Source organism: Cyprinus carpio, chromosome A4, assembly GCF_018340385.1.
Source record: "Cyprinus carpio isolate SPL01 chromosome A4, ASM1834038v1, whole genome shotgun sequence".
In the NCBI taxonomy this organism is placed as follows: domain Eukaryota; kingdom Metazoa; phylum Chordata; class Actinopteri; order Cypriniformes; family Cyprinidae; genus Cyprinus; species Cyprinus carpio.
The window spans coordinates 35,211,727-35,283,815 of NC_056575.1; the positions used below are offsets into that span (position 1 = coordinate 35,211,727).

General features: G+C 36.0%; 2 protein-coding genes across 2 annotated transcripts; both read right to left on the reverse strand.

The window, feature by feature from the left end:
* Positions 1–19,017: 19,017 nt before the first annotated feature.
* LOC109061218 (potassium voltage-gated channel subfamily A member 5-like) lies at positions 19,018–40,801 on the reverse strand. The gene is made up of 2 exons (XM_042745805.1): positions 38,005–40,801; positions 19,018–21,314 (listed from the first exon to the last, which is right to left on the reverse strand). The coding sequence occupies exon 1, from the start codon at positions 40,024–40,026 to the stop codon at positions 38,914–38,916; it is 1,113 nt and encodes a 370-aa protein (XP_042601739.1). The 5' UTR covers positions 40,027–40,801; the 3' UTR covers positions 19,018–21,314; positions 38,005–38,913.
* A 24,996-nt stretch (positions 40,802–65,797) lies between these two features.
* Positions 65,798–69,915, reverse strand: LOC109060934 (potassium voltage-gated channel subfamily A member 1-like). Its single transcript, XM_042745810.1, has 2 exons — positions 69,699–69,915; positions 65,798–68,826 (listed from the first exon to the last, which is right to left on the reverse strand). Exon 2 carries the CDS (start codon positions 68,647–68,649, stop codon positions 67,168–67,170), a length of 1,482 nt encoding a protein of 493 aa, XP_042601744.1. The 5' UTR covers positions 68,650–68,826; positions 69,699–69,915; the 3' UTR covers positions 65,798–67,167.
* Between the last annotated feature and the right edge of the window lie 2,174 nt (positions 69,916–72,089).

Genomic DNA, 72,089 nt, shown 5'->3' on the forward strand with positions numbered 1-72,089 from the left:
AGTTCAGTGGCTTTGGCCTTGCTAAAGACATTATGCCAGTCTTGATACTCTGGGGGTACATTGGGTGGTAGCTCAACGGGTGTTTCATGCACACAAGTTGATAGACAGGGTGACATGACATGAACTGAAACAGGTGTGGAAACAGGATGGGCTCCACATTAAAATGTCTCCCTCTCTCCAGGAGATAATGGGGTTATGTAGGACCAGCCAGGGGAATCCCAGGATAAGTGGATTGGCAGGTGTGTCTGTGACGAAAAGTTAGATTTTCTCTTGGTGCAGAGCTCCCACTTGCATGAGGAAAGGATTGGTGATCCTTTGGACAGGTCCCGCCCCGAACTGTTGTCCATCTTATGCTGAAACACAAGGCAGCATCAATGAAATTACCTCCAGAGACTGAGTCAATTAAATATTGCACTGTAGCACAAATGTTGCCCAAACTAAGCATAATAGAGATAGTTAAACACTGATTGATGATCAAACTCACCGGGGTGTGGTGCGGCAACAGAGGGACGGTTTGGGCAGGAAGACAGAAAGTGGCCAGATTCCCCACAGTACATTCACAGTCCCTGCGGCGCTGTCACTCCATGGGAAAGAACCGAGTATGTCCGATCTGCATGGACTTGGTGGGGGGAGTTCAATCGGAGAACACACATTAGGGTATACAGACAGGGCAGAATGAGATCATATGAGGTTATAAATCTTTATAGAGAGTTGGATGAACTGTTCTAGGGATAACTGTCGAGCGGGGGAGGGCTCGAAATGGTGGCATTGCCGGTTCCCGTCTCAGTTGATGGAGGGATGGGTGGGATGACAGATGGATTGCTGGCAAAAATGGCAAAGGACCTCGTCTATAGCGGCTGAGAGGCGGTTGAGCTGGTGGTGATGCTCTAACAAGGCTGCTTGTGATGAGAACGCCGCTTGAGCTGAAGCCTCCGATGGATCCATTTGTGGCGAAGTCTTCTGTGACCATGCACAGAGGACTTTAATGGGACAGGCCAAAGCAAGGCCAAAAACAGGTAGAGTTCAAACACAAACAGTCAAGCAGATCCAAGAAGACTAGTCCAAACACAACGTGGTACACAGACAGAAACGCAGAATAGCCAACGAGATTGATGAACAAGACTTCTTCTTCTTGCTATGGCAAGCTAGGTCTATAAATACACATACTGATGATGTGGTGAAACAGGTGAGGACAGAGACAGGCATCAGAATTCAGGAGATAGCTCCCTCATTGTGTGTTGGGAGGGAGCAACATGTGTAAGGGTGGATATAACAGTCATAAAGGTATAAAGATTAGTTTATAGAAACGTTTATAGAAATGTTTATAAACATTTGCAAAAAAAAAATAGTTTCCACTTTAGATTGGGTAAAAAAAAAAAAAAAACCCGAAGAAATGATTCGTAGATTATGTGTTAAGATGTGTAATCAGAGGTCTACACAACAAACAAAGAACAACAAATGAAGATCATATGAACTGAAAGTTGACTGACATTTGTAAGCATTTCAGTTTACATTAAATAATCATATGTTAATCATTAGGTAAAGTTTAGTAAGTAAACATTAACAAGAATATTATCTCATGTTTCTAGCTATGTGAATATATATTAACTAATGATCTGTTAAGCATTATATAATATTTGTTGATGATTTAAAAATGAAAGTTATTATAAAGTGTTACCGTTGTATCTCCCAGGATACGTTGCCCTTTTAGGGTATAAAAACAGCCTAAGGGGCCGTTCACTTATCACGTCTTTTGCGCTCTCAAGTTCATAATTTCAAATTTAGACGCGCGGCAAGCGCGCGCAAATAGAGAGTGTTGTGCTTGTATGGCAAGCCAAAAGAGTCAGAATTCCACTATTGATAAATCACATTTACATACAAAACGCTGTTTTTTACACCATTTACAACAGCATTAGTGCAGTCAGATAGCAGACGCCATAAAAAACGCACGCAAACAGTAAAAACCGACATATTTAATGGCGTTTTAGTGTTTGTATAAAGCGCCGCCATTAACGCTGATCAGATTCCCACAGGATGCTGTAAAACACGTTGTACTGATTGTACAAAAGCGTGCATTATTTATGGCACTTTCCTTGTAGTATAATGAGCCAGGCCTGCTGATTTCCACAGCCAGTAAGTTTGAATTGCTCTCACCCAATAAATGATGAATAGAACTAGACCAGACTAATTCACCACAGATCATTTTAGTTGAAGATGTGCCTGTGAACTTATGAAATATTTATGTACAAAGTAACTTTTTGTATTATTTATCTCGGCTAACACTGAACATAGGCCGATTCCACGTCTTTATCATACTTTAATGTAATCAGGGCGTAAATTTAGTCTAACAGTTGGGGGGGGCAATAAACATAACATTTCTCAAGAGCAGTTTTTAAAGGGGACACAAATAATCCAGCTAAAATTGTACTTGTAAGAATATGAATACACAGAGGAAAGCCTTACTATTACTGTAGCAGGGAGACCATGCCAAATTATAGAACTTCAAGCTGTTGTGGTCGCGCCGAGACAGCGCTCGTGTCCGTTGTAGACACTACTATCCGTCACAGTGTTGCCAAGGCCACGGTTTTTCTGTGGAATTATATTAGCCCCTATATATAATATTAAATTATATTAGCTGGAGGTCAGAAAATGTGTAAAAGCTGTGTAGCTACAGAAGTTGGAGGCAATGGTCCTTACACCTCTACACCCGCTGGTTCGACTATACTGCCGCAACCGCTGGTTCAAGTTTTATGGTGACACATTGCTGCCATACGCATATAATTTTTTTTCCGCTCAATTATGTCATAATAATGAGATGTTATGACATTAAAACGACATATTTTCAAGTAATAATGAGATGTTATATCATTAAAATTAAATATTTTTCTTGTAATAACAACATGTCATAAAAACAATGATTTTCCCGTTATAGAAAACATATAGTTACAGTATGTGAGTGAGCTAAGCGATTGTCCACGCTGCTGTCGCTACAGTCCTGGCATAAACGAGCATCTGCATTCTGTGGAAGTGGCATCGCGTCCTTCTTCTGGGGTAAATTCAGAGCCGGCCTGACCTAATAAGTGAAAGTGAAAGTGAAAGTCGTGACATTTGTCAAGTATGGTAACCCATACTCGAAATTGGTGCTCTGCATTTAACCCATCCAAGTGCACACACACACAGCAGTGAGAAGTGAACACACCGTGAACACACACCCGGAGCAGTGGGCAGCTATATCCAGCGCCCGGGGAGCAGTGCCTTGCTCAAGGGCACTTCAGCCATGGGTATTGAGGGTGGAAGAGAGCGCTGATCATTCACTCCCTCCCACCTACAACTCCTGCCAGCACCGAGACTCGAACCTGCGACCTTCTGGTTACAAGTCCAACTCTCTAACCATTAGGCCACAGCTGCCCCCATGATAAGCGATATAAGCGGTTGCATAGGGCCCTGTGGCCTCCAGGGGGCCCCATGTCAGGGTTCAGATGGTAATGCTTGATAATAATAACTTTTATAAAGTTTCAGTCACATGTGTTAATGTTTGAAATGAAGAGGCGGCACTATAAAATTGGTGCTGACTGCAGAGAAGTGGGAAAAGAGAAAAGAAAGTGAGAAACGTATAAGGGTACATGGTGTATTTTGAAAATATTTTGTTGCATCATGCTGCGAGCGCTTTGAAGACGCGCTGTGCACTGTAAAATCCAATAGTTTACCTTACTTAGATTTAATTAGTTATCTTTACTTAGTTGTTATACTTACAAGGTTTTATTAAGTTTCAGCTACTTTCAAGGCAAATAAAACAATTTACTTACTGTTTTGAGTGACACTTACTTAAAATATTCAAGTAGCCACAAAGGAACCAATGACATTAACAAACCAGTGAGAGGCGGCAGTGCACTAATATGTTGCTAATTGCTGTTTTTTTTTTTTTTTTTAGCTCACCATTATAGTGATTAGCGTTCCCTTTGGTTGGGCACTTGAAACTTCATTCATGTTACTGTTATTTTCTCTCTGTTAATGCAGCAATGCATCATGAAATCAGAGTTATTTGATTTCAAAGAGAAGTAATAAATAGGTTGCTTTTATAAAATGACCTATTTTTTTAATTAAAACATTTTTCTGTGTGTGTTTAATAATGACATTTTTGAGATTTTATTTTTCATAAATACCTTGATATGCTTTTTATATAATCCTTAAACATTGTGTGGTAATATGCTGAAGTCACACACAGACTTAAACATTCATCAGGTGAATCACAACAATGGTAACAATTAAGTTTAATTTATTTTCATTAATTGTAACAATAGCCATTTTATTTGCTCTTTTTGTTGTGCTACTACTGACACAAGACAGCAAAATAAAATTGGCAAATAAAAACAACAACTGTACAACAAAGCAACTGCATAATTTATTCTGCGCAATGCATTCTGGGAGTCAGTGAGTAGCTATACTAAGTCGTGAGTAAACCTAAATGAAAGGATCAAGTACCCCCTACAGTTCTTTTTTAGTTACTAGAACTCTTGTGTAAGTTAACTATACTAACTAAGCATTTGTCAGTACAACATACTATTCCTATTTCACTTTACTTAGTTTTTTCAAGGCAATCAGTTTGCATACTTTTTTTAAGTAAGCCCAACTTATTAGATTTTACAGTGTGCCAGTGTAACAACAGTGATGAACATGAACGGTTTTGTCGTCTTGGGCTCTTCAAAATACGTGAATAATTCTTAGAATTATTATCAGAATGGTTTCGATTTTTAGATCACATATATTATCGTGTTTTTCATAGACCAGTTAAGCTTTACAACACTGCGCTGCTGCTGTGTAAAAGTTTGGTACGATTTTCTCATTGATGTGAACAAAGCAGCAGATGTGCTGAATAAAAATGTAAGTTCACACTGACAGGAGGTGGTGCTTTAGGAACAGCAGAAATACACTGTTACCATGGTTACCCCTCTACACTTTACCATGGTTACCCCTGTACACAAAGCAGCGTCCCGCAAGTGCAACTTCTGACACCTGCTTGTTTGTCACGGAGGTCAAAGGAAGTCAAACAGTATTTACATGTTTTCAAACAGCCATCCAGATTTTTTTTTTTTTATCATTTTGTTGTTTATCAAATAACACAAATATTTAAATATACCCTATCGTTATTTAAACATTTGTTTATACTTTGCATTCATGTCACAAAATTTTTAATAATTGTTAAAAGTGCTTAATAAGTAAATGTACCATCATATTTATGTATTGAAAGATAAACACTGAGTAGTATTTTTTTACAACAGGGTTATTATTGTTACCTCAAATAAAAAAAAAATATTTAAAAAAAATGTTACTTGAAATAAAATGAATGGTAATTAAAATAAAATACTTATACTGTTTTATTTTAGCTAGCTGACAAGGCAACATTTCCCATTTTAATTTAGTTTATCTTGATGTTCTACAATAACTAACACTAAAACTGAAATAAAATGTAATAACTATACAGAAAATCAACAATAATACAACTTATAAAAACAACCAATTCAATTACTAAAACTTTAAAATGAAAATGAAAGCAGAAAATATAAAATAATTCAATATATTAATAAAAACAATAATAGCACATTAATGATAATAAAATAACATTGCTTTAAAATAAAGTGTCAGTGTAAGATGTGTACTAAGGGGGATGGGGGGGTCCCCTCTTTTGAAAATCTGCTTACAGCCCCCAAAATGCTAGGGCTGGCCCTGGGCAAATTCCATGCTTTATAGGGAATATAGGCTGCGCTGCGCATGGATGTGAGCACAATACAGATAATGAGCTCAGACGGGAAGGACTGTACAGTCTTCCTTTTGTTGGATTCATACCAATTAAATAAAAACATTTTTTTTTTGATTGTTATATTTAAGTAGACCCTTCAAGCCCTTCAAGACGTAATGGCAGAGAGTGCACCCTGTTATTTTACAAAAGCAATTTGGAACTTTTTTGTTGTTATTGTGGAAATACACAAAAATAAAGCAGACATTTCTATTTCTTTTCTCTGTTACCACAATGCAAGGGATCACGCCGGTGTCGCTGACCCATGAAGTGTAGTGTTGAGCTTTATATTAGATGTATACAGGCAAGAAATATAGCCTATGCAACAGCCAAACAGTATGAAGAAACGTTATTATAACTAATTTGCAGAGCAGTACATCAGATAAACTCTTATTCTGCGTCAAGGGACACAGGAAGACAGGCTGAGTTGAAAAGTGGCGTTTCAGGGCAACTCACACACAAGTGTATAAGCTCATTTTTTTTATCCACAAACAAAAAAAAATAAAAAAAAAAAATATATAAAATATGTAAAATAAAAACAAAATAATAACAATCTTAATAATAATAAAAACAAACCATTTGTCATTTCTCTTTATTTCTTTTTATTCTTATTTCGATTTGTTGTTAAATCAAACTTAAGTCATTCAGATAAAGAAATAGTCCAAGCCCAGAGTCGGGATTATTCAAAAATAACTGGTTTGACCTGATCATCTTAAATGAGTCATATCCTGGGTCTGAGTGCAGTTATAGCATATTGTAGACAGATTGGAGATTAATCTTAATAAACATGACTCTATAATAAAAATATTAAATTACATTTAAAACATTGTATTTCTTTAACTTCAGCAGCATGCAGATGCCCGTTTATGTCAGGACTGTAGCAACAGCAGCACAGACAATCACTTAGCTCACTCACATAATGTAACAATATGTTTTCTATAATGGGAAAATCATTGTTTTTATGACATGTCGTTATTATGAGAAAAATATGGCATTTTAACAACTTAATTATGTCATTTTAACTATGTTGTGGCGGTATAGGGGTAAAACACTAAACTAAAAAGGCTAAGGACCATTGCCTCCAACTTCTCTGACTTCTGTTAGCCTATACTATGAACGATTTCTTGTTTTGGAAATTAAACACAGCCAATGATAGAGCAAGGCATAGGTTGAGGTCAGCGGAAGAAAAACAGTTCATTTTCAAATAAACGACTCCTGTTTCACTTGTTGTTTCACCTCATTCCCGTTCAACTTCTTGCGTGTGACAAAACATGGTTTGGAGACAGTATATAGTCCTTGGATGAAGAGTTGCTTTCAGTTCGTGTAGTGTGTGATTCCTGTTGTGGATCATTTAGTATTGTGTAGTGTGAATACCACAATGACTTCAAGACAGCCAAGAAGTCATGTAGCCTGAACAGCACAGCGATCTGCTGATGTTTTAAGTCTTGTAGTTTGAACTAGGCTTGTCATCAATAACTCTGATTTATTTAGTGCAAACAAATATGTAATATTCAATTAATGCTGCATGACATGTCTTACATTTACATTTAGTCATTTAGCAGACGCTTTTATCCAAAGCGACTTACAAATGAGGACAATGGAAGCAATCAAAATCAACAAAAGAGCTATATATATAATGATATATATATTGTATAATGATATGTATAATGTATAATGATATACAAGTGCTATAACAAGTCTCAGTTAGCTTAAACGCAGTACACGTAGCAATGGCTTTTAAATAATATAATAAATAAAAAGAAAACAGATAGAATAGAAAAAGAATAGAGCAAGCTAGTGTTAGAGGTCTTTTTTTTTTTCTTTTGTTAATTTTAAAATAAAAAAAAATAAAAAAGAAAACAGGTAGAATACAAAAAGATTAGAAAGCTAGTTAGAATTTTTTTTTTTTTTTTTTTTTAAGAATAGAATAGTGAGGGCTAAAGTTAGAGGGTCAAATAAAAATGGAAGAGATGTGTTTTAAGCCGATTCTTGAAGATAGCTAAGGACTCAGATTGAGTTGGGCAGGTCATTCCGCCAGGAGGGAACATTTAATTTAAAAGTCCATAAAAGTGACTTTGTGCTTCCTTGGGATGGTACAATCAAGCGACATTCACTTCAAGACAACCAAGAAGTCATGTAGCCCGAACAGCACAGCGATCTGCTGTCATTTTAAGTCTTGTAGTTTAAACTACGCTTGTCATCAATAACTCTATGATTTATTTAGTGCAAACAAATATGTAATATTCAAAATATGCTGCATGACATGTCTGAAGTGTCCTAAATTTGAGGCACAGATATTTCCGGTATTTTTACATTTTTTAACTGTATTGTTTTCATTCTCAGGGGTGGGCAATTCCACCCCTTGATGTCCACTGTCCTAAACGGTTAAGCTCCTTTCTTAAAGTTTTACATGCAAATATTAAAATTTGCACAATTTTTAATCTCAAAATAAATAGAAAGGGGACTGTGTACAGGCTCCCCAAAGGCCAGGAGGGCCTAAAAGGCTCTTCGCTAAGGTCCCCTTGCCCTGGTATGTAATATCTACTGAGGGAGATCCGCTTCCCTTGATGCGATCACACCAGCCCAGAATGCACAATAATGAAATAACCAGAAGAGGGGGCACAATTTACCTTGTGACACCATACATTCTCAGTATCGAGGATAATCCTTTTTTTATACCCTAATCAGACAACATATCTCAGGGGTTATGCATATTTCAAAATGCAATAAAAAACAACACAAACAACATATGACTTAATTTTCTTTTTCAACATCTCAAGACAATGTTCACAATTAATACTAACAAGTATTGTAGTATTAGTATTGCATTTTTTTGCTGAAAAAAGTAAGATTAATATGTGCCTACTTTCTACATTTTCTGAATGTCCACCCTCATGGGTGTACTTTACATGTTGGTTTAGGTCAAACTGACAAAACAAGCACAGAAAATTTGAACCAAGTCATGTGTACCCTATACTCCCAACAACCTCAACTATGATTATGATGACAGTATTGGATGAAAAATTCTTCCTTGTGCCTCCTACAAGAGACCAAATAATATGTATACTGTGGTACACCTTGCCTGTTTAAGGGTTAATCTTTCATTTTTGGCCACCTTTTTGCGATAGAATTTCTACAGCCTCTATAATTTCTTCAACAAAAACATATGGACATCACAGCCCTTACAAAAATGAACATGGTTTCTCGTACTAAACACTTAATTCTCTTTTGTGTGATTTATGAATGCTTGAGACTATAAAATCAATCAGACAACTGTATTAATGAAATCATAGCAAAAGGAGGAAACAGTATTTATTTATTTTTTAAACATATGTTTAATTACACTGACTGCTCATAATTTACTTTTTTTTAAATTAAGTAATAGCTGTTTATTTAGAAGTGCACTTAATAATTCTTCAGTGACTAATATCTTCTGCTTCAATTAATGCAAGGTCAGTACTGAAATTTGTTACAAAAGAGAATGTAGCGGTTTTTGATTTAATTTATTATTGTTTATTTTGATAATATTTGTTTTATTTAAAATGTTTTATTTAATATGTGCAATTTTAGTTTGTATTTATTGTTTGCTATAGAACTACAATTGTACTTTGTAAATAATACAGTTTAATTACAATTTTTTTATTTATTTACGTTTATATGTTATTAAAGTTCTATTTTGACCCCTATAGTCAAGTCAAGTCAAGTCTGCTTTATTGTCAATTCTTCCACATGTACAGAATTTAAATTGTGTTGCTCTCAGACCCTTTGGTGCATACAGATAACACTAACAGTAGACCATAAAAATACAAATTGTTACAGATTAAATATAAAAATACAACTATATAAATAAGGGTATGTGAAAAAAATTAAATAAAAATGAAGTTAAATAAAGCAGCACAAGGCACATGGCAGATAGAGTGCAGATCAGTTAAGTAAACAAACAGTGCAGATAAAAGATTGTAGTGCAAAATAACTTATTCAGTCTGATTAAAGTGACAAAGAGCTCAGAGACCAGTTCTTTATTTAAACTGACTGAAGAGGTAGTTGAATGAGGTAGTGTAGTGACTGTTGTCACAGTTTGTTAGTGGGGGGGAGGAGTGGAAGGACCTGGGGATGTGGGAGCTGGGGGGGGACAAAAGAGGGGAGGGGGTTCAGAGTTCAGTGGTGCCTGGGGCAAAAAAGGGGGGGGCAAGGTCGGAGGGAGTTCAGCTTCCTGACAGCCTGATAAATGAAGCTGTGGACAGGGTGTGGAGGTTCTAGGTGATCTACCCCCAGCAATAGTAAACATTCACTTCAGAAAGAGCCCCCTCTACGAGGGTCGGTTACACTTTGAAGAGGAACCTTTTTGTCGATTGGTGCTCTTCCCTTCAGGAAGACCCCTGTAGATGCCCAATTGCGGTCATGCTCTCCTTTCCGTAGGAAGGCTTGGAGCGGAGGCTGTCCCTCTCCACCCTGAAAGTGTATGTTGCCGATATTGTCGCACATCATGATGCCGTGGACAGCAAGTCCGTCGGGAAGCATGACCTGGTCATCAGGTTCCTTAGAGGTGCAAGGAGACTGAATCCTCCCCGCCCTCACTTGATACCCTCTTGGGATCTCTCCTTGGTCCTAACAGCCTTGAAAGAGGAGCCCTTTGAGCCTCTACAGTCAGTGGAGCTTAAATTCCTGTCCCTGAAGAAAGTGCTCCTGAATGCACTGGCTTCTGTTAAGAGGTTAGGGGACCTGCAGACATTTTTGGTCGACGATTCGTGCCTGGAGTTTGGACCGGCTGACTCTCACGTTATCCTGATCCCCCGGCACGGATATTCAAGTTTCAATTCAATTCAAGTTTATTTGCATAGTGCTTTTTATGATACAAATCACTGCAAAGCAACTTTACAGAAAATTAAGCTTCTACAATATTTAGTAGTAGCTTATCAGTTGTGACTGTCAGTTTAAGTGCATACGGCAGAAATGTTCAGAAAAATCAATAAAAGACGTAAACAAACAGACGATTAAAACTATTAACAGCAATTTTGCAATCAAACTTATAGCAAAATGTGGTAGTTCTGTATGTTGTCTCTGGGTTAGCATCATCTGAGGTCCTCTTAGGGGTTGGCATCCTCTCTTCTCTGGTGTTCTCGATCCAGACTGGAGCTTGTGTAAATCCTAGTCCTAGCTGTTCCAGTCAAGTGAAATAATTAGTTTAACCCAAGCTTAAGAATAATAATGCACATGTGATCAGATATAACTGCAGTCCAAAATTATGAGATGCATTATTTGAATGCTTGGCCAAAGAGGTGTGTTTTTAATCTAGATTTAAACAGAGAAAGTGTGTCTGAACCGTGAACATTATCAGGAAGGCTATTCCAAAGTTTGGGAGCCAAATGCGAAAAAGCTCTACCTCCTTTAGTGGACTTTGCTATCCTAGGTACTATCAAAAGTCCAGCGTTTTGTGACCTTAGGGGGCGTGATGGATTGTAGCGTGGTAGAAGACTAGTTAGGTACGCAGGAGCTAAGCCATTAAGGGCCTTATAAGTAAGTTATAATATTTTGTAACTGATACGAAACTTAATAGGTAGCCAGTGCAGAGACTGTAAAATTGGGGTAATATGATCATATTTTCTTGACCTGGTAAGGACTCTAGCCGCTGCATTTTGGACTACCTGTAGCTTGTTTATTGAGGATGCAGGACAACCACCTAGCAGTGCATTACAATAGTCCAGTCTAGAGGTCATGAATGAATGAACTGGCTTATCTGCATCAGAAACAGGTACTGTAACATGTTTTGTAGCTTGGCAATGTTTCTAAGATGGAAGAATGTTGTTTTTGTAACATGGAAAATCTGATTTTCAAAAGACATGTTACTGTCTAATATAACACCCAGATTTTTGACAGTAGAGGAAGTAACAGTACATCCGTCTAATTGCAAATTGTAATCTACGAGATTCTGTGTAATGGTTTTTGGTCCAATAAGTAATATCTCTGTCTTATCTGAATTTAATAGGAGAAAATTATCGGTCATCCAATCTTTTACATTTTTAACACACTCTGTTAGCTTAGATAATTTAGAAGTTTCATCAGGTCTCATTGAGATATATAGTTGAGTATCATCAGCATAACAGTGGAAACTAATCCCATATTTTCTAATTATATTACCAAGGGACAACATGTATATTGAAAATAGCAGAGGACAGATTCTTGTGGCACTCCATATTTTACTGGTGATAAATGAGATGAATCCCCATTTAAATAAACAAAGTGGTAGCGATCGGACAGGTAGGATCTAAACCATCTTAAAGCCTGCCCTTGGATACCTGTATAGTTTTGTAGTCTATCTATGAGTATGTTGTGATCTATGGTGTCGAAAGCAGCACTAAGATCAAGTAAAACTAGCAATGAGATGCAGCCTTGGTCTGACGCAGGAAGCAAGTCATTTGTAATTTTAACAAGTGCAGTTTCTGTGCTATGATGGGGCCTGAAAAATTCTTCATAGAGATCATTTTTTTGCAGGAAGGAGCACAATTGAGCAGACACAACTTTTTCTAAAATTTTAGACATAAATGGAAGATTTGAAATGGGTCTATGATTTGCCAGTTCACTAGGATCTAGTTGTGGTTTCTTAATAAGAGGCTTAATAACCGCCAGCTTGAATGGTTTTGGGACGTGACCTAAAGATAACGATGAGTTAATAATATTGATAAGTGGTTCTTCTGCTACAGGTAACAACTCTTTCAGTAATTTAGTGGGTAAAGGATCTAATAAACATGTTGTTGGTTTAGATGCAGTGATAAGTTTATTTAGCTCTTCCTGTCCTATAGTTGTAAAGCACTGCAGTTTATCATTGGGTGCGATGGATAAAACTAAAGTATTAGACGCTGTAGAATCTACATTAGTTATTGTATTTCTGATGTTATCTATCAGTGAAGAAATTCATAAAGTCATTACTATTTAACTGTGAGGGAATATTTAGATCGGGTGGCATCTGGTTATTTGTTAATCTAGCCACTGTGCTAAATAAAAACCTTGGATTGTTTTTGTTGTTTTCTATGAGTTTGTGGATATGTGTCTATAGCTAGACATACTGTTTTTCCACGCAATTCTAAAAACTTTCCAGTTTTTCTCCATTTGTGCTCAAGACTACAAGTTTTTTGCGGGTATCTGCGCAGAAACATCGAGAACACGAGCACCAGGGAAACAGTGAGTGTGCACTTTACCTTCGGCTAAAGTAGCACAGACGTGTCGGACGATGGAGTCTTCGACGATCACAGCGTCGCGTTCCGTCTCGCGGAGGGGAGTGAAGCAATTCCGTGTGGAGATCTCAAAGACCGGAGGGGGAGAGGTCGTTGCCTGGGGCCTGGCTCGCGTCCTCTGCTGCAGATGCACCCAGGGTCTGTAGTGTCCCGGCGCCGGAGTGAAGGACATCTGGGCAGATCGAGTCCTGGGTGCACGGGGTCTGTGCAGAGAAACACACGGGGTAGAGGTGGTGAGACTGTTAGTAGCCCACGGCATACTTACCCTGGACTTGTGAGCGTCAGCCCGGAAGGTTTCCACCACGGCTCTCCGCTCTCTCAGCTGGGCCTGCCTCTGGTCCAGGACCCAAATCTGCTTCTCCATGGCCTCCAGCTCGAGCTGCACCAATGGTGGCAATGCTAATGTGCTATAAGCTACTAGCGGACTCGGGAAATCAAAATAAAACTAGTGATAACGAGGCGCTCTGATTGTTTTTGTTGTAGAATATGGTAGAGGATATATTCACACATTATAGAAACGAAAATGATGGTGTATAGAATAGATTTCAATAATAAAAAATAGACGTTAAAGAAACAATGTGACGGAGCTCAAACTAGAGGCATACGGCAGCATCAAACAGGAAGTGCCCAAAGTTCCCACCACGCCTTTCAGGGATCAGGTGGTGAACTTGCAAGTGCTGCCCTCGGAGGAGGCAGACCCAGCCCTTGCTCTGCTCTGTCCCGTTCGTGCCTTGCACTTCTATGTGGACCATACGCAGAACTTCAGGACCTCAGATCAGCTCTTGCTATGGGGGACAGCAGAAGGAAAAGGCTGTCTCCAAACAAAGACTCGCCCGCTGGATAGTAGGAGTTGAATGACTTCTGATTTTTTAAAGTCGACTTTTATGTGACGATGTCAAAGTTGACTAATCTCGGATGACATCATTAATGAACAAATAAGTCTGGAGCTATGACAAACCCCTTGTGCACAGATATGACATATGACACAGCGCTGCCCACATGGCTATTGCTCCTATAACATCTCAGTTCTTTTGCCTTTGGCTCGTTTTATTTCTCATAGATTTCTGCTCGTTCTAAATCAGATATAGATAAAGTAGCACAGTAAAGATTACATTTATATGAATGCATTAGTGAGAGAGATTGCATGTGAATTAATTCTACATGGCAGCGTCTCTCTAGTAGTAGTGGAGCTGTGGGATTTAGTTATTAAGAAATATATGCTTGAACTTTTCAGTTTCTAAGCTATTTTATTGAGAAATCACAGAACAGTGTTGACAGTACATTTCCGCGCTGAATGATTCTGTGCACGCGCGATCTGCACGTTATGTACGAGCTACTGTCTGTATCCTGTGTGTGTGTGTTACAGTGCAGCAGCACATTAGATTAGAACAGCAATTAACTTACCTGTACAATAAGCTGTTTAGAATGTGCATTCTCCCATTCAGTTTCATGCATCCAGTAATATAACCACACATGTCTTGTGGAGCTTTCGGAGTATGCATTTATTTGTAATTTTAACTGTTTGGAAACGGAGCGTAAATGTGGAAGTCCTTCAATGATTTATTATCCTGTTGCGCCCTCTATAGGACCAGCGACTAGTCGACGTCAGGCTTAAAGCATCATGGCAGAGCACTGAAGTCGACTAGTTGATTAGTCTGTGCAAACCCTACTGGATAGTGGAGGCAATAGTCTTGGCCTACCAGGCCCAACATCATGCCCCTTGGGGTTGAGGGCTCACTCTATGAGGGGTGTGGCATGTTCATGGGCTCTGGCACGTGGCGCCTCCATAGCAGACATCTGTAGAGTTGCGGGCTGGGCGACACCGTTTTCAAGATTTTATAATCTCTATGTGGAGCCTGTGTCCTCTCGTGTACTTGCCTCAGATGGCCAGTAAACACTGGGACCTGCTCAGTGTCTATCATGCTTGCTGTGCCATTGCCGTCTACAGAACGGATATGTGTGCTTAATTACTTCACAGTTGAGCTTCAGCACTCTTGGTGGTCAGGCGTGGTGGGGTGCCAGACGCCAGATCCAGCACTTGTGTGTTTGCCCAAGGTCAGTACCTGTGCTGGGCTAGGTGACTATGTTTCGTGATTCCCCCTAGCGGTGATCCCACATGTGTATTCTTCCACAATACGGCTTCCCTTATGGTGAGCCCATGTCTTTCCCTGGCAGAGTAACTCTGCCGTCTCTGCTCGATATTAACCTCACCCAAATAGGCTGAGTTTACGGCAGAGACTTCCATATGTAGCACTACCTTGTTGGTCAGTCCATATGTGTAATCTCCACATAATACCTCCTAAGTGCAGGATGTTGCTTCCGTAGTGTTCCCTACCTCAGCTATGCTTTCCCACTGTTATCCAGTACCCCACTGTCTGGAACAGCAGTGTCGGCTCTGCCTAAGCCCTGTCCTGTCTTCCATCCCAACCGGTGTGGGAGGATTTGGCGGCTTACACAGGGCACTGGAGGGGGGTAGCAATGGTGGCTTTTTGGTAGGGATCACAATTCGTTAGTCGTTCTGACGTAACACTGAACGTGATTGACTAAAAGGGAATGTCTCTTTTACATACGTAACCCTCGTTCCCTGAAGGAGGGAACAGAGACGTTACTTCCTGTCGCCACAATTGCTGTACCACTGCTGAACGGCCGGGGCACACCAGCTCAGCTCCTCAGTAAAAAATGTAATGTCCGATTAATGTAATGTAATTGCACGTGCTCTTCCACACCAAAATGAAAACCTCCAACAACAACATCCAAATTCATCAGTCATTCTGGGAACGAGGGTTACATACATAACCGAGACATTCAGTTTGTAGATATTGTAACCAATGTTTAGCATTCAGTTTGTACTGGGAACGAGGCTACAAAAAAAAAGTTACATACCTGTAACCGAGACATTCATGTTTGTAGAATATTTTTAGTAAAAAAAGAACAAATCAATGTTTATAATTTACAGTCAAAAAACCTGTAACTGATATTCCCAGTAGCATGTGTAAATAATCACTTTTTTAATAGTTTTTTGTTATCAGTTGTACATTTGGGCTTTATGTTACATCTTCTGCTTCATAAGTCCTTTAAGATCGGCATTTATCTGCCACCTTCTATAATGACCATAAACTTCTGTTAGCATTCTTCATGGCTAACCTGTGGTACAGTCAGTGTTATGGATTTTAATAGCTCTTAGGTTTACACAAATATAAGTCATTGTAGGCATTTGGTTCTTTTTCTGTATTTATCTGCCATAATGACCAACTGTTAGCATAGGCTAAGTCTAACAGTCACAGTAAGTGTACCTCTTACCACAAAAACAAAAATATTTAAACCCAAACACGCTCCTCTTAGCACAAAATGATGGATAGCTCATCCCATACTGGGAAATAAGGAGTCACATCAGCAGGCAATGCTTTAGATATTGCAGGCCAGCCATTTTTAACATATTGACAGAGTTTGATGAGTTTTGGACAGAAGGAGAATTTAGCATCATTCAGCAAATTAGTGATGGCAGCTAGAGTTTCTTGTTCAGAATCAAAGTTAAAGTTTATCAAATAAAGTTAAAGCCTTGCCGCCTTTGTGGAGTGGGTGCTGTGGTGAGCTGTGACTTGCCACTGACTGCTTGCTATGCTGGTGAGCATCTTGCCAGTCCCACTCCGGACCCAGAGCCCAGCCAACCATCACCCTGCTGCATTGAGCAACAGCCAGAGCCCACCGCAGATGGAGAGCCAGAGCCCGCCGCGACTGACGAGCCATCGCTAAAAGGAGCAACAGAGCTGAGGATTGCCCCAGAGCCAGAGTTCCATGCGTCTGACCAGGTGTGTGAGCCGGCAATGAAGCCTGCCTTGAAGGATTATACAGTGGAGCGTGAGGGCGCGGAGGAAAGCGCTGCCCACTGTGAGCTGAGGCTGGACTTATGTGATTGTTGGACTTATGTGGACATGTCTCCTCTTCTCAAATCTCCTCCTGAACACTCATCCCCAACAATAATTTCAAAAAATGCCATTCATCCACTTCATTCCTGCCCTAAAATGACAATCTGCTCTATTACAACCATGGAGGTCGTTTCCCTGTCCCTAGCACTCCCTGTGCTGTAAGTTGCACTATGGTGTGTGGGCAGCATACACCTTCCCAAAAAGCCCTGTCCATCACGAATTCCCACCCAGCATCCCTCCCCCACCTCCTGTCATGAGTCTGCCATCTTCTACATCGCTGCCGCTGCATCCTGCCAGTCCCTCAGCTCACTCTCAGCCCACCTCTCAGCGCGTCTGCCAGTTTCCATTGGCGTTGTGGCTGGAGGATCCCTTATCTCTGCCTCCAGCCTCTGAGTCCGCCTCGGTCCATTGGCCCAGCAGCTCCACCATGCCCCGTCAATCCACCAGCTCCACCGGGCTCCCTCATCCCTCCGGCAACGGCTTGGTCGGTTGTTGATCTGTCGTTTCCTCAGGGCTACATTCCTCCGGCTTTGACTCATCCCTCCATTCCTTTGGCTCCAATGGGCTCCTCCCTCCTTCCAGTTCCACCTTGGTCATCTGTCACTCTGACTCGGCAGGGACTTTCGGGATCCCCATCTACACCTCAGTTGCCGAAGCCATCTGCTCCGCCTTGGCCCTCCGGGTCCTCCATGTCGTTCTGGCTTATCGGCTTTGCGTCTGCCCCTAGGGCTCCTTTGCCACCTGCTCTGCCTCAGTCGGTCGGCCCCTGGAGTCGACAGCCCTTCCTTCACAATAGCTCTTCCTTCCATCGGTTTTAAAAGCTGTCTGATGTGGCAGCTGTTAGTCACTGCCTGTGTTGAATAGCATGTTTGTGAATTTTGAAGCAGAGCAATGAAGAAAGGGGTGTGTTTGTTAGGGTGTTGTTTCAAATATCAGTAGTGTTTCTCAGAAATTTGTTTACTAATCCTATAAATTTGGTTTCCACTGTCGACATAACATTTTCCCATAACTGGCATCATGAGACATGTCCTTTTATGAACACCATTTTCGGTTTAACTAACCGTATAAGGTTCTATGTTAATACAAACTGACCTCTTTAGTTTCACCTAATGCGGAAACTTTTCAGGATCAGCAAGTTAGTAGTTATATCCCAATCAGTGCCATCACATGGAGAAAGGTGGTGACCATTTTAGAAATCACAAATCATGGTGATTTCAACTGAGGGTCCCCTTCTTCCCGCAGAACATGGTTTCAACTGAGGTGGCTTTCTCTCTAAAAAAGTCCTATTGTCATCAGCATGCAATGAAACTTGGGATAGTCCTGGCCACAAAAGATCCGTCTGTTGTAACTTTCATAGCCTAGAAAATGAAGGACGCATTTCAAGGCGCTTTCGAATTGAGACAGCCTTAGCTGTACCAGTGTAACACATTGGATCTTCAAATGCAACCTCTGTAGGATGCAGCCTCTGAATTGGGACACAGTAAGCTATAAAGTAATAGCAAACCCATGTACATTTCAATCAAACCTTAATCCTTTGTGGTCTAAAACATAATTTTAGTCTGGTTTTCTGAAATATGTTGGTCCCCATTGAGCTATAAATACTTAGAAAAGCAAGTAATTGTGGTCCTCACTTAAAATGCCAAAAGATAAAAATATACATATAAATACACATGACCTGACTGACTCAACTTCACTCAAATCAGAATATACAGATTGCAACCACAGGGTGGCACCGAATGAATATCCATAAATCAGTCATGTCACATACTAATAACAACAACAACAATAACACTTAAATTCACGTTATTTAGTATAAAGAAAAATTACATTAATTTTTTATCAAATTAATAATTTAATCAAACATATATAGTGGCTGTAAAGCAAAAGTAATAAAACTTCACAAACTACAAAAAAGGAACAAACTTAATAGCAATACATATGTCCTCATAAAATTAAACTGTGTCTAAAAGGATCTGCTTGATGTGTTATGTTATGAAGTTTGTTTTCTTTTGTATTTCTTTTTTATTTTCTTTTTTTGTTATCCATTCAATTAAAGACCTTTGCATGACATTAGCAAAACCTTTATTTTTACTTTATTTCACATATGTGATATTCAACATGTCAATAAATAATATTACACAGTGTAACAATAAAGGTAAGCAAAACAATCTAGCTATATATAGACAATGTTCATTCTGACTGATGCCAATTTGGTAGCTTTGTTCTAAGGTTTCTGGGTAAAATGCTTCAGTTTCAAATTCTCTTCAATCTCTATTCATTGACAGGATGAAAAATGTGACATTTTTGACAATGTTCTTTTGGACAGTAACAAATATGACATTTTAAACCATAGATCAATGAGATATTTCCTTCTCTTAACAGAAAAGAACAAGCAACACTTGATAGCAGTGTGAGTAAAGTAACAAATAAATCACTTTTTCTATAGACATGACTGTATGATTTTGCAAAACACATCTGTTCAGATAAATTAGATTATTTTGTCCTGAATCTCCATTAATTACAGTACAATTTCATACCCGTACATGTATTCAGAAGCTTTTTTTTTATCCATTACATAATAAATATTCACCTCTGATCTGTTAATGTGATAAAATAAACAATAATATATAAGCATCCTAGATAAACTTATGTTAGATGCTGTTAGAGTCACAACAGACGACATACTGTACGATATGTGTAGCCACATCCAGGCCAGCCAGTACAAAGACATCAGCTTAAAGGGACAAGTGTTTTTTTTTTTTTTTTTTAACTGCAAGTAATCAATCATTCAGAAATAATCAATAATGTATTGTACAGTATTTCAAAGCCTCAGTACTTTTATCTTACAGTGACATCAATGCAGATATGCAGCAAATGGGTGCTTTTATTCCATTTGTTACATATCAAAAAACAGATAATTTTAAGACTTTGATGAATTTGATGTTTGCAGATGTAAGTGTGGTATTCTCATCATGGTGGGTATGGATAGATACATACAGTATTTTATCATAAATCTATAATATAGATAATACTTTCATACTTTTGAGATTGTTATGCAAAGGTCCTATCTGTGGGAATATAAAATGCACTTTAAAGCATGTCTGAAGCAGCATTTAAGTAATTGAAAATATATGTGTATTAAAAAAAATGTACAGAATGTAACAGTTGACAGTAAGGGTCTAATAGTTGACATGAGCAAAACAGTTGACAAACCTGAACATTATCTTATTTGTAGTGTATAGTTATTTTTTGTTTAGCAAACTGAATTAATGACAAAATATATAGTGTTCTATGCCTATGATTAATAGAATGAGTAACATAAATTAACTTTCCTTTTTTTTCTTTTGCTGTAACTTCAGCATTAGGCCTTGCATGGCTTGTGCCTTGGACTTAACTCTTGTAAACAAGCAGGAAGTAAAATATTTAAATTTCCTAGTAAAGTACAATATTGCACTTTCTTGTTTCTGTATGTAGTCAGAGATAAATATAAAATAATGCAGATAATTCATCACATGTGCATTTTGAAACCTAAACATTCCGTTTGAAAAAGCACACATTAAGAAAATTAAAAAAAGCTGTTAATTTGAAACATAGTAATACTTATATACTGTATAAATAAATAATGATTTATAAATAAATAAACATTGGATACAAATATCAAAACATGTTCTTCTCCTTTGGGAAAAAAAGTGATGTTTTGAAGAAAATAATCCAAAATAAAATGAATCAATTATATTATACACTTTTTTAGATTTATATAAATATTTATTTCTTATGTTATTATTTTTTATTATTAAATTAGATAAACACTCAAATACAGCAAACAAAAATTATAGGGTATATGTAAGGGTGACATTGATTTTCAGCAAATACCATCACTGTTGCTGATGAGAAGTACTATGGCTTTTCCCCTGTTTAAAAAGGAGGCATTTTCTTTGCCTAACAATATTTTATCTCTCAGTGTTCATAGGTGTCTCTTCTGTTGGAGAATGATATTGTTTTAGAAAAATATACATCAGGAAAAGGCTTTACAAAAATAAACCAACTGAACATAGTCATCCAAAATTTACTTGGACATGAACTTCACTCTAAAATAGACTAATATTGCACAGAGTGGGATTTCCTCTTAGACAATTTTTGTTCTACACAGACTTGTTGAACTCCTTGGCTTCAAAAACCACCTTTACATATCACCTGTTCAGTTCATAAAGGTTTCTGTCAGAAGTGCAGTATCAGTTTTATACTCTGGCCCCATACAAAAATGATTGATTCACAGGGTTTGATCAAAGGCACAGGTTTCTGCAGAGGTTTTCAGAAGGTCTGAAGAATCTGTTGTCATGATTATGGCTCCTCTTCTGGGATCTGTGACAGAAAGAAATTTTTAAAAAGAAAAAGAAAATTATTATTGTTGTTGTTGTTGTTTAAAGTCATATTCTTTGCAATAGATTTCAGTAATAAATGTTTGTATGTTTTTTTTCCCTCCTGCTGGAGGTATAATTCAATGTCTTCAAAATCTTCTACAGACAGCTCTAAGCTGATGGCAAGTACATGACCTACAGTACAGTGAGAATTGATTTGGAACAGAGGATTTTAGCTGATGTTCACCGCTTTTTATGTGTCTGTGTAAGAAACATGCATTTGTGAACAGTGACTTTTCTATCAGGTGGACATGTTTCAATTTCAAATTTAACACCACCAGTGAAACCGAAAAAAAAAGAAAAAAAATATCAACATTATTTTTGGGTAAAATACAATAACTAACCGAACAAACTAACTAACAAAATAATTAATTGAAATATAGAGAGTGACCGAGATTTGTGAAAATATCTAATAAGGATAATAATATATATATATATATATATATATATATATATATATATATATATAAAAGAAAGAAGAAAAAATAGGAGCAAGGAGGTAACATAAATAATCTTACGACCTGTGGTATGAAAACAAGTCTTAGCATCTCATGCAATTTTCAGTTTAGTTTAGTTAAGTAAATTTATTGTGTTTACATTTTTAAAATATATTTGAATGGGTAAACATGACATAATAATGTATTGATATTGTTTCTAAGACTCGACAATACAGCCCCCCCCCACCGACCTCTGACCCACTGTTCAACAGTCTCTTACCAGCTAGCTGATTTTCTGTCAGTGCAGTTTTTTGACAGACAAGTGACCTGACCACTACTGCAATTAAAGCACTCAGTCATGGGTGTGTTGAGAAGCCACCTGAGCAGCACACGCTGATGCTGACCCATCTGAACTATTAGAGAATGTGGCACACACCCGCTCTTGGAATCTTCCTCAAAGTTAATATGATGTGCTAGTCGGGTGGGCAGCAGTGCCAGATGGTGGCTGTAGTTATGAATGAGGCCTTGGTCGTCAGTATTAAGTTGGATCAGTGTAATCCTGCACAGCATATGCAGAAGGCCTGCGGGCCCGATCCACCGAGGACACACTTGCACACCCCAGTCACTCATTGATACACTTCTGATCTTCTTCCCCTGCATGCAGCTACATCCCTCATGTTCTTTTTTATGGCCATTCCTTTTCCTCATTTATTACTTTATCTGAAATACTTTCATGGGTTTTGAATTGCACTTGGGTTTATGGTTTGAAGAAACCCCTAGGACCTAATATTTGATTTTTATTGCTTATCCTGTTTATCCAGGCATAGATCAGACTTTTAAAAAATCTTCATCAACATTTTATACTCTCGCTGACCCTTAGATTAAAAATAAATTTAAAAAAAATCTTGTTTCCATCATACCTTTATAGATTAATTTCTTCAATAATAATAATAATAATAATAATAATTAAATAAAATAAGTAAATAAATAAAAATTATACTGTTTCCAAATTCAGCTATTCCAAAAAAATAAAAAAAAATAATAAATAAAAACGTGGTTTAAGTTATTGTAAGAACAAATTTAAGATTGATATTTAAGATTAGCTTTTCCTTATTCATGATTGATTTTCAGAATATTTTTAATTAACGCAACACGTTTGTTAAATGTTTGACTTACATATGTTACCGCAGTAACACGTATGTAATATTGCTGCTGAAAGACTCGCCAGAGTTTTTGGGATTATACATGTTCTACTGAAAGTAATTTATTTATCAAAAACATTTCCTTTTGACATTTGACAGTTAAGGGGTGAGGACAGCAATGTCACCTCTTTGTACTCAGCTTCTGAAAACGTTTATTATTGCATTCATAGAGCGAAGTTCAACAAACTTTACTCCCATAATTTGTGCAAACCAACATGGGGTGTAGGAATTAATCGAATATAGTACCTCTTGACATTGGCGCGGTAATCATTTCTACATTTCTACATGAAAGCAACACAAGCCCACACAATAGTACTGTAATGTGTTTCTCTTTAATTCACTTGCTCTCTGGTTACTGAAACTGAAGAAATCAATGTTCTCACACGTTGTCATCTCATTTATCTTCACAGAAAGAGAAATCCTTTGCTGCAGGATCAGGACAGCTGTTCCAGCTGGGTGACCGTGATTTCACCAAGTACAACATTTTTGTTGATCCTGAAACAACATTCCAATTAACCAATCAGAATTGAGAGATACCTTTTTCAGGAAATGTCTGTTTTAGGCTTATGATCAGGGATAGGGTTAGGTTTAGAGGTAGGGACTGGGTTTAGTCTATATTTTTGGACAGTAATGTTGATCCAGGATCAACAAAAGATGTTGATCCAGGAAAATGTCTTACATGGCAAAATCATGGTGACCGTTCCATCTGCCAGAGGGGACCTCTGTGAAGCACTTCTTGTGTACCGCACACGCAGAGAAGTGTGAGTGCTTTTAAGTCTACAATCTACAATAGGTGTTGTAAACTATGATTGAAGATATTCTCATAATATTTGCATTGAAGACATCTAATTAAAAATTATATTGTCATGATACAGCAACATGGCTTTTGCTACTTGACTGGCAATTGAGTTTCAGACCATAGATATAAACAAGATAATATGGTCAGCTTCAAATCCATTTAAGTGCCTCTTTAAAGTTAATTGTAAACAATCTCAGATTTCAGTATAAATGGGACAAAAAGATCCACATCACAAGGGAAAAATATACAGTATTTTCCTCTCTCTCTCCCATGAGACTCTTGTGGTCAAATTCTGCTTCACTGAGTACTCTAGTTAGTTTACACTGCTTCAGTGGATACATGCACATAAACACACTGACAGCACAGAAGCCAGCATCCACCGAGATCCTGGCACTTTTCATCAATAGGGTAAAAAAAAAAAGTCCCAAATGAAACTCTCAAAAATTAAGTCATTTTTTGTTTAAACAAATGCTGAGCTAAAATGCCTATGGCCCAAGATTCTGGGATAAGCTCCAGCATCCCTGGAAAAGTACATAGGACAAGCAGTTTAGAAAATGGATGAATGGGTGGGTCAAATAGCTGTTTCTATTCATATTATAAAAGAGGAATTGAAAATATCTTTGTCATTGTACATTGAGGATTTTAAGCTCTGTAACCCCTTAGGCACCTTAAGCTTTCTAGCAAAAACTTTATTGGGTCTATTGGATTTTGAATAATTTGCCACCTGGATGCTGTTCAAAACTTTCATCTATCTATCTGGCAGTTTTATGCAAGAGTGAACATGTAAAGTCATTTGGAAATGACACTTTTAGAGCCCCTTTGACAAGAAATTGATTATTTTAGAAAGTCATGGTGTTTACGTTCCAGAGCTTGGATAGTTTGTGAAAGGTACAGTCTAGTCAGTCCTTGCAGATAATTTAGGGGCCAACAGTTTAGAAAGCATAGAAAGCTTCTCTGGCGGATCCAGGCTGCGTCTGTTCAGACTGGGATTTTGCCTCATGACGCACGTTACATTTGCAAAGGAAAACTCAGCTACATTTTGTAAAGTAAGAAAAGGTTGTGTGTTAACAGAGAATTTATCTTCATGTTATTAGAGGCTACACACCTGATGTTGTACACAACTTGTTTAAGGGCATTGTGCCATTTGAACTTGCACTCGCCAAACAAATTGTCATGATACAGGATACAGAATCCTTTTTCCTATTTTTTTTTTCTTAAACTAAATGTAAATAATTAATTATCAGCTTTTTTATTAGCATTTTTTTTTCACAATAAATTGACAACCTTTTAGCAGATCTACTGTAAAGCATTGTATCTTAAAATAATCACAAAATACACAAATAAATATTTATACTGATGATAATAATTATGTGACAAAACCATGAATGTAGCCAACCAATGTATTTATAATCTGTAGTAGTAGTTGGCTAGTCAGAGTTAAATAGAAGTAGCAAAGAATTGGCTACGAACAACTAAACATGTTATTTAAAGTATATATCTTTATATTCTTCAAATGAAAATAACTGATGCCATTCTGATGTGCACACACATTAATTAATCTTCCTGTTTTACTAACAAATATTATTAATATCCGTTTGATATCTGAACGCATTGTACTGTACATTGCCAACTGAAGTTTGGACTATATCCACTAGGTGGCATTATACAACTCTTCAAATCTTGTTTCCCAATAGTTCCCATTTCTCTATCTGCTTCAACTGGAAACGCCAATATAAATTTGCCAGCTGAAGTATGCTGTCCATGTGAGTGGACAATGAATTTTTTTTATTACTTTGTTATAGAGGTAGATACAAAACTTGGAGACTGTGAGGTAAAAACAACAACAAAAACCCTCGATATGAATATGACTCAGAGTTCTCTGGCTCTGCCAAGCCTGTCAACTACTGCCGCCTACATGCGCCTATGAAAGGCAGATGAGCTGTTTATTCTATATTAAGATTGAAATGGCAGCATCCACATCGACTTATTTTCCCTGGACTCTGCAGCATTAATGTAACCTCCATTTAATGATGCAAAGCAGATTAAAGACAGCTTTATGGGAAATCTCCAATGGAATGGTCGATTCACCTCTTTGGGATGCACGACTGAGGTCAATAGTTATGGACGTGACTTTAGGAAAAATGTTTGCACATGATCAACAATCCAATACCTTATTTCGTGAATGTCTATTATACCTTGAAAGGCATTCCCATTCGCTGAGCTGGTGCATACAGTCTTTAAAAGTACATGATGATGGATGCTGCCATCTTTGTTTTTTTTTTTTTTTGGAGCTACTCTATAAATATCATATGACTGATCACTCTAAAACAATAATGGGCACTGGCCAATGAACTTCAGTAACACAAAATGATCATATATCATATAAATTATCATAAGTGTGTGATTAATTAAACCAACTAACCAACAAACGAATGAATGAATAAATAAATAAAAACAATAAAAAAAAAAAATCAATTATTTAACAAAAAAACAAAAAAATTTGTGTGTGTGTGTGTGTGTTTTTTGTGTGTGTGTGTGTGTGTGTACATAAATAATATGTATGTGTATATATGGCAGTTTGCACCTAAAACAAACACACATACGTTTAATTAGCTTTTTAAATGGGGACATATACATTCTTTTGCTGCATACTGTTCTGTTGCATAGACTATTGTATTGCTTTTATATTGAGCTAGTTATAAATACTATAACCTAACCTCTTAACCATTACAGAAATATGTGTACAAACACACACACACACACACACACACACACACACACAAGTATATATATATGTGTGTATGAGAGAGAGACTTTATTTCATGTGTGCTGTGTACTGCACATGGATGATGATGTGCATTATTGTGGATAATCTCTGCCTGAAAGGGTAACATGACACGTGTGTTCTTTGCCCAGGGAGAACAACACTTTGTCAGGACTGGGTTGCCAAATTTTGGAGGTTAGGTTTGTGACTGTGAGGCATGTGATATAAATAAGCTTTGTTTGTGTGTTTTACGATGTTGTATGTGCTTGTATGTGTTTGGTACATGCAGTCAGAAGAGCTTGTCTAAGTGTTTTGTGTGATTGCTGTGCTGTACAGTATGTGGGTGGACTTAAATGGAGTGGGCATGTGTCATATCACAGCATGACATTATTCACACTGGACTCTTACTCAACCACAATGTTTTTGAGTCAAAAAACACATGAAGTGTTCTAAAATAACTTATTTTCCTTATTATTCCATTATCAGGGATTTTGGTGTACATCTGCTGAAACTTTAAAAAAAGGTTCTAACATGCAAGGCACATTTCAATCTAAAATCAAACGAAAATTACAAATAATACTGTGCATAAAATGTTAGCAAATTACGGATTGTTAAGATTTTTTGATATATATCAGTATCCATCCATCCATTTTCCAAAACCTATATACTCTAAACACACAAAATTGGTTTTTCAGCAGTTCTTTGGGGTGGTTGTGGAGCACAGCTTCCGTATTAAAGAACCTGTTTAGCCCAGTATGGTTCTTCAGTGGTTCTTTGGGGTGGTTAAGGTGTTATATAGCACCACTGCCATACAAAGAACCCATTAAGCCCCTGTACAGGATTTTTGACCTCAGAAAAGCATAAACGCTCTGACCTCTCTTAGTCTCTTAGTTTAGTTGGGGAAAAGGTTAAAAAACGTTAGAAACAGTGTATTTCCTGAAAACGTGCTTTCAACCATTGTAAGTAAAAGGAAATCCCATTTTTGATAGCCATAACATCATTTGACAATAATTCCGAATGAGAGTGGACAATGGGGTTCCTATTATGGTTCTACATAACATCATTTGACAAGGATGCTGTACCTTTAACGTTAGCACTTAAAGTGGTTCCCCTATGATTACAAGCCAACAAACCACTTTTAGTGCGATTTAGCACCATTTTTGTTCTGAATTCTGAAGCCTATACCAGCATCTCAGGTTGTAGGCAGAGAAACATCCTGGATGGATGTCCAGTCAATATTATCACAATATATTTAAATACTAATCATAATAATAATAATTGTATAACACACTAATGAGAATTTAATGAGAATCACTATTGAGAATAACAAAATAAAATAATAAAATAAAAAAAAAATGAATAAAATAAATAACAGTAATAAAACTTCAGAGTAATATATTAAAGGAATGGGAATTTGGGAACAAATGTTTGTGCATAATTCACATTTTGAACTTTCTTTTTTTCAATGTTTAGTGTAGCATTGTCTTTGCTCTGTATAATACATTTTACTATATTAAATCCATTTAGCACATAGTGTGTAGTTTCTGAGCAGTTCAATACATAACTAACTGTATTGTGAAGAATGGATGGGATAGGCTATCAAATCCAATATGCTTTCTTGGACTTTATCTGTTTTTTCACAGAAAAAAATCAGAGACTGATGATTTTAAATCGAAATAGGTAGACATAAACACTGGCCTTTATGCTCTTTATGTTCACCCTAATTCTGTGTTAACAGCTGTATAAATCCATCTGCTCCTGATAGGATCTAGCAAAACAATTGACAAAGCATACATTTTTCAAAAAAGGTGATAACATGCACACCCAGAAATTCTTAGGAACTACCAGGCAACACATGAGAAACCACATATAACATCTTAAACACTACCTAGCAATAACTTGGAAACCACATAGAACAACTGCACAACAACCAGTCAGGGCATCCTAGGGACCTCATAGCATAACATTTTCAATCTTAGTTAATATTAATTTCAACATTTACAAACACATTATTAAAATCAAAAGTTGTCTATTATTATTATCTAATGGACCTGAGCTAAAATGAACCACTGTAATGTTAACGAAGATGAATAAACTCTGCAACAAATGTATGGCCCATTGTTATGAATGCCTAATTAAAAACTTATACCAAAGACTCACCAAAGACACACTAAAGTCATTATACATTTCTTATTCCGAAATTTTTTTCCGGAAATCAGAGTAAACTATTCACGCTGACATGCACATCAAACTCCATTTGAGGTCTTCAGGTCTATAATTGGGTTGCAGTCATATTTTAAATACATCTGAATATTCCTGTATACATAGACCTGCATACAATAGAAGCTGTCACTGGTTACACAGTATGCTTAGTTATTAGTTTTATTACTACTTTTTCACAATCATTTAATTAGTGCTCTAACACGTCTTAACTTCAAAAATGTCCAACAACACTGCCACAAATTTTTTGCTGATTTCTTTTAATAATCATATTAAAAATGGCACTCCAGAAATGCATCCGTTTAGTCTGTGTTGCCATTCTTAATAACCTAGCCTACAGTAAAGCATCTGTTAGCACCAACAATTCCTTGTGGACTGAGCATGCACATTTAAATTTCAGTGTAGTGTTTACATGCAACAAATATCTGATTAAAACATGTATATTTCGGTGGTAGGAATCAGAATTTGGTTTTAATCTTAATAGGGAAATCAGACTGAATCATTTATATGACTCAGTAATAAGAATATGGTCAAATTCTGATTATTATCAATATTAATGTGCATGTTTTTAATTCACAGCAAAGAAATTGCTCTTAAGAGTAATTTTAAGTTTATTCAGCAATGCTGACAAGACTGATCATGAAGTTTTTGTACAAAACTAAATTAATAATAGTTACAATAATAATTATTGCTATTATAATTAATAATAATTACTCATTTCCAACAAAACAAGTAACCCAAATAGCTGAAAAAGTAACCTCTTGAGTATTAAACTGACCTTAATAGGAATCTGTTTTCCTTATCCCCCTCACTGCCTCTGGGAATCATTACACCGTCATTTAACCTGATAGAGACACAACACTCGCTTCACTAGTCTTTCTGCTTTTATATGCTGCTTCCACTTATATAACCAGTACACTATGTATTTGATACAAAAATAAAAGTTTTTTAAAAAAAAATTTTATATATATATAGTGGCTTATAGGCATTATAAATTATAATATTCTGTTGAACAGCTTCATTTTTTTAATCTAGTAATCTAGATTACAGGTAATCTAGATCAGCATATCAGATTCCTTGATCAAACACACTCATTTGTTTCTGTAAGCAGCTGAGGTCAGTTTCCCTGAATAATTCAAATGTGTCTGCGGCTCATGAGGTACTTGTGTTGTTATGTCAAGGATGGATTATGACCCTGCAAGACCCAGACGCCTGGATGCCACAAAGTTTGCATGCACCTTAGAAGGAAAGGATATATGATACATGAGCTTGTTTTATATGGATGCACAGTGCATGTGTTTTGAAACATGTGACTCCTTTCCTGCCTTAAAAGACTGACTACATGACCACACAGCATCTGATGAAAGAACATTCCGTTGTTTGAATGTACTGATTGTACTTGCTGCACCCAACTCTGAGTGGCACATAACAAGACATTTTATTCATGAACAAAATGAATGAACCAGGAAATGACCTTCTAGAATAAGAAGAGAAAGGGATCATAAGAATCGTGAATGTGTAAAAGATGGCTGATCACCATATACAGTACAATTAAAGTGAAATTATTGAAATTAAGTTGAACTATTGTTGTTGTCCTTTTATTATAGCCCAATGAAAATCATGTCTAGCAGAAAAAAATAACTCATCTTTTAAGACTTGTAGACACAATTATTAATAAAGAAGAATATCTGCTCGTTTGACTTGGGCTGTTCCACTTAAAATATTTTTACTTTGTCTGTCCCTCGCTAACTTCCCTCCATCTCGTGGAGTCGGATGTATTTCATTGCTTATACTAAGTAAGTCCAATTTGCATTCTCTGCATCAGGCCTTCACTCAAGGCAGAAGAAACTGCAGAGCATCTTCAGGTTCCTGAGAGAAGGTGCAGGAACCTGCAAGTGTGTGTCCCCGTCTGTGATGTAGCACAGGCAGGACGGCACACAGGTATTAAACTGCTTACTCACCATAATACAAAGCTAAATCCTATGGGAAACACAACACCAAATAACACACACAAACACAGAGTGCTTACTGAAAGCACCGAATCTGACAGTGTTTCGGGTATCCTATATAGCTTTCGCGCACAGAGAATCATAAAGTATAGCGCGGCAATGTATTGTCAACACTATTCTGTGATTTCTCAATAATATAGCCTAGAAAATAAAATGTTCTAGCATAAATTTCTTAGTAACTAAAACCCATAGCTTCACTATTAGTAGAGAAATGCTGCCAGGAAGAATTAATTCACACACACAATCCTTCTCTCACTAATGCATTCATATAAATGTAATCTTTACTGTGCTCCTTTATCTGTATCTGATTTAGAATGAACAGAAATCTGTGAGAAATATAACGACCCAAAGACAAAAGAACTGATAAAAAATAGCTGTTACAGGAGGATAGCCATGTGAGCAGTGCTGTGTAATATGCCGTAACAGTGCAAAAGGTGTTCGAGTTTCTGCTCAATGTTCAGGCTTATTTGTTCACTAATGACGACATCAGCAACTAGTCAACATCAACTCGAATTTCATCACATAAATGTCAACTTAAAAAATCTTAGGTTGTTCAACCCCTAGCATGCAGATGTCCGCAGACTCTGGTGATAATGAAAATGAACGCCGGAAGTATATTTTGAGTTTAATTCGCTTTGGATAAACAGGTCTGCTAAATTATAATATACTATCTGCCATCACTGAGGTCACAGCAAACAGGTATGAAAGCATTGTCGTGATTACAGCAGATATACCATAGAAAATGTCTTAAAGGGTCCTTCAAATATTGTGTTGGATAATGGGGGCCTTCAAGTGAAAATGGTTGACAACCATTGTCTTATATCGACTGAAAAAGGCCCATAAAAAGAGAGAATTTGTGTACGTGTTAGAGGTTGCAACGATAAGTCAACTGGTTGATTAGATTTGACACTAGCCGACACGTTCATTCATGTAATCCAGAGGAAACACAACACTGCAAGGCGATAAAACAACAACAAATCAATGGTTCATCTAATGCAATTGTCAGTGTCAAGCTGTTTCATGCTGCTAATAACTTAAATGCAAGTAATTTCTGATTGTAATGCATTTTTGAATTCATATTTCTTAGCCAGAAAACACAAAGCAGGCTGAGAAACCATAAAAAGTCAGCAAATACAAACCTGCCATCACTTATTTTGAAAAATATTCTGGATACGTCAAACATTCAAAAATGTATAATTAAGAACACAGTAATTTAAACAAAAACAATTAATATGATATTAATTTTACATCTATTTTTGCTCCAATTCAGATGGTACACCTTTGTACCTTATTTAGCCCTAAAAAGTGCATATTAGTACCTTAAAGGTACATATTAGTGCTTAAACACACTCCTTATTTGGGAGTCACACTCATGGTCTTCATGGTCAAAAGTGACCGGACATCTGAAATGTAACTTTTTTTTTCTTCAGTAAAATCAATCTAATATATTTTTGTTCAATAATATTTTTTCTTTTGTATTTTGAGATGGTACTATGGTACTAATTAATATTTATGCAATAATTATGATCCATTTTTCCAATTGAAAATATTTTTATTATTATTATTCAATCAATGCAGTATTTCAGATTAAAATAGAGACTAGGTCTTTAAAATCCAATTTTTGAAGGCAGAATAGCACCTCCTGGTGAGAGCAATAAAAAGAAAATCCTGTAATTTCATGGTTTAACCACTAGATTCCTGTATAGGACTCTATAGAGAGGCTTGTGAATTCCCTAGTTGTTTTTATACATAATTGTTTACTTTTATTAGGTTGTAAATTTAAATGTATATTAAGTAATTCTCAAAGACTACTTTTTGCCATGGTTTAAATTTTTTATTGTTTTTTGGGGTTTTGCATTATTTCACTCATCTGACTCATTTTGGCAATATGGTTATAGCCATATCAATTCATTTGAATATGTATAATTCTGTATGTGTGTGTCTGTGAGTGTGTGTAAGTGTGTGTGAGTGGATGTATCCGTTTTACACTCATGAAGTTTTAGAGTCGAACCCCTTCCTTGCTGTCCACTTTTTTACTGCATTGTAGTCGAATTATTGATTTTATTTTACATAGTTGCAGTGTTACAGTCACACTAGTTCATAGGTGTGTGTGTGTGTGTGTGTACAAGTGTGTGTCTGTGCATGTGTTAGTTAGTGTGTTGATTTTGCACTCTAGATGTTTTAGAGTTTCACCCCTTCATTGCTGTGCAATTTTATTCTGCATTATGGGGCATTTGTAGATTGTACAAACAAACATTTTCTGTATTTTTGATTTTTTTTTTCTTTTTTTTCTTTTTTTTCATTTCTCATTCATTTCCTATGGTCGGTCATTTTTGATTGAAGACCATGAGCATGAATATTTTTTTTTTAATACCAATTAGCTTTTTCAAACCATGCCCTCAATTTGTTCACATACCAAGTGCCATAAAGACACCATGTTTCGTACCATTCTGGTGAAGCTACGATTTTTAAAAATTCTAAATGTAAAATTCTCTGCACAAGGTTAAATGGGTACTGTCCCAGTGACAGACTGTGTACCTTTTTTCTGATAGTGTAGAGGAATATAATAAAATGAGGATACAGAAGGAAAACAAAATGAAAACCAGAAGGAAAATGTCAAGGATAATATTTTTTTCAAGTGATATATTTTAATCCACTTTCACTCAGCTCATGAGGTTAAATCCGTTCCCTTCTATATCACTTTTCCTTGCCTTTTAAGACACTCTTTTTTCTTGTCTAATTGAAAGGCCATTTACTCTCTGTGTGCAGCGGTCAGAGAGGAAGGGCCGCTTATATAAGAGATCCGGAATGGTTCTGTTGCTTCAAGCCTTTTTTTTATATTAAAAAGACAAGATAACACAGTCACAGTCACGTCGGGATAAGCACAAACCCTAACAACAACACAACCAATGGCTTTAATTCTACACTAAATGCAATCACACACGTTAACAAATTAAATAAAAATAAAACAATCTATAATTTATTCATTAAAATTATTGTAAATAATTGCAATATAATTTCCTTCTGTTGTCAATTAAAAGATTATGCTTGCAATGAGTAAAATTAACCATTTTTTAAATTAAGGAAATATTTAAAAGTAAAAGTGTCTATTTCACAGGAGAAAGGGGTATTTGGTCTTAAACTCACAACAAAAGATACCGTTTAATTTCTATGCTATTTCTAATGCTCATGAAAACTTAAATATGAATAGTCTAATTTTATTTGTGTCCCCAGCTGAGCCACGCTTGACATGGTCATGTATGTTTTAAATAATGTATGTAGAAAGGTTTTAGTTTGAATATCTATTTTTCCTTGTATGAAGATTTTCAAGATTTAAATTTCACAAGTCAAATGGGTTATAACTCTATAACAGCTTTTAACAGTCCTAACATTTTTGTAGGCTGATGTAGGCTGTAGTTTAACAGCGCATTTCTGCCAGATTGAACCTGTTTTATCCTGCCAGTTTCATTGCACGTGACACTTCCTGCGAAAATACTGACATGAGAGGGAGATGAGAATCACAATGCTTGCCAATTCTATCGAATAAAAGAGTTATCTCTGCATTTCTTAAAATGAAGTCACATTGTTCGTTTGGGAGTCAAACATTTGCTAACCTATGGAAGATTAAAAGGTTGTCCTGGGTTCAATACAAGTTAAGCTCTATTCACAGTATTTGTGGCATAATTTCAGCTTGTTCACAGTAATAAATAAAATAAAATATCTGGATGAACTCTATGCTTTTTTAAAAAGTTTTAAAATGATCACTTCACCCAAAAAATTTCATTATTCACTTGCCCAAATCTGTTTGACTTTCTACTTCTGTGGAACACAAAAGCAGATGCTTAGCAGAGAGTTAAAAGTAGTCTGTATGACTTGTGCACTTTATTAAGAGACATCTTAAGTCATATAACAGTTGTGTGTGAGGAATATACTGAAATTTAACTTATTCACTGCAAAACTCACTTGACAATCACAGTCACCATTCACTTCTATTGTATGAAAAAAAAAATCCTTTTGTGTTCCACACAAATGACAGGAGGATGAGTAAATTAATTTAACTGAATTCCATTATTTATGTTATTTTATTGGAAAATGGACTATTATAAGTTTTTTTTTGTTTTTTTATCTATTTTCAGTTAAATCAACATTATTCCATAATTGCAGTCCATTAAGATGCAGTTGTAAATTGTACTAATCAAAACTGCAGGACGCTGTACTGTTACACACACAGTACTGTGGGTCACAAAGAGTATTTCACCTGGACAAATCAGTTACTGATTCAAATAAAAATGGCAAGAGGTTAAGACTTAGATGAAGCCTGTCTAATGTCATTTTCATCTGGCTGTCCACCGTTCAAAATGATCCTTTTATAAAAATAAATTTTATACTTTTACATGCTGTGCTAGAATTTATGGAGCTGTCTGTGGTGCTGAAAACACAGATTATCTGGATATCTACAGACTGAACAGACTATGATAAAAAAAAAAATTATAATAATAAAATAAATAATTAAATAAAAAACTTCCTAATTCATCAACACATATCTGTTTGCCTGTGAACTGAGACAAAATTACCAAGATGACATTTGTGCTGATATCACACCAGAAAACTGAGCAAGGATGACAATTCTCAATCCTGAAAGCATTTAAACATTGAGACATTACCTTCAGATAAAAACAGTTATACATGAGTAAATTAAATGGCTTAAAACATTCAAGCTAAACCATCTAGAACACTGTAGAACAGGTCACATTTGTCCCCATTTGCAGTCTAACCATCATGCTAATCATTTTATATTTGATTGAAGAACAGGTTCTGAGGATGCCGAAGATGTGACGAGCTTAGACTGTCCTCTTCAACCAAATATAACACGATTAGCAAGCAGCACACATGAAAAACAGACAGTTGCGACATGTTTGCCATCACGAGGCACTTTCAAGAGCTTAAAGATGATTGCCTTTCATCAGCCTACCATGTCATCTCTTCTAACACTCATCTCCATCACGACATTGTAGGACAAGCAAACTAAAAACTCACAAGCGTATGAGGACCGAATGTGGTTTGTTTTCTAAATCCCTAGAATGAAGAATTTAAGTCTCTACACTGTAAAAAATAAGTGTCATTTTAACTGTACAATTTTGTAAAAACGCTACAAAAAAAAAGTGTTAATAGGTTAACAGTAAGTTCCTGTACTATATACAGGGAAAAACTGTAAAAGATCTAACCAGACATTTCATGTAATTTTACAGTAAAATGCTGTTAATTTTACAGTTTTTAGAAATAAAAAAAGAACAATCAATGTATAATTTACAGTCAAAAACTGTAAACTGATATTCCCAGAATTCCCTGTGTGACGCTACACATTTGAAAGTATTTTGTTTAAATAATCATGTTTTTTTTTAATAGTTTTTTGTTATCAGTTGTACATTTGGGCTTTATGTTACATCTTCTGCTGTTTAATGAAAGTTTATTGAATTGTTTAAGTATCGTGTGTCACCATGATGGTGTTTTGTGTTTGCATGAATGACTTTGTGCACCTTCTATATATTAATATAAACTTCTGCTTGTGACGAAGCTACTTGTGATGAACTTCGATTCTTCATGTGGCTTTCTCTTTTACCACCTGCATTATTATGGTGGTTGTCAGTATGTTAAAGGTACAAAACAGATTTTAATAGCAGTGTGCGTTGTTGAATTTACTGGTTTACATTAAAATTTTCTTGTTTGTAAATAACAGTTTTATACTGTAAAATTTACAGTTTTTGGCCGTAATTGTGTTTACAGTTTTTCTGTATTTTTTTACAAAAGTATTCTGGCAACCACAGCTGCCAAAATTATTTTGTAAAAACTACAGACTTTTTTTTACAGTGTAGACCAATATAAGTGTTTTGATTCCTCATGATATCTGGAATATTCAGGCAATCACCTGATAAAGTGGTTGATCTGCATCTAACTGGTGTGATGGTCTGTTATCTGCTGAAAGTTGGCTGGGAAAAGGTGCAATAAAAATAAAACATTTCTATAATTAAATTAATTTTCTATTATTATGTCAGAAATATTTAATATGGCTAAATCAACAAAAAAATATCATTAAGAGTCAGGAAATCACGCTGCAGGTTTTTTTTTTCCTGTCTTTTTTTTTTTTTTTTTTGAACAGGAAGTTGATAGAGGAAGCAGATGACCTTGAAGATAGACTAAAAGCCATGGGGTCTAAACAGGGTCTCTACTGCAACAACTTTCACAGTTTACTGTGTAATTAACGAAAACACTATTGTATAAAGAGCTCAGTTCAGTGAGAGGGTTTGTAACCTCACAGTTGAACATCTTGCAGTCACATCTCTAACAACGTGCCATTTTGATGTGCTTACGATGTTTTATTGCTATAAAGGTTATTCTTGTCAGTCCTGACCTACACTACCCACTGTCTAGTTGCAGCTGTCTTATGTATCCAAGCAACAAAAACAAGTATGCCATACACACACTCACACACTTTCTCGAAGGTTATGTGATATAACCTATAACGGGCATATCTAATCCTCTGTGAAACAGGATATGTCACTCCTCATAGCACAGCCTTGTCTGCAATCGCCCCTGCCACAAAACACACGTGCTCATTTTCTGGTTCCTGGCACCTAATACCAACTCATTCTCTTTCTAGCACTTGCATACAGGTTCATACAGCATTAATAATGGAAATGAACTCACAAATTCGCTGGCTGTCATTTTCTCTATGATATGTCATTTAACAGCTGAACATGAATAAATATCAATACACAATAATTCTATGAATTTTAGATCATGCGATGCATATCCAAGAAAGACAGAGAGAACATACTCGAATATCTAATCACTTTAAAAGTGGTAACCGGCAAAGGTTAACCTGAGATCAGTTTCTTTCTGAAGTGAATACTTCAATAATTCCATCAGTTCATTTAGATGTTATGATATGATGCACATTTTTGGGTTAACAGGTTTTACTTGGGTCCTAAATTTCATGATTTTTTTTTGTTTGTTTGTTTGTTTTGTCTATTAGGGTTAAACGAATGACACTGAACACATATGTGTATAAATGTATAATATACAATAACTGTGGTTACTATTGAGTATAACAAAAAAAAGTCAAACTCATAAATTAAAAAGAAATCAAATAAAAAATAAATAAACAAATGAAACAAACAGTGAATAATTAAAAAGGAGACTGACCTCACATGCAAAATGATCACTGGATCATCTTTAAGTTCTCCTCTTGTAGATCATCATTTGTTGAGGTTTCCTTCTCCTATACACTGTCATTTCTGCTTGAATCCATTTTGAATCCATTTAAAGTCGACAAGGCTTTATCGTTGGGAATTAAAGTTGTCCTTTTCCTTGAAGTGCTCCATAGATTTCAGTTTTACATTTGAGAGCGAAAAAAATATTGCTATAAATAAATTATAAAATACTGATAGCCACAAACGACACATAAACAGTATTTAAGACTAACTACGAAAGTGATATTCATTGAGACCCTAAAGACCAAACAGTTATTTTACAAAAATATGTACATTTGTTTTTAAAGTAGTATGTTTTAAAATAAGAAAACCTATTTTGGCTTTACATTTGAATCACTGGGCAACTATGAACAGCCTAAGAGGCCGTGAAAGAGTTAAGGCCTGTGATCAAAGCATCACAGCAGTTCTTAAAATTTTACATAATTATTATTTTTTATCATTATTTTGTGTATTTCTGAATAAGAAATTATAAAAGTAATGCTTAAAAGCTGCTGATGCCCAGGAGATTAACAGATTAAAATGTGCTTTAAAAAAATAACTGCAACTTTCCAGGATTTTAACAGTCCAGAATCTGGGTGCATTAACTTAGCATGATGTTTCTGTTTTTTGGGAACATTTAATATCCAGTTTATCATGTTAGTTATCTCAAACATGTTTTCTTCCTCATTGTGTTCTCCATCTCTTGCGTTTGAAGATATCTTCAACACATGAAGTTCATCACACGGGCTGGAAGGGCCACCACTATGCTCTTCTCTGAGAGATGCCTACTCCTGCTAGGTCTCCCTGAGATAGAAATAGCTGAAGTTGGAAACAATGACGGGCACCGGTAGAGATGGACAAACTAGAGGTCAGTTTCTCTAGCGTCCAAGCAAAACGTATAAAGGGAGCGTTTAATATCCATTCTGCTGTTAGCTTTCGTGTTAGTCTTCTCGACTGGAATGTTTGTTTCTTCATTGTGATCTCCATCTTTTGAGTTCGAGGTTGATGATTTCCTCAACCCATGAAGTTCCTCACTTGGGTTTGAAGGGCCACCATTATTAGGCTCTTCTCTGAGAGACGCCTGGTCTTGGTCAGTTTCTCTGTGGTAGAAATAGTTGAAGTTAGACACAATGACAGGCACCGGTAACGCAATTGTCAACACCCCTGCGATGGCACACAGCGAGCCCACAATTTTGCCCCCCACAGTCACCGGTCTCATGTCACCATATCCAACTGTTGTCATGGTCACTACAGCCCACCAGAAGGCATCTGGGATGCTGGAGAAGTGAGACTCGGGTTCATCTGCCTCCGCGAAGAAAACAGCACTGGAGAATAATATGACACCAATGAAAAGAAAGAAGATCAAGAGGCCCAGCTCTCGCATGCTGGCTTTTAGAGTCTGGCCCAAGATCTGAAGTCCCTTGGAGTGTCTAGACAGCTTAAATATGCGAAACACCCGAACCAAACGAATGACCCTCAGTATGGCCAATGACATGGCCTGCTGGCCATTATTGTGCTCCTGGCCCTGCTGCTCCGCCAACTCTGTGCCCAAGGTGATGAAGTAAGGCATGATAGACATGATGTCAATGATATTCATGATGGTTTTGGAGAATTCAGACTTACTAGGACAAGCAAAGAAGCGCACGAAGAGCTCAAAGGTGAACCAAATCACACAGGTGGTTTCAATGATGAAGAACGGGTCGCTAAAGGTGAGTGATGGACGCTCTTGAGTACCATTGACAGCGCGACTAGTCACTGGAAGCTCTCGCTCGTCGCGAAACTCGGGTAAAGTTTCCAGGCAGAAAGTTATGATGGAGATGGTTATGACGATGACGGAGACAATAGCTATGCCTCGTGCAGGACTAGAGCTTTCAGGGTACTCAAAGATGAGCCATACCTGTTTCTGAAACTCATTCTGTGGCAATGGCTTCTCTTCTTCTTTGATAAAGCCCTCATCCTCGCGGAAACGGTCCATTGCTTCTTCTCCCAGCTGATAAAACCGGATCTCGTCGGCAAACACATCGATCGACACGTTAACAGGTCGTCGGATTTTACCACCGGACTGATAGAAATAAAGAATTCCGTCAAAACTCGGTCTGTTGCGATCAAAGAAATACTCGTTCCTGAGGGGGTCAAAATACTTTATTCTTTTGTCCGGGTCTCCCAGCAAAGTGTCGGGAAACTGGTTCAGCGTGCCCAACTGTGTCTCGAACCTCAGTCAGGCGATATTGATAAGAACTCGTTCGTTGTTCTCATGGTCCATATCCATGTCCAGAATGTCCTCATCAAACAAATGGGGACTGTAATAATCCACCGTATTCTCAGTGGAGCCCATCATTGTGTTGTTCATGTCGTTCATTTTCCATGAGCTCTGTAGTGGACTTCTCGAGTACAGTTCTTTGTTGTGGACCAAGCGTGGATGATCCAGGGAGTTTTGGTTTTGGTAGGGTTCTCCATCACTGCCTCCATCACCCCGCTTGTCAAAGCTCGCCAAAGCTATCTCCATTTCCAAGCCATTCAAATGAATTAATAAAAGATCTGTAGAATTCAAAACAAAAAGCCCCTCGTATATCCACACTCGCTGTCTTTGCCGCTAGATGTTCTGCTGCGGTCAAAGATGTGTACTATAATCCAAACATCCTCCCGTCACTCTGGTAAATACTCGCGTGCGCTCTGAGCCTAAGTACTGGATTGATTCCTAGGCGACTCGGTTCTGTTGAAAAGATTCTTTTGAATGAACCGAATCGCAAAGCGTTTGTCACTCGGCTGTCAGGACTTTCTTTGGTGGATGGGATAGTAAACCAAATCATAGTGATAAACAACACTGTTAAACAAAATGTTGATTTCATTAATAAGAAGATGCAAAGCGCCGTGAGTGGTCACACATATAAACTGAATCATTAAAGCGAACCATTTCACTGAAATGAATTGTGTGTGGAAAAATCATACCTCTGTTCAACTTGGTTGTTTATTTTAGTTATTCATTCATTCATTCATATATATAGGCTATATATAATGCAAACATGCCATAATCATATTTGCATGCACCACGGGTGATTAATACAAGGGTTACTAAAATAAAAAGCTTTAAAATGATAACCATTGTCTATGTTGCAGATTCTTTCATCATGCTCAATAAGCTTTTTATTTAAACATTTATATGTATGATATACACATTTAGACAATGGAATGTTGTTAAAAAAAACGGTCATCACTTGCAGAGGGTTTTAATATAGTTTCTGTTAAAATTTTCTCTTTTCAATTAATTTATGACTGGCATCAGTGCTAAATTACCATACATTCACACATGAGTTGACAACATTTTGCCTCGGTCTAAGTTGCATCACCACAATAAGTTCTTGTGTGTGTTTTAATATGTGATTTTCTGACATTATTTTAAGAGACAGTACACATATTTAAATAACTGAGGACAGATGAATTACATGGATAATTCATGTAGTTGCATCAATTAAAAAACAATGTTTATTTTTTCTAAGTATTCTTCATCAAGTAATGTGGAATTACCGTGACAATATACTACCAATTTTATTTTCAAAATCTGGAAGATTTCCTCCCACTGATAAAACTATGGCAACAGCACCTCTGACTGACTTACTGCTCAAGAGACCTGTGAAGCCAACTTGATGACTCAGGTCATTAAACATGCGTGTTAGACTTAACATCTTCTTTGAACTTCTTTGAAAAAATTAGCAGTCATTACCCATGCAGTTAAATTTGAAACGCAATTAATTTGGACACAATTAAACATGAAAAAGTTACACCACCTAGATGTTTTAATTAAAAAACTAAAGAGGTTCATTCAAGTCATTGTCTGTATGATATTTATTTATTTATTTACCTGAAGGCCCAATTTACTTGAATTCACCCTATATATGAAAGAAAGAAAAAAATAAACGGTTTTGCAAATGCCTTACACATGTCTTCACTTGTCTTCATGGGTTTATAATGCTTTATTTATACTTTTACTGTAGCATCCTGCAATATAGAGAAGTACCTGTGTTCTTCTCTATATTGCAATTGGATTATTTGATCATTTTACGTACAACGTCTTCACTGAGATGTCACTTTAAAACTAGAAAATCCAGAGTACACATTCTCTCACTCACACTGACCAAGTCACATCCCTGTTATCATGAGATTTTTTGAGCTGGGAAGCTGTGATATCTTACAGAAGTGCTTTATTCCTTAAACACTGCCTCATTTGCCCTTTCCATATGCTGAAAACTCTGCCTGTATGGAAATAAAACACAAAGACTGCTGCTGAAATGACAAATGCTTAAAAAAGGTATGAGCAAATTCAAGCGGGTAACAGGTGACAGAGAAGAGATCCCGGTGGAGTATTAACACTGAATAAGGTGGCTGAAGACCTGCTGCTGCTTCTCTTATAGTGCCGCTTGATCTCCTACAGCTCCTGGCAGTTGCTGCATTCGGCAATAAAATATGACTCAGATGACCTCAATCTTTATTCACGCTCTAAGATAATCTCTGCAGCTATATAAAACTGTTTAAAAATAAAACTGTAGGTACCTTATTCTGTGTGTTTGTTTCTCTCATTACTTGTTAAAACAGACATATACAGTATGTGTCGTGACCCCTAAATCAAGGTCAAACATTCACTTAAAGTTTGACATAATATCAAACACATCTAATATCACATTTTACTAGGTGTGGGTGATCACACATTTTATCTGTATTAAGTACTAAGGCCAATATTGTCAATGCCAAAGGCATTATTTTTATTATTATTATTTTAATTTCTGAAGATCATCAGATCTGTTTTATTTTATCATTTATTAAATACAAACCAAACAGGTGCTGGTTCCCATTTCCTTCCAGGGTTTTGTTTTGTTTTGTTTTATTCTCCATTTTATGAAAGTCAGTGGGGACCAGCAACTGTTTGATTACCAAGATTCTTCAAAATATCTTCTTTCTTGTTCAACAGAAGAAAGAAATTCATACAGGTTTGGAAAAAATTGAGGGTGACTAAATGATGGCAAAAGTTCAATTTCAAATTTTTGGATGAACTATCCCTTTAATTCTGATTAAAGCATTCTGAGAATGTTACTTTATGGTTACAAATAATAGAACCTAAAAAGCACATTCCTAGAATGTTAGGAATTGGTTTCCAACAAATAACCAAACAGAACAGAACAGAAACCAAACACTAATGTTAAAGAAACAGTCAGTGTTTGCTAGGCTCCCTCTGATTTTTATTTATTTATTTATTTATTTTTTTCCCTGCTTGAGCAGCTGTTTTACTTCAGATTTACTACAGAAATATTAGTGATTTATACACTGTGTGATCTATAATTTCCTAACATCTTTAATTTATTTTTCTAAAATTGATTTTTGAGGCAGCACTGCCAGTTTGCCCCATTTATATTTACACAGCAAGGAGCTTTAGTCTTTTGTTGCTTTAGCTTTCCTTTAGGCATTCTGAATGAGCGGTAAGTCAACAGAGGTTTAAAGAAGCTCTTTTTCTTGTTTCAGCAGGAGCTGAGAGTGCAGCAGATGCCGAAGGCTGAAGTCTGAATGCATGGCATTTGTGAGAGACTCTAATCTGCACACGTGACACGGCTCTTCTCGTCTTTGCATTAACTGTCATGAGAGTGTGCCCGGAGCAATAATGCCAGTCTTCAGTGAAATACAAATGCAAAAAGACACAAGCTCTGGACATGATGGAAAGATGACTACTGCTTGAATGATGGCTGCTTCCTATTTATGTATGTCCTATTTAAAAGCTTTCAGTGCATTTGATGACAGTGATGGTTGTATGTATGTTTATCTGCTCATCCAGCGTAATCTTGTGAGAATCTGCATGTTCATGACTCATATAAAGGTTTTGTCCGCTGGCCTTTGCTAATATAAAAGCACACAACAGCAGCTAATGTGGCAGCATAATTGACCTCTAGCCGCATTACAATTTCATGCACTAGATACAACATTTTCTTATCACATGCACCTTATTCACCAACCCCAAACACCATAACTACACTAAAAAAAATTTTTTTAAGTTATTTTAATGGCAAAGATTGTGAAGATGCTACAGTAAAAAGGTGCTGACTGGTTAATGTTATCTTATACTTAATATATACTGTAAAATATTTATCATACTATCAATACAGTGCATGCAATCCTATTTTAAAATGGTGTAAAAAAAAAAGAGTAAAAAGAATATTTTACTTATGAAAGCATGTTAACACCTCTGACTAAAAAATTTTAAAATTTTGTGATTTTATTTTCAATAGTAAAACAAGGATCAAACCAGTGGTCGAGGAATATTTAAAGCCAGAGAGAATATTCATGTCTTTAAAGCAAACTTGAAAACAAAATAGATAGAAGAGAAACAGAACCTTTATATATGTATATATATATATATATATATATATATATATATATATATATATATACATAGTGAAATTGTAATTTCATTATATTTATTTATTTATAAGTGGAATCAGGCTTACAGTAAACATCATAAACTATTTTTTGGAGACAAAACATTAATAAAAAAAAAGTTTGTGTGCTTACATATAAGTATATCTTACCTTTTTTTAGAACAAACATTAAACAATGATTAATATTAATATTTCTACCACATCCACTTAATTTCTTCCTCTTTTTTTTGTTATTTGCACAAAATGTCATATTTTCATATTGCATTTATTGTTAAACGGAGTGTGTGTGTGTGTGTGTGTGTGTGTGTGTGTGTGTGTGTGTGTGTGTGTGTGTGTGTGTGTGTGTGTGTGTGTGTGTGTGTGTGTGTGTGTGTGTTTTAATATGCTGAGTAACCGTCTGTGTGTATTTATGTCTGCACAGGGACAAATGCCACGTTCATAGTATGCAGTGTCTTGGTGCTTACACAGAGCTCTTGGGAGATTTTGTTGCGAGGAACATGGTAACCATAACAACAGGTAACCACTAACAACCAGCGTTCATCATGTTGAGCACCCTGGTGAGCACCTCTAATTGCAGTGGAAGAATTCAGTTGTTCAGATCACCAGACATGATAATATCAAAAACAAAAAAAAAAAACAAACCCCCCTCCCAATAAATAAAAAAAAACCCAAAAAATTCCTAAAAATTCCACTTACCATTAGTTTGTTAAAAAAATAACAACTTGACTCTGATATGATCTGATATGCTGTCCAACTTTGTCCACATACATTCGTTATACTTGTGTAGAGCGATATCTAGACCACTATGTAACCTATCTCAACTGCTTGATTGCTTGTATAGTAAGAAATTGTAAGCTACATAAATGTGAACTATATTATCACCTAGGCATGAAGATATTAAGAAATTATAAACATTAACCTCATGAATTTCTGTAAAGTTGAAACAATTTGTTTTTTGAAAAGTGCTTTACAAATAAATTTGACTTGACTACAGTTTTTTAACATAAATTCACCATTTATTTTGATTTACTATTTGTTTGTACACTATTATGACATTACATTATCCCTCAAATACTCCAGTCTTTAGAACACAACTCAATACTTCATATAGAATAAATTGTATATTAAATCTTTTTGAAGGACAAAGTTTAACTGTAAGCCAAAATCCCAATAATAAGAGGAATAACCACTGTAATCATTACAATACATTACATGTCATGTCATTTGCTATAAGGGGTGCAGAATTTTCAGTTCTTATGAACAGGTTTGTCAGTTTTCATGTTTTCTGGTGGAGAAGGAACAAGCCAGAATTGACGCTTTTAGTTGTGGGCAGTCATGTTTTCATGCATTCATGGCAGGCTGTTTTATAAAAAGAAACTAGCACTGCGTGGGTAAACATTTTATCAAAATATGCATTGCTTAGGGGAAGTCATGGCCTAATGGTTTGACCCCTAATCTTAAGGTTGTGGGTTTGAGTCTCGGGCTGGCAATACCATGCCTGAGGTGCCCTTGAGCAAGGCACTGAACACCCAACTGCTCCTCGGCCACCACAGCATAAATGGCTGCCCACTGCTGTGTGTGTGCACTTTGAATGGGTTAAATGCAGAGCACAAATTCTGAGTATAGGTCACCATACTTGGCTGTATGTCAAGTCACTAATTTTTTTTTCACTAAAATCAATGACAGTGGGGTTGCTAGCACCATGCTGCTATATTGTGTTAGATGAATATATGCATTTAGTCCTTTTAGCAGTTTAGTTTTAATAAATGGATTGACTTCTGAAAGTTACATTATGTTTTAAATAATACAATGAAGTATTTTATTTCAAAAGATCAACGGAAATGAGTTTCCTCATGGCATGATTCCTTTAAAACACTATTATCTGAAGCCCTTTCAGTGCACTGAGTCAAGACAGAAGTTGGAAAGCAGAAAAGTCTTGAAGTACCTGCAGGGAACAGAAGAGCGGATGACTAACACTAACCATCATGCACTCAGAGCAAACAGAGAGAGCCCGTGGCATCTGTGTGCTGCGAGAGAGAGTTAGCGGGTGAGGGCTGGTTTGAATGCACTGCTATGAAGGTAAAGCGTCCTGACAGCAGACGTGATCTGATGTAAGGGCATACACCAACAAAACACAGCATCATTCTTAATACTCACAACACAAAAACAAATATGTTCAAAAAATCATTTCTAACTATAGTATCTCTGGTAACCTTAAACCTATATATATATATACATAATATTTGTTGATTTATTTAATGGTTTCATCCTGATTTGTTCCAGTTTGATGCCTAGGGGTTTTATGGTACATCTCATGTGAGCATTACATGAGACATGACAAGTTCTCTTGAAGAGTCAGACGGAAGCTGCTGTCATCACTGGGCGTTCTGCCTGTTCTTGCCACTCATGAACGGGTTAAACCCTTCTGTGCATCACAGACAGTTGAGTCATCCCTTCATCATGTCAGTGGAAGGGAAAGGTCTCTATCTTGCTCTAAACAAGACTAAAGTCTGTCTGCAGCATCTCTTGTAGCAGTAAATAAAGTGGCCACTCATGCTCAGCATGTCTCTCCACACGTCTATAGCTCCTGAAATCCCCTTAAAACCAAAAATAAAAAAAAACTAAATTAGAGATATTTTGTTAATACACATTAATGGTCAGAAAGTATTTTGAATGATTCATTAGTGCAAGTTATTTCGATCTTTTATCAAAAAATACTATTCTGTTTCACCTATGAAATGGCATTCCTTTTCTGATGATGTCATATTGACTGTGTGGGTGGGGGGAAATGTGAGCCAATAGAACTAAAGTATAACATTTACAACCCAATCTAATCACAGATTGTGAAACAGCATTCACATTACAATTAACTTTGGTAATGTCACATATTTTGGCAATAGGTGATTGATTTTGAAATACTGATATTTCCAATACTGTCATATATTTCATGGAAAGGGTACAATGACCTATTAATATACAGTAATCATTATTTAATTTTATTTTTAGCACGAACATCAATTAATTTTGTAAATCTGAAGTGAAAATTTCATGTTACTTTAAAAAAAAAGAGATTCATTATTATACATTTTTGTGGAGTTTGTTATTAAGTTAAAAATGTGACTTAAATTAAAAATGTAATAAAAAAAATGTAATATGTTCAGTAATAAATAATAAATTAAGGTCTGATGATCATTTGCAGTTAATTTAAATATCATTAAAATACAAATACAAAAATAAAACAATAACAAATACTAATCCTAGACATCCTTAAAATAACCCTCTTTTTTAAAAAAAAAATAACCAGCAGGAATCATATTAAAAAGAAAATGCAGTTGTTTTTTTCCATTATATTTCCAAGTAAAACAAAATAATGACAGCAGGTGGGACTCAGTATCCATCAGGATCTGACTGGATTGTAAAAAGTGAGGTGTAATATTATTATAGATATTACTATAGATGGAGAAAGCTATTATATTTGGTGAATATATATATATATATATATCTGTGTGTGTGTGTGTGTGTGTGTGTGTGTGTGTGTAGAAACAAACGGTAAATTATTGTAGAATTCCTGATCTTATTATAAATGATTCATCAATGCATGTTATAAAGAATAAAAATGTTTTTCAGAATCTTTTACAACATTTACAGTTTAGGTTGTACAGGCTATTGGATAACATTAACCATCCAGTCAATTCCAGATAGATAAACTGGAATAAACACTGTACGTTTTCCCCCTCACCCAACACACCGAACACCCATAAACATCACAAACAACACAAATAAAATTAGTAAAAGCATACAATCAACACAAAAAACTTTAAAAGACTATGCAGCCCCATTGAAGAGAAGAATAAAAAAGACAGAAAAACAGTGAATAAAAAAGAAAAAGAGAGGGAGGGGGAGGGTTGTGTCAAGGGATTTTAATTGACAGCTGTACAAATCCCCTAGATAGACAGCTTTCCCCTCAGATTAGGAATTAAGAGGAGCGACAGGAGGAAATCACAGCCAGAGCATTCCTGCACGCTGATGTCCTTTCCTGTCTTTCTCTTCCTGAACATGTGAAAGAGTGTGTGTTTTCTGCAGATAACACTGTCTGATCATCGCTTTTCAATCTACTGGGATTTGCAGAGCTGTCCTCATTGCACATACAGCTGACTAAATTATGATCAAATACTGCGTTATGCTAGATGGATTCTGACATGAACGTTGGCAGATATTTAAAGTGACCTGCTGCAAACAATCAAAACCTTCTTAAAACAAGAAAAGGTCTTGACGAGCAAAACCACATGCAATATTAAGCCTTATTTTCAGAGAAAATATGTGGAACGAGGCATAGAAATCACATAATTAAACAGCACATTTTGTTTTAATGGTGTTTTAATGATTTTCACTTGAAAACAAAACAAAAACACATTTTATTTATTTATTTTTTACAAACATCACCATTGAAAATCTAAATGCTTTTTTGCAATTGCAAAAAAACTCATCATATGACTTAGACTATGTGTGTCATAGTAAATATATTGCACCATTTGTGTAAAATGATAAATATGGGCTGTGGTTGGTGACAGATGTCAGACCCCTCTGAGACTGATGTAAAAATGTAAATGTGTAAATGTGATGTGAGAGCCCTAAAGACGGCCCACAGAGCGTTCAGGACAGAACTCAAGAGGACACCCCACTTTAAGGACTGTCTTATGTTTACAGAAACTGAGAATGATACAGCAAATTACCTAGAACAACCCCCTCAAATGAACACCAGTATATAGGCTATATATTTGTCTCTCAAAAGTAAAAAAAAAAAAAAAAAACAGACACCTACTGTATATTAAGGAATTACTGGAACTTCAGATGCAAAGACTTTTTTTCATGTAAAAAACATAGCAGTATAGCTTATGCTAGCATTAGTTCACTTATTTCTCATTTCAACATCATTTTAATGTTGATAACAGTTCACATGTACAGCGTGGGAGACGCATGAAACATCTAGCCCATCTTCTGATGCTCCATTTGGTCATCCTTGTGTTCCATATCCAGAAATGCCACTCTGGAACACTGTAAACAAACAGGTTGAAAGACAGAGTGCACATCACAATATAACATCACCAGAATGAATGACAAATACATGTATCTGTCATTCATTCTGGTGTTGTTATTATGCAATGTTGTTGACAAAAGTTGATTTCACTGAGTCATCGATGTCCCAATACTTTGTGGACTAAAAGGACCTTGTTTAGTGCCTAATTAGATTTTTACGAATTCACGTCATAAAAGAAAAATTGTAAAAGGAATTAGGGCTCAGGGTTTTACTCGTTAGCATTAGCCACTGGTATATGCTGTAGCTACATCATTAGACTAGCCTAACTACATCTTTCTGTCAGAAAAAAAGCCTTTGCAGCCATTCAGAAGCAGCTGTGTTATGCTAAAGTAAACTCCTGAAATAATGAAATACGCTTTTACTTTGTCTGCTGTCTTCACAGCTCAACATAGTCACACTTACAGGGCTGTATGAGGAAACTAACTAAAAACTTAATAAAAATCAAACACATTCAAAACAATAAACAATAAAAACAAAAAAAAACACAAAAAAAGATAAAACCACAAGAAAATAAACACAAAGTACTGAGGGACCCCTATGTCTTTAGTGTGGAGTGGGGGGGGGGGGGGGGTTGTTGTTTTTTTAACAGCTTTGGTACTACATGGCATCATTGCACATGAAATACAGGGCATGTGAACTGGAAACTGAAATCTCTTGATTTAGCATAATCAAGACCAAGAACCCTGTGTCAAAATAAAGATCAACTGAAATGCATAATAATGAAAAAGACAACTAAACACTAATGTACATTAATGTACTCAAATTGTGGGTGCTGCTGTCTCACAACACAATGCTCCCAGAGCCAATAATCAATACAAAGTCAAAGCCCGCCCTCTACTGGTGTCAAGTGGTACTGAGAACATTTATATTTACATTTACATTTATTGCCATCAGATTTGTTTATTATAAATTGGACATATTTATTAAAAAAATGCTCTGTGATACATTTTAGCGTTTATTCTTAGGTTAGAAAGGTTAGAATCATTTTAATTTCTGAAAATTTCAAATTTAAAGATTAAATTTGAAGGAAATAATTTCAGATACATTTGGAAGTAACACCAAACTTCATATTGCATAAAATAATGCAATTAAATACATTATTGGAACAAATCATAAAAATGCCATCAACAGCTACGGCTACAATATTATTAATTAAAATTATATTTCGAAAGTGCAAAATGATGCTTGAAAAATGGTTGTACATTTCTGTGGATTATTGGATTGTTACCATCAAAGACAGGTAACACTCAGCATACAAATAACGATAAATCCAGATGTTTGTAGTTTATTTTAATGGAGGAATTCGATCATGATAGTTTTCAGGGGATATCTTCAAAAATATTACGAGACTATATTTTACCAAAATCTGATAAAAATTTTCAGAGAAAATATTTCGAAACGAGGTCATAGAGAAATCAAATAATTAAACAGCACATTTTGTTTTAAATGGTGTTTTAATGATTTTCACTTGAACAACAAAACCAAAAACACATTTTATTTATTGATTTTTTTACAAACATCACCATTGAAAATCTAAATCTTGTGGCAATGGCAAAAAAAAAAAACTCTATCATATGACTTAAGACTATGTGTGTCTTTTATAGTAAATATATTGCACCATTTGTGTAAGATGATGAAATATGGGCTACGGGCTGGTTGGTGACAGATTCAACCCCTCTGATGAGACTGGATGTAAAAAATGTAAATGTTGTAATGGGATGTGGCGAAGCCCTAAAGACGGCCCCCACAGAGCGTTCAGGACAGAACTCAAGAGGACACCCCCACTTTAAGGACTGTCTTATGTTTACAGAAACTGAGAATGATACAGCAAATTACCTAGAACAACCCCCTCAAATGAACACCAGTATATAGGCTATATATTTGTCTCTCAAAAGTAAAAAGAAACCAGACACCTATATTAAGGAATTACTGGAACTTCAGATGCAAAGACTTTTTTTCATGTAAAAAACATAGCAGTATAGCTTATCTGAGCATTTAGTTCACTTAGTTATCATTTCAACATCATTTTTAATGTTGATAACAGTTCACATGTACAGCGTGGGAGACGCATGAAACATCTAGCCCATCTTCTGATGCTCCATTTGGTCATCCTTGTGTTCCATATCCAGAAATGCCACTCTGGAACACTGTAAACAAACAGGTTGAAAGACAGAGTGCACATCACAATATAACATCACCAGAATGAATGACAAATACATATATCTGTCATTCATTCTGGTGTTGTTATTATGCAATGTTGTTGACAAAAGTTGATTTCACTGAGTCATCGATGTCCCAATACTTTGTGGACTAAAGGACCCTGTTAGTGCCTAAATTAGAGTTTACGATATTCACGTCATAAAAGAAAAATTGTAAAAGGAATTAGGGCTCAGGGTTTTACTCGTTAGCATTAGCCACTGGTATATGCTGTAGCTACATCATTATATAGCCTAACTACATCTTTCTGTCAGAAAAAAAGCCTTTGCAGCCATTCAGAAGCAGCTGTGTTATGCTAAAGTAAACTCCTGAAATAATGAAATACGCTTTTACTTTGTCTGCTGTCTTCACAGCTCAACATAGTCACACTTACAGGGCTGTATGAGCAACGCATGAAAATGTTTTTGAGATGAATGGGATTGTAACTGTGAACAATAAAAATCAAACACATTCAAAATAAGATAACAGGACTAGAAAATACACACAAATACTGAGGGACCCCTACTGACCAGTAGGGGGATATACTTGGTTACTGGAGGTCACTTATTAAATGAATTAAAAAACACCAGGTCTGGAGGGGGGGGGGGGGGGTGGTTGTTGTTTTTTTAACAGCTTTGGTACTACATGGCATCATTGCACATGAAATACAGGGCATGTGAACTGGAAACTGAAATCTCTGATTTAGCATAATCAGACCAAGAACCCTGTGTCAAAAAAGATCAACTGAAATGCATAATAATGATAAAGACAACTAATTACTAATGTACATTAATGTACTCAAATTGTGGGTGCTGCTGTCTGCACCCATGTAACCAGAGCCAATAATCAATACAAAGTCAAAGCCCGCCCTCTACTGGTGTCAAGTGGTACTGAGAACATTTACATTTACGTTTACATTTATTGCCATCAGATTTGTTTATTATAAATTGGACCTATTTTAAAAAAAAAATGCTCTGTGATACATTTTAGCGTTTATTCTTAGGTTAGAAAGGTTATAATAATTTTAATTTCTGAAAATTTCAAATTTAAAGATTAAATTTGAAGGAAATAATTTCAGATACATTTGGAAGTAACACCGAACTTCATATTGCATAAAATAATGCAATTAAAAAATTATTGGAACAAAATAATAAAATGCATCAACAGTAAGTCTACAATATTATTAATTAAAATTATATTTCCTAAAGCAAAATGTATGCTTAAAAATGGTTGTACATTGTCTGTGGATTTATGGAGTGTTACCATCAAAGACAGTAACACCACAGACAAATAAGCATAAATCCAGATTTTGTATTTATTTTAATGGAGACTGCTATCATGATAGTTTCAGGGGACATCTTCAAAATATTAAGAAGACTATATTTACCAAAATCTTGATAAAAACATGTAAAATCTACGTAAAATCGAAAAATATGTGTACGTGTGTATACATGTTAACAGAATTATATAACTAATTTGAAAATGATATTAAAAAAAAAAAATATATATATATCTCTATATATATATATATCTAGATATATATTATATATATATATTTATAATATATATATATATATATAACATTTTTTTTTTATGAATATCATTTTCAAAGTTCGTTATATAAGTTTGTATAATAAAATGTGTATTAAAAAAAGAATAATTAAATTGCACGTTAAATTTTATACTTATAATATAACCAATAAGTATAATAAAATTTGTATTAAAAAAGAATAATTAAATTGCACGTTAAATTTTATACTTATAATATAACCAATTTATATAAAATAATAATAATAATAAAATAATACTGTTGCAACTGCACCCCAGGATACCTCTTTGAGGTATGTGGAGAACATGCAGATATTGTTAGTACTTCAAACCCATAAAAAATAAATAAAATATAAACAAAAAAATAATATTGCACATATTGTTTAAACTCTGATCTAACTGGTATTTAAAGTTTATTTCAACTGGTGCTTACTAGTCAAAGAAGTGTTATTTCAGTCAAGTCAAGTCACTTTATTTGTCACATCACCACAGCACATGTGCTTGGTGAGTGAAATTCTTGGGAGCGGTGCACCAGAAATTGCAGAAACAGTTAACATATAACCTACAGACTTCAACAGTGAAAAATGCAATCTGCACATACATATAGTCCCCGTACACACAGTGTACTATTGGACATACTTCCAGTTAGCACTACACATTTTACACAATATGTACATACATACAGTTAGCATACACATAATACACTATAACACAGAATGTACACATTTACATTATGTAGACTAATAGCGCATGAAAATATGCTAAGGTGCAACAGAGTGTACGTGGCTGGATACAGAATTAGCACCTTATGGATGTGCATTGGATGGAATCCCAGTGGTAGCAGGTAGATATTGTGTTAAAATAGTTCGGTGTTGAACTGTCAAAGTTAAAGTGCAGTGTGTGCATACCATATTGTGGAGTATGCTGTAGGGTGTATTAGTTCCGACTGTTCATAAGTCGGATAGCCTGAGGGAAAAAGCTATCCCTCAGGTCGGCTAGTGCGGGATCGGATGCTGCTGAGAACGTCTTCCTGAGGGCAGCAGAGAGAGCTCAGTCTGTGGGAAGGATGGCTCGGAGTCACTGATGATCCCTCCGGGATTTCCTTATACACCGCCTGGTGTAGATGTCTGGAGGGAGGGAAGCTCACCTCCAACAATGTGGCTGGCAGTTCGCACCAACCCTTTTCAGAGCTTTGCGGTTGCCAGCGGTGCTGTTTCCAAACCAGGCAGTGATGCAGCCCGTCAGGATGCTCTCTATAGTGCAGGTGTAGAACGATCTGAGGATGCTGGGGCTCATTCCAAACTTCCTCAGCCGTCTCAGGAAGAAGAGGCGTTGATGTGCCTTCTTCAGCACTGCCTCAGTGTGTGTAGACCAGGTGAGATCCCACTGATGTTAACACCCGAGGAACTTGAAGCTGCTTACCCCGCTCCACAGGTGTCCTTGTCGATGGTGATGGGTGTGTGTTCTATGCTCTGTCTCCTGAAAATCCACCCCAGCTCCTTGGGTCTTGTCGATGTGAGTGAGAGGTGGTTGTCCTGACACCATTTAGTCAGGGTGCTCACCTCCTTCTCTGTAAGGCCGTCTCATCGTTGTCGGTGATCAGGCCTATCACCGTTGTGTCATCAGCGAATTTGATGATGACGTTGGAGCTGTGTGTGGCTGTACATCATGTGTGTACGGGAGTACATAGCGGGCTGACGTACACAGCAGGAGAAGCACCAGTGTTGAGGGTCAGCGGGGATGAAGTGTTGTTGCCCATTCTGACCACCTGGCTTCTGCCTGTTAGGAAGTCCAGGATCCAGCTGCACAGAGATCTGTTTTAGTCCCAGAGTCTGGAGCTTCGCAACAAAGTGTGGCAGGCACTATGGTGTTAAATGCTGAGCTGTAGTCCACAAACAGCATTCTCACATAGGTGTCTTATTTTCCAGGGGGAGAAGAGAGGCAGTGTGTAGAGTTGAAAGCAAATAGCATCGTCTGTAGAACGGTTGCTACGATATGCAATTGTAGCGGATCCAGTGAGGCAGGCAGCACAGAGCAGATGTAGTCTCTGACGAGTCTCTCAAAACACTTACTGAAGATTGGTGTGTGTGAGAGCAACAGGCCTCCAGTCATTCAAGCATGTGAATTTTATTTTTCTTAAAGTGATTTACCGAAGAAGGAAATATTATATTTCTTATATATTTTTCTTATAGAAGTGTTATTAGGGGGGCATGTGTGGTTAGAATATATCGTAAAGTGATTTACAGAAGAAGGAAATATTATATTTCTTATATATTTTTCTTATTTCTTTTCAATCAATTCACCAAAAAGATCTGTAAATTTTGTTGCGAAGACTCTGTGGGATTTTGGGGAATGCCTTAGGAAAATCAAATGACAACGCATTGACATTTTGCATCTGGTAAGTTCTATATGTCTGTTGCTATATTAGTCATTATTTTCCACTTCTGAAGTCTCTTATGTAAGTGTATATGTGAGTCACCCACATGAGCTATTCTGGTCAATTCTACATGTAGCATGTCTGCAATATGAGCCTGCCATTCAGACTAAACATAAAAATGTACACATATATCTTCATGTTTCCACACCAGTGTAAAAGCAAAGAATGTTTTTCTTGACTGTGTGGTGCTATTTTTACCAGTCATGTTGTTGTGCCTCTCCATTCTGTCTTTAGCTGGGATATATGTCATTAATAAGGGGGTGACAAAAGAAGTGTCATGCATTGCTAATCTCGGTATTTGCTTATATCACGGGTCTTTACACTCCCAACCACGAGGCAGGATCATGCAGTCTCAGTTCTTATAGAGTAAACAATTACCATACAAGTAAAGTACAATTCAAAAAATAAAGGGATAATTCACCCAAAAATGAAAATTGTCATAATTTACTCATCCTCAACAAAAATCTGACTTTTTTTTTCTGCAGACCACAAATTAATATATTTTGAAGATTCTTTCAGCTCTGTTTGTACATACATTGAAAGTAAATGAAAAAACAAGGTCTGAAATTAACAGGGACTTGGGACAAGAGAAAAAAAAACACCAAAATGAACAAAAAATTCACACAAATTAAAGTAAAGCAATCAAAAAACCATTCCACTTTATAAGAACCATCACAAAAATCAATTTTGTGGACTCTTTTAAAAAAAAAAAAAAAAATATATATATATATATATATATATTTGTTCTGCAGAAGAAAGGAAGTCATACAGCTTTGGAACAACATTAGAGTGTCAGAATTTTCAATTTCGTGATCAACTAAACCTTTACATTTAACTAAGACCTGGTGACCACCAGTGCTTTACACTTTACAGTGCAAGATGAAAAATGGCAAGGAACAGGAAAAGCACATGAGCTGAGAGATGATGGCAGGAGAGAGAAGGGAACACTGTGACTCATAATGCATATGGTGGCCTGCGGTTGTCTCTGTCTCTGGAGAATTCTACTGTAAGCTGTGGTGAGATGCTAATATACAACAGAACAGCTAATCTGCATTTTACCTGAGATCGCACAAACTTGCTGCTGTTATGAGCCACTCTGATCATTATATTTAAAGTTCAAATGCACGTTTGCTGTTTGCTAAATCAGCTTTATCTCATTAATTTTAGTTAGTTAAAAATGAAAATGTTTTTAAAATATTATACATTCATACAGTTTATTATTTACAACACTTGTTGGCTAGATATTTACTGCTACATTAACTGTTTTGTGTTCTAGAGTTTAAACTCTGCTAAAAAACTATATTAGGATGTTTAATAGGACAGCTTACTCCAAATCTAAACAATTCTGCATCCTGTTTACTACCACAACTGGAATTCTGAAATTTAAATTAAAAAGTCATTGTCAAATCAGTTCTGAATTTCGGTCCTGCCATACAATATCACAGTTCCTGTTTCAAACACACGCACAGCCTTCACCCCATGTGACATGGTGCTCCTGCTCTGCTCCAGTCTGACAGCTTTCTGCCAGCAGCGCTCATCCATCTTTGACTCACACCGATAACTTTAACATTCCAGACCCTTCTATTATACAAACACACATGGCATAAAATTTAAACATCCAGTCTTGAAAACCTTGATCAGCTGATTCAAGTGTGTTTAAAGGTGCAGTAAGTGATGCCTGAGAAACAGTGTTGAAGTGGATGGGACCAGGCACCAAAACAAACTTGCAGCCAATCACCAGTAATGGGCGTGTTCACTCATGCTGGATTGCCTGTGTTGCATACCATGTTTGTAAATATGGGGGTGGAGCTATCAAGATAGGTGTGTGATCCTTTTGGGAAAGGAGGCATTTATTTTGTTGATTTTAAATATCAACAGCATTTCTAAGAAATTACTTACTGCACCTTTAATTAAGGTTGGAGCCTAACTCTACAAAACAGTGACACTCCAGGAACTAAATCTGACACCCCTGGTCTACAAAGTTTTCATGCCTGTTTGACCTGCAGAACGTTTTCTGTGAGGGTAGGGGTAGGGGTGGGTTTATGTTAAAAAGTGTATAACTACCTGTATACAAAAACAATAGAAGTCTATGTAATGTCCACATTTAGATAGCTAAGTAAATGTGTGTGTGTGTGTGTGTGTGTGTGTGTGTAAGTGTATTTCAACTTAAAATACTCTAACATACAAATAAACATCCTTTCATGTACTGTTGATGTACTGTATTGAAAAATCCTCTTTTATTCTAATAAACATCCTTTCATGTACTGTTGATGTACTGTATTGAATCACCCTAACATGGAGTCTTCCTCTGTCAATGTGAAGCATCTGTAGGTACTTGAGGGCAAACTCAGTTTTAGCTCTCTCCATCTACACTCACTCTTTATGTAATGTGCTCTCAATATAGGTCAGGTCTGAGGCAGAGAAACGCAAAGCTGCTAGCTATTGTTATTAGCACTATTTATAATTGTCCAATGTTACCCATACAGTTTGAGAGTGTTGTTTAACTGTTTGCCTATGTTCAAAACATGCAGCTTTTGCTTTTTTCCGTATGTAGTTGGCTGGCATACTGTATATTGTGCACAGCTGTTCAAATTTTCAAAATGATAGCAAAGGGTCAAGGTTTAATTGGTTAACATGAGCCAGTTAGATTCTGGTAGATTTCACAATTACATAACTGCGGTGGAAAAACACCTTTTAATTTGTATTTTGATGAATATACAGCATATATGTTGTAAATATTTGGTTGTATTTATGTTTTGCCAGTAACAAACTGCTTCAGAAGCCTCTTAGAAATGCACAGTGTCCTTATTCTGTGGCTCCAGATTACTAGTCAAATGCCATTGCTAAATGCTAAAATTCTGTTCACAAACATCTAAATTAGTTGCATTTCTTTTGTGTTCTCAGTAAGACATATAATATAATATAATATAATATAATATAATATAATATAATATAATATAATATAATATAAAGTTATTTGTTTATTTATTTGTTTGTTTGTTTTTAATATTTCACTATGTATTGCAAATATTGCATATACCCTAATACATAACTACAGTATAAAGTCTCATGTGGAACAGCTTCCTTTGTGAGCACTGGCTCATGTGAGGACATTTGTGTTGTTGCCCTCTATCTAAACACTTTCATCTGGCCTTCCCACCAGGCTAAAGTTACATCAGTAATTAGCATGTCTCATCTCCTCTACCTGCCTTCAACAACTAGCTCAGTTTTACTCCATGCGAGTCACGCACAAGTTTGACCTCTGTGAGTGCGAGTACAAGGGCAGCGTGTCACTGTTCAAAAAGATACAAGTCCCTGTCCATATGCAGTGAGTTATTGTATTATTGAATCTATTGTTTATATCAATTTGCAAACAAGCAAATTTTAAACTGCTGGCTAATGCTAAACATATATACGCTATGATTGTTATTCACATTGGTGCTAATGTTGTCTGACTTCACCAATCAGAGATCACTAAAAATAACATTAAAGAGGTATGTGAGCTTGCAAGTACGATATCAGGCACTGTAATATGCTCTGGACCCCACAATACTTACCGTGGTGACGAGATACATAGCAGACTGTTGTCACTCAGTGGCTGGATGTCTAAGTGGTGCCCGCAGAATAATATAGGCTTCATAGACAATTGGACAAGTTTTTGGAGCAGACTAGACCTGTTGAAAAGAGATGGTCTTCATCCATCTCTGTATGATTCACAATCATACAGACTTAATATTGTCACATGGAATTGATATTGTTGACATTAAAATACTGAAGCAGAGCGATGACTTATCAGAACATTATCTATTCTCATGTATACTCCATTTGGCCAAGGATACAAAATCACCTCCTTGTTTGTCTCAACTTCTCAGAATATCTTGATAGGAGAGGAAGAATTGTATAAACTTGTTAAATCGTCTAAATCAACAGCATGTGTGTTAGACCTTATACCGACTAAGCTACTAAAGATGTGCTTCCAGAAATCCATTTTTAATGATTTTAGAGAAATATAAATACATAAAATACTAGAAAAAGGCAGTATCCTCCCAACTATGTTCCTTGTTAGAGAGATATATATATATATATATTATATATATATATATATATATATATATATATATATATAAAAAATACTAGAAAAAGGCAGTATCCTCCCAACTATGTTCCTTGTTAGAGAGAAATGGTATCTACAGGGATTTCCAGTTAGGATTTATCATATCATAGTACTGAGATTGCTCTCACTAGAGTAACAAATTACTTGTTCTTATCATCAGACTGTAGCCATTTTAATAAAATAACATAGCATTACAGGATTAAAGATTTTGAAAATAACATTTTTGAGATGGCTGCAAATTTATTTTCAGACTTTGAATGTGCAGATTCCTGGAAAAAACAAACAAACAAACAAACAAACAAATCTGTCACACCTATATAATAAGCATAATAATCTGCCTGCCACCATCCAAGAAAAATTACAACATTCAAAATGACAAATGCTTGTAGATTCTTGTAGATCCTAAGATTCATTTCTTCTCATCTTCTCCCAAATACAAATTTTACGGAAATTTGAGTGGTCTGAGAGGTCAAAAGGTCAGAATACTGAAGGCTTTGAGCCTCGCAGGAAAGTTCAATTGCTCGCTGAATGAATATGAATATTTTATAACCTGATGAATCCAAGAGGAAACAGAACACCAGCTTCACACATCTTCACTTGACTTAGCTAGTACTGGCTATTAATTTAAAAAAAAAAAAAAAGAAGAAGAAAAAAGTCTTGAACTTTTATACTATTTTACTTTCTCATCAGTCACATTATGACATATAGATATATATATATATATATATATATATATATATATATATATATATATATAATATAATATATATATATATATATATATATATATAACATTTTAGCACATAATGTCATAGTGTGGGATATAAATTCACATTCAGTAGGAAAAAAAAATTAGATAGTAAATATAAGAAACAACTACAAAACATAAAGTTGTGTATCATAGTCATAACGGTGCACAATTGCCTAAAATTAAACTCACAATTATAAGAAATAAATGTCACAAGAATAAATATGTATGAGAAGTAAAACTGAACACATCTAACTGATCCATGCATAGCAGTCGTCATATAAAACACCTGACAGCAGACTTGCTTACTCCACAGAAAGCCCCCAGATCAGAATAAAGAGTGACAGTACATACAGCCTCTGTAGATCCAGTGTGATAACATGAACATAGGCCATGGAAAATGAAACCTGAGGAGCTATTGAAAGCTATGTGTGTCCGAGTGTAGAGGTCTTTTTTGCATACTTTGTGGTTCCTCATGGACTATAACTGCGCTTAAAAGCTGTGATTGGAACCATGTGTAAAAACACAAGTTTCAATGTTTAATGTAACGTAATCAAAAGTGTTATCTTACAAGGTTGTGACCTAACATGTTCGTTGTCTGGCCAAGGTGAGCTCTGATAACAGTATTTGGATATTGTAGGCTGAGACGGGTAGAGTTCCACTGCTTGAATCAAAGCCAGCCCATTGGTTCAATCAATCAATCCACCAGTTGTTGTCAGATAAGATTGGGTGAGAGGGAAGCTCGGGGGACAAAGCCCATTCAAAGGGGTTTGGTTTCACAAAGAACAGCTCACTGATTTTCCACCCGAACAATGGAGAAATGGAAGAGCTGTCAATAATTGAACAGACTGGTGGCATTACGCAACAGGCCTTACGAGTAGGCTGCCAGAGGGAAGGGCAGCGAAGCAAAAGAGAGGATGACCCAGGGAACGAGCACCTGGGAATGTGTGGGAAGAAGGTCTGTGAAAAGATTTCAAATGTGTAAAATGATACATCCTGTCACAAAGGTCATTACACTGCTTTCTGTATCTCTGTGATTTCACAAATAAAGCCGTCCATGATTATGTGCTCCCCCTGCTGTGCCTCCCCATGTGCAACCATATGTCGGCATAAAAGATGCCTTATTTTTAGTCTAGTCTACAATAACTCCCAGAATGCCTGTGGTAAAGAGCACAGCAGCTTTTAATCAGTGCGTTTTTGTTAGGTTGTGCATCTCTGGCCATATGTGCATGAACGTACACGCTCGTTCTCCCCTGTAGGCGTGCAGGCCCCAGTTTCATCGTGCTGTGGCTGAATCACTAGCTCTTCACTCCCTCTACTCTTTTCTGCCTACCTCTCTTTCTTTTTTTTTCAGTCTCATTTTTATTCTCTCTCTCACCCAATCTCTTCAGGTCTGTATATTTTTCCTTGCTTCTCTCCTCCTACGCCAACCTTATATGCACTGAGCTCAAGGCTCTGCCAAACCGTCCTGCTTCTCAAGCCATGTGCATGCATAAACATCTCAATGGAAAATACACACCAGATTACTTGTAATGGCTATTAAAAATCAAAATAATAAGTCAAAAGTTATTACTCTTCGTTAAATACATTTTCCCTTTGCATGTGATGCTTTAATGTAATGAATCTACTAAGGTATTATAATGCAAAATGTCTAATTGCAGTTAGGTGAAGATAGGACTTCCATTATTTTAGTGCATAAGCATATAACCATTTAATCAATATTTGTTGAAAAGTATGTAATCATTAAAGTTAAATTATATATGTGTGTGTGTGTGTGTACACACATATGAGTTTGTTTGAGTATTGTCTATCTTAATGTGAAAAGTTTTGTACTGTATTAAATATTGCTTGTGTTTATCAACTCAGTGTTCATCATAGATACGTTTCTTCAAAGTGTAGTAGCACAGCATTTTTCAAAAAGCAATGCTTTCAAATGTGCAATTCCACAAATATTTGATTGGATATTTTTATGTTATTGTTACTTAACTTTAAAAGCTAATGGATATGTTGCAATTGTCAAGATCAAGCAATCAAGAAAATAATATTAACTTTTTTTTTAACAAAACAGCACAAGATATTCTTAAGTTATCTGTTGAGGGAACTAAGACAAACTGGGGAAAATATGACATAAGCCGTCATATTATCAAATATACTAAGGTGGCAATAGATTTAAAGATGCCATTTTGGATGCAAGTCCAGAATCTCTGAGACAACATGGAAAATTCATGTAAAGTTCTTTTTCCAGGCTTGTTTTTCTTTGGGTTTGTGGCAAATATTAAATACACAACTCATTCCTTCATGATTAATACTGGATTGGATATTCAATTATATTAACCTTTTTATAATAGTTATTAATGTTGAATAAAAAAAATAAATAAAAAAAAACACAAGTCATGGCTGTGATTTAAGGCCTAATAGGCCTAAGGCACAATATGCAAGTTTTCACCGCTAGAAGTTGCATTTTCATCCAGAGATGTCCGAATCATGTTCACAGATGTAATTATGTATGAAAAAAAATAAATAAATAAATAAATAAAAATGATTATCTGTACCTTCCAAAGTTACGGAGTCCTGCACATGACATGCAAGAAAAAATAAATTAATTGTATGCATGATTTACTAATTCGTTCCCTCAATGTACTAAAACATGCACATGATTACTATTGCGTTCCCTCGATTTACTAATTCGTTCCCTCGATTTGCTAAATCGTGCACATGATTAAGCAAATCGAGGGAACGAATTAGTAAATCGTGCGCACAATTTATAAATCAAATGAACAAAATAGTAAATCGAGGAAATGCAATAGTAATCATGTGCACATTTTAGTACATTGAGGGAACGAATTAGTAAATCGTGCGCACGATTTAGCATACTATTTTTTAACATTACATTGTCAAAGAACAGTATGCCTGACTTTAGTCTAGCACGAGTTTAAGCACTCTCAAAAACTCCCCTTATAATCAGTAAAGCTGTCTACACACTGTTTGATGAATGAAACTCCTACTTACATCATACATACATCTGCACTTTGTTATGATGAGAGAATACACTCAGCGAGCCCACACGCTGAACAAAACTCCGGTGTCTCAGCGATGACTCATCTAAACACCTCTGATTGGCTGCTGCGGTCAACAGATTCATGTGTGATTGATTATAACGCACAAGACTGTAAAAACACAGGAAAAGATTCATGGTGCAACATTGAGCAGATCTAAATTTAATGGTGCAGTCAACATTTTTTATTTAATTTTCATTTTATTTGCAACTGCCGTAATCGATTTAGTGTAACTGCAGCAGCATTTTTGTCCATGTGTATTGCCATAGTTTCTACAAGCGGAAAACGCGGATATTACATAACTTATAAGCGACAATGAACTGGGACAAGCCATTATTTAAAACTGGAATTTCTCTGGATTTGCAAATCCTTGGGAACATTTTGGATAACGTAAGTGCACAACTGCATGAAATATATAACAATGTGCAAGTGGTTTTTGGATATTTTATTACAAATATCTTACATATTGTGCTTTTAATGTTTTATTTGTTTTTTTGTTGTTTTAAAAATTTTGTGACCCCATTTCCAGTTTTTTGTACTTTCATAGGGTGAGCGGCTGAACAGAAATAACAAGTCCTTGATGAGGCAAGATGAGGATTTTAATTAGATTTATCAATCATTGTGAATCCTTGAAGCTTCTCAGTTATCCTAAAGACTGAGTTGAAATGAATCTAGAAAAACATTCTTTAAAAACTGTAAGAAAAAAATTTACTTAAAATGGTCATGTCATAGAATGCACCTTATCAGCCTATAAATAACACATATTAAAAGTATGCCAACCACCAAAAAACAACTGAAATAAGGGTATGATATTGTTTTAATCACAATAAAATGATTTGATTATTTAATTTAAAAAAGGAAAGAAAAAGCTTTTCCCAGCATTTGCATGATTCATGTCAGAGCAACATAAGCCCAGAGCTGCCTGCATGCATAATATCAAAGTGCTTTAGTTTAATTTGTGGCATAAAACTCATATGACAAGCCCAACATGAACACCAGGCCCTGTTATAAAATAATAATAATAATTAAAAAAAAAATACAGAAATGTACTTTTAATACAGAAATACATTTCCATTCACTCATTTATACCAAACTCTTTCATCTTCAAAAGAAAAGAAAAAAAATGATGCTAACAACATTAGAAACCTATAGATGAAAATACACATGATAATCCCCACACGTGATAATGATTCAGAACCCTGATTTTTAGATGTCTAGTTATATTGTTTCTTTTTTTTTCCCAGTCGGTATCACAGTTTTATAGAATTTGATTTACTGTAACAATATATTGATTATTTTAGCATTAAAATTTTTGTTTCCATCTTTATAACATACATACATTACCTTTACAACTATTTTTGGTCCATTGTTTTGTATTGTATTATATTTGTTTCATATAAAAGTGTTTCTTAAACTGTAGACATCCATAGTCTAATAAATAAACACCACTCTATTTCTTTTATACATAAGTGTATAAACACATTGTAAAAATATATTTTCTTAAAGATTTTATTTTATTTATTTATTTATTTTATCTCAGCTATTTATTTTGCTGGCAAAGCACAACAGTTGTGATGTTTATTATTTAAGTGAATAATATAAATGCCCCAAAGAACGAATTAAAGGGTTGCAAAACACCTATGCTGGTTAAGATGCTCTCCTGCAAATACACACATGTCCTTAACATTGACAAATCAAGACATTATTTATTTGATTCTTTATTTTACCTTTCTTTCTATTAGTCATTCTTGTTGCAAAACCGACAAATACATAAATTCTCATTAAAGTGCATTAGGTTTTTGAAAGACAACATTTACACTCAAATTAAAGGTATTCTTTTCAGATCTCAAACTCACATTGTTATGGATATTAAAAGTAATGGCAGTTTCTACCAGTTACAGTCCCTGATGCAGACTTGTGCATATTATATAACACTATTAGCACTTGTGCTTAGCATTACTTTCTGGACTTTTTGTTGTTGTTGTTGTCATTGTTGTTGTAATTATAGTTTGATGGACTCTTATTTTGAACAAAAGTGTTTCACCTTCATTGCATACTCATTCCCCCACCAAGCCCTCCCCAAATCCTCTCCCACACTCCCCACATAATTTGACTGGAATATTTGACAGGATATGAAGTTTTAATTCACAACCATACTATGCATGACCACACTGAGGTAGATTCAAATCAACCAATGAGAAAAACACCATTATAAAAGAATACATAAAGATGTTCCAAAACACACTCAGACACTGCATGTTTCACATTTCTTTGTAAAGCAATGCCTGATCCAGCGAGATGAACTTCTATTGTTATGTACAAGAATGTCGAGGGACCGTTTCATTAAATTCATTCCCAGTGGCTCTGGAATATCCCTCAACACATCAGGTGTGATGAAATATACAAATATTCTACAGTAACTATTGCATGTTGAGACACTCTATGCCAGTTAGAGGACTGAAGGCACTATTAAATGATTCATTTAAATAAGTATTAAATATACAATTAAATGTATTAAGTATAACATATAATTAAATATAATAATTACAATTATTTAATATAGATAAATAGATATTATTATTAGTTAAGCATAGAATTGAATATGAACATTTAAAAGATTTAACAAATGAAGTCATACTTTTAAAATGTAATACTGCCTGGAACTGATTTTAAATACTTTGTTTTTAAAGATGATAAAGAAAGTTGTGCTTTTAGTGGGTAGTGGTTGTAATTCAGTTATACTGTCGGCTTGGCTATATGTGATAAAGTCCGTATTGATGTCATGTATTATTTAAAGCAGGATACATAGTACCATATCAAACAGACTTCAACGTTTCATAAAACATGCCATGATCTGCATAATTGATCAACATTCAGTTTGTATATGGTTTACAATAACCTACAATGAGCAAATAAACAAGTAAATAAATAAATGGTCAACATATGGTACAAAAACAATGATTACTTCTTCATGCTGAATAACTGATAATATTTTGGGATAAGGTGCATTGCAAAATGTAAAGTCATTTATTTATGCAAGTATTCTAACCTTCCCAAGTACATATAATAGTTATTCTGTCTTTTAATTACTTAATATTTGGTATCCATAGGCAGATTTTAGACCACCATTCTTCAGACAGAATAAAAAGCCACTCTCATGGACTTGAGATAAAACATATCCAATGAAATAACACATTATCAGAGGCCCTGTTAAAGCACTTTGATATATGAATAGACTATACTATATACAGTCGGGGCATCCTACACTCTCAGAAAAAAAGGTACAAAAGCTGGCACTGGGGCGGTATCTTTTCAAAAGGCACACCTTTGTACCTAAACAGTCCATATTTGTACCTTAAAGATACATATAAGCACCTAAAGTGTACATATTAGTACCTAAAAGGTACAAAAGTGTAGCTTTTGTAAAGGTACCACCCCAGGGACAGCTTTTGTACCTTTTTTTCTGAGAGTGTATAATGGCCTAGAACGACATTGGAAATTTATACATCTGTGAGACGCTTCCCCTTATTTACACAATTCTGATTCACAACTGTGCAGTTTCCAGTTCGCAGGTTTGCGTCACGAAAATTATCAATACTGTTATTGAGGTCGTCATCAATCTCCATGTATTCTGACTTGCTGACGACAGATGAGCTGCGACGACTGGAGTTAGAATCGGACGCGATGTTCGGATTGCTCACCTTGAGGAGTTGTGCCTGTTCATCACCTTCGGTTTCTCTGTGATAGAAATAGTTAAAGTTGGACACAATCACAGGCACTGGAAGTGCAATCGTTAGCACTCCAGCAATGGCACATAGAGAGCCTACTATCTTGCCCCCAATAGTAACGGGGTACATGTCTCCATACCCCACGGTTGTCATCGAAACCACCGCCCACCAGAAGGCATCTGGGATACTTGTGAAGAACGAAACCTTTTCCTCAGCCTCAGCGAAATACACTGCACTGGAAAACAAGATGACGCCAATGAAAAGAAAAAAGATGAGAAGACCCAGCTCGCGCATGCTGGCTTTCAAAGTCTGTCCCAAAATCTGAAGCCCCTTGGAGTGTCTGGACAACTTAAATATCCGAAACACCCTGACCAAACGGATAACCCTGAGAATGGCCAGAGATGTGGCCTGCTCTCCTCCACCCTTTACCTCCTTTCCACCTTCGGGGTCCTCTGCCATCTCTGTTCCAAGTGTTATGAAATATGGAATGATGGAAACCACATCGATCGTGTTCATCATGTTTTTGAAGAAAGCAGGTTTACTTGGGCAAGCGAAAAAACGGACAATCAACTCAAAAGTAAACCAGATTATGCAAAGTGTCTCCACAACAAAAAACGGGTCGGTAAGAATATTTGGTTTGAAGTAGAATGTGCTATTGCCTATCACCTGAAGCCGTCCATGTGGATCCTCTTTCAACTCTGGTAAAGTCTCCAAACAAAATATCACAATAGAAATGAGAATAACCATGACGGACACTATCGCGATCCCTCTGGCAGGGCCTGAGCTCTCGGGATGCTCGAATAGCAGCCAAATCTGTCTCTGAAACTCATTCTCCGGCAGAGGACGCTCTTCTTCACGAATAAAGCCCTCATCCTCTCGAAATTTTTCCATAGCTTCTTCTCCAAGCTCATAGAACTTAATTTCTTCTGAGAACATATCCAAAGGTACATTGACAGGTCTTCTTAACCTTCCCCCTGACTGATAGTAGTAGAGGATTGCATCAAAGCTTGGACGGTTTCTGTCAAAGAAGTATTCGTTCCTTAAAGGGTCAAAAAAGCGCATCCTTTTCTTGGGGTTGCCCAGTAGTGTGTCGGGGAACTGGGCGAGCGTCTTGAGTTGTGTCTCAAAGCGCAGCCCTGAGATGTTGATAACAACTCGCTCGCAGCACTCGGGGGAATACTGCGAGTCCTGTGGATGCCCCTGCAGAGTGGAGGATGTCTCATCCATATTATCTCCAGCAACCACCACAGTCATCCTGGAGATCAATCTCGCAGTACTGGATGGCAGTGGATGTTCAGGTGAGTTGAGTACGCATCCAACGCCCTGCAGTTTGAATAGTCAACGACCAAACAAGACATCCACCTTCATGTTCCACCAAACATCGACCATCTCCATGTCCAGTGGAGAACTGTGACTACTTTGTGTCCTCACCTAGTCAGCCAGAAAATAAGGGGAGTAATGAGATACCTCAGATACCATGAGGGAAAGAAATATGTCCTACCTGCACACTCACACACACACACACACACTAATCAACAGGGATGCAAAAAGACATGCAATTTCTCCTGGAACCAATGATCCTTATATATATTTTGAATCATATTGCTTTTGGAATTCAAAAGCAGAGCAAAATTTTTTTCAGAACACAAAGTTCCCAACAGGACTATCACGATTGCCAATAAGATGAAATCAGATTTTAAACTGCATTGCTATGTGAATTTCTAGTCAAGATATTCCAGTACAACTGCATGTAACATTCTCGTTAAGACTGCACAGTAATGTCATATAGGATTCTAAGGATCAAATATGACCTTATTGGGTAAAATGAACTTGAATAGGGCTTGCTTTTCAAATATATTTACAAGCTTTGGAAGCAGTGTCCTGAAAGCAGTCAGAGCATATCCTCTTGTAAGGATATATCCTCTTATATGCTCTATAACTGTTAAAACATAAATGCCACTGTTTGAGGTTCTGCTGTATCTTAAAAATTATTATTTTTATTATTAATATTATGCATTTAAATCAAAATAAGTTATAGTAATATAATGATAAATGTAAAAAAAAAAAGTACAATAAAATAAAAATACAAAAAAATGTATGGTTCTTAGGCACCAAATATTATAATTATTATAATGAATAATAATTTATTTATTCATTTATTCATTCTATTTACTTTTTGCTAACTCTCAGCAGATATCAAGACACTATTTGCCAATATGAACATGCTTTTATAATGCTAGTAATGAGAGTGATACCAATTGATGGCAATGGGGGTATTATAAAATGACTGTCTTTGTACTTACGTGGGCAGTCTGATTGAGAAGCAGTGCAGGAAAGATCTGTGCAAAACCTCCTGTCTGTTATTAAGATAAATCTCACATTACAGCCTCACATTCATACAGCAAGAATATAATACATCCACACATCCTACTAGCCGTCAGACCACAGCAAACTTGCAGTGCTCCTCAAACCCATGCAGCAGAACAGCGGAGACACAAACAGAGAGAGAGGGAGGGTGTGAGAGAGAGAGAGAGAGAGAGAGAGTGTGAAACGGAGAGTGAGGGAGGGTGAGAGAGAGAGAGAGAGAGACAGAGAGAGTGTGTGTGTGAAACAGAGAGAGAGAGAGAGTGGGTGCGTGAGTGAGTGAGTGGATGTGTAATGCGCAATGCAGACAGACTCCAGCATGTTGCCAAATGTCTTTTTCCACACATCTGATGGGAGACACTAAAGCTAAAGAAATATTCCTATTTAAATGTTTTTTTTTTTCTAACATTAGTGTTTCTTTTTGTTCACAATTTGCCCTAAAACAGATAAACGTGTATATACAAAAAAAAAATTAATATAATAATGTACTAATTTGCATGCAACCTTGAAACTAATTTCTACATGTTTGGTATTTTATTTAGAGTAAAAATATTTAATTTAAACAATACTCTAACAACATTTTTTTGTTTACAGAATAGATTTACACATTGAACAAACACTTAAAAATATTTTACTTAAAAAGTGCTACATGCGGTAAAATCGAAGTAAACATTTTTTAAAACAATGCTTTTTAACATGATTAAATCAATCTGCCGTCATTTAGTTCCACCAACAAAGGTACATTTAAAGGGTTAGATGAACTACAAACAACAACTGCACTTGAATTTTGTAATCTGTGACCTTGGCTTTGCTAGCAACATGAGCTACTTGTTTTGCCCATATTAACATACAAATTGTGCAATTAATCAAATCAGGGCCTATTTTTTGTTCAGCCTCTCTTGAGATCTGGTTCTCCAGCTGAGATCTTAAATCATACTGCAAATAAAACACTTGAGAGATCGTTTTCTGCATGTAGGTTATGCCCTTTTGTAGGTGATAGACTTTGTTATTTATGGTTATGCTGTTATCTGTTTGGTCAAAGCATCACTGAGATGTATGATGTAAAGACTGTAGCTTTGTGAATATTATCCAGTCCTTAGCAGACAGAGCAATCGCTCTCGGTACAAGAGATCAACACAGTTCTCCATGGCAACCAGGAGTGAGGACAGGAGGAGGGAAAACAGGTCTACACTACAGAACACAAACACAAACCTCACAGATATAGGGTAAAATAAAATGTAGCTTGTTCATTTTGTTTCAGTAATTTGTATAGACATCATTTGTCATAATGAAACTGCATTATGTATAGATATGATTATATTGGTCATTGGTGCTTTTTTCTTTTTTCTTTTGTAATTCCTGTGTTTAAATGTTTGACCACACACACAAAAAAGTAGAATTAATCTTAATCTAGGAAAAAGGAGAAAAAGAAGAAGAAAGAATTAAAAAATAAAATTCCACTGAAAAGGTCAGAAGAAAAAAAATTTAAATAAGGCCATGGGAATTAGTTAAGGAGTCTGTCAAAAAGTAACATTTTATCCTCCTTTTATCATGTTCACCTTATCTATATAATTTACATTTGTATATATTTAATAACTTATATTTATCTAACACTTTTAAAAAAATCTTGGAGGATGTTAGAGTGGAAATCAATATTTATAAGACGTAAATTACTTTAAGTAATAAGAAGTTAAATAGTTTCAATTTAACCTAAAGGAGTATAATGATATTTATATTACATTAAAATCTATTTTTATTCTCAAAATATAGTTCTCCAAAATATACTTTAAAATTGTAAAGTAAATATATGTAATACTAATTAATATTATTATTATATTTTTGATTTTCAGTAAAGAGAATTTAATTGTTTTATTTCTTTTGAATGTGGGACATGTTCTTGACATTGCTTTGAAATATTTTGTATTGTATTAACTTTCACAAAGCTCACACTGCATTAAAGAGCACCTCACCACAAAACTTGCTCCTCCTTTATCTGACATTCACATGCTTCTTCCAAGAATCATAAATCTATTTTCATTTTGCTACATGACCTCTCCCTTTCATAAAGCACAATAATGTGTTTTTACAGGGTTCAACCTGAAACTCTAAATCCTACCCCCCTCCCTCAAAAACTATTTCATTTATTTATAGAAGGTGTAGGGGGAGGGGATGTAACTAAACTTAGAATCAGGAATACTCCTCTCACGATAGTGTTAGCCTACACGAAACAAATTCGTAAGAGCATTTCTTGTGTGCCAAACCTGCTGATGTGGACTCTGCTTTTTGCTTAGCAACAGTCGCTAGTGTACTACACGTCTCTGACATCCCCA

Excerpts from the sequence above, each read along its gene's own strand:
- LOC109061218 (XM_042745805.1), bottom strand. The coding sequence starts at position 40,026 with ATGGACCGTTTCCGCGAGGATGAGGGCTTTATCAAAGAAGAAGAGAAG.
- LOC109060934 (XM_042745810.1), bottom strand. The coding sequence starts at position 68,649 with ATGACTGTGGTGGTTGCTGGAGATAATATGGATGAGACATCCTCCACT.